Here is a 71,876-nt window from a genome sequence, read left to right as displayed (position 1 = left end):
ACCGATGGAGCCCCCCAGGTGCCCCGTGGCGTCCTGAACCAAGACAGGTAAGAAGTGCTGTAGGAGAGCACCCCGCCCCCAGCACGCTGCAGCCCGCGTGGCCCTCCACTGCCTGTGACAGAGTTCCCTCTGCTTCAGCAAAAAATTAAAGAGCTAAGCTCATCACGTCACTACAGAAAACCCAACGTCTTCTGTGCCCCAAACACTGAACAACTGGAAAGAGGTCAGGTGCTGTCATTCAGGGTATGACTGAAGAAGCAGAGCCAGGAGGAGTGACATGCAATGAGGGATTTGTGGTAGAAATTGGAACGCCAGCAGCGACGAGAGCTGGAAACAGTCTACGCACGGATGCTGCTTTTTTGTCTGGTGCCGGAGCCTGACATCACCAGGGTGGGGGGCAGCCAGCAAGGATGGACAGGACGTGGGGTGGGGGGAGGGCGGCTAGGACAAGCTGTTGCCCCCGAGAATGGACTAGAGCCCACCTGCTGCAGACCCCCCATGTGGTGATGCCAGGGTCCTGCAGGAGAAGCTGGCACCCTTGGTCATGAGGCCAAACATGGAACCCCAGCAGATCTACGGGACCAGAGTTGAAGCTGCAGGTGGAGCGGATTAAGAGGAGCCAGAGATCCCCAACATGCTTGAAACAGCAGAGCCACGTGCACTTCACTGGTCTTCCCACATGAAACGTGAGCCCAAGCCTTCATTTGAGCTCCCAGATGTCCTGTAAAATCTCGTTTTGGGGGACGCCTGGGTGGCTCAGCGGTGGAGCATCTGCCTTCAGCTCAGGTCGTGACCCTGGGGTCCAGGGATTGAGTCCCACATCAGGCTCCCTGCAGGGAGCCTCTGCCTGTGTCTCTCTCTGCCTGTGTGTGTGTGTCTCTCTCTGTGTCTCTCATTAATAAATAAATAAAATCCTTTAAGAAGAAAAACTCTTTGGGGAGCACCTGGGTGCTCAGTTTGTTGAGCATCGGCCTTCGGCTCAGGACCTCGGGGTCCTGCATTGGGCTCAGTGGGGAGCCTGCTTCTTCTCTCCCTCTGTCCTCCCCCCCTTGTGCTCTCTCTCTCTCTCTCTCATAAATAAATAAAATCTTTAAAAATAAAAATCTCCTTTGACTCAGGCTAGCCTTCAGTTAAGGGAAGGAGCCACCTTTGGGACACAGCACAAGCCCCTCGGTGCTGCTTGGCGCTGGCATCCTTCCACAGGGCAGCCACGTACACTAGTCTTACAGAGTGACTCTGGTCTCCAACAATTGACAGAAAATCTCCAGACTCTTCACTGCTTTCAGATCCTCCAAGTGCTTCCAATACCTCTCCAGCCTGAGTTTCTCATGACAGTCGATCTACTAAAGCCACCCAGTGTGAGTGGCCCATGGCATTAACATGACCTCTGAATCCCACTTTCCTCCTGCCCCAACCTATTGTCAGGCATAGAGTAGAATCTCAAAAAATACATCCGAATTACTTTAAATACATCGAATTACTCGATGGAAGTGTGGTCATCTGGATTGCCAGAGGCACCTTTCTTCTGCCCACATCACTCATCCCTCTCACCTTCATTCACTCATAAACCCCCTCTGTTGTTCCCTTAAACACGCTAAACAGAAACATATTGTTTTTAATAATTGCATTATCTGAAGTCCTGTGGGTCCAATTCTGCTGTCTGTTGTTTCTGTTCACACAGTAACTTCTTTTTCTTGTTACTTTTTTAATTAATTAGTTAATTTATTTATTTATTTATTTTTGACAATAAGCTTATATGCCTTGGAAATTTATCCTTGGGAATTCTTTGAGACCAGAGTTGAAGACCTGCTCACCATCAAGATTCTTGAATTTGCTTCTTCCGTGTACCTGGAGGCACATCAACCTAAGACAAATCCAAGTACAAATTGAAGAGTAATGGACCGCTGGTGCAGCACGATTGGGAGCTGTATAAACGCAGACTGGCGTTATAAACTCATCAGGGAAGAACCTTCCCTTTGTACTGAACAGAAAGATTTCAAACACGCAAAGTTCTTGCTCATGTTTGCACTGATGGCAGAGCCGTGTGTGAGGTCAGCAGTAGTCAGTGGCCCCTATTCAGACTCTCCCTCAGATGGGCTTACAGGTTGGTCCCTGTTCCAGATGTCACATCACCTTGCCCTTAAAAGGAATAGGTCAGTCATCTGAGTTTCCCAATTGGTCCCAGGGCAAAATTTGGCTTCCCAGTTCTGATCTGAGTTCTCAATTTTCTCATTATTTTTAACTTCTAGGATTCATTATTTCCTTGCTAGAACATAGATTTTTTTCCCCAATTTTATCCAGAAATTTTAATTGTTCTGAGTGGGAGGGCCAGTCAAGCTTTCTAATTATCAGTATCATTAGAAACATAAGTTTTCATGCATTCATTTTTTCAATATGCATTTTTACAACACCTCTTTACATAGGATGCCGTTAGAAGCACTGACATAGAAACATATAGGATAGGATAGGTTATTTACCCTCAAGGAACTTAGAGATGAATGAGATGCATGAGAATAGATCAGTAACATAGTAACATAGTAATGAATATCCTATAATTGGTGCTATGTAACTATGAGCATGGTGAACTAGGGCTTGTGCAAAGGAGAGACACCTCACTCACCAGGTTGGGGAAAGGACACAGAAGAGTCAGTATATGCCACATATTACAGTAACCTAAAACCATGATTATTTATTTCTCACTTACACACACGTATAGATGGGATGGCTCCAGCTCCATGTGGCTAGGTTTGATGGAGCCAGTTCTGGGCTCTAGAAAGTTAAGGTCTGTTCCATATGTCTCTCATGTTTCTGAGACATGTCTTTCTCACACCAGATATTTGAACCTCTCAGAGCAGTGAGTGGAAACACACCATACCCCATGCCCCAAGCCCCACCAGGCTCCAAGCTCACACGCAGTCATTTCTGCCCAGATGCTATGGACATAGCTCAACACCACATGGCCACGCTCAACAACAGTGGGATGGAGAGATATACTCCTCCCATGGTGGGAAGGGGTGAATATTTGTTGAAAAACAGCCTAACAAAGAAGGATCTGAGGATTAGTATTTAAGGTTAGTTTTTAAAGGAGGTAGAAATTCAGAAGACTGTCAGTTCCAGGGAAAAGGGAAAAGTTCACACATATCAGTTCCACCTGCAGGGTTAATAAAGTCAACAAAGAGATGATATCAGGGAAGTAGACAGGGAGGAGGAAAGGGCACTGTGTGCTTGAATGAGCTCTATTCTCCATGTAGCTTTTTGCTATATAGAAGCTAACTGAAAGCTTTTAAACCAAAAGGATGTCATCAAATTGGCATTTTATTGAGATCACAGTGACATCTCAGTAGATAAGCTGATAGTGCAGGCAAGAGTGGGATGAAAAGATTCAGTAAAAAAAAGATAAGAGGAGGACTGGGGTCCATGGTTTTAAGAATACAGTCAAGTTGGAATCAAGAGCAATTTGGGCAGCAGATCAATAAGCTAATTAAAAGAACTGCTTAGCAGTGCCTGGTATAAAATAAGTTCTCACTAAACATTAAACGCTACTATGAATAGCAACGATAAGTCTTGATAATTGTGTGAGGAGGTGGGGTGGCAAGATGTGAACAAAGGAGGAAATTGAGATGTCTTTCAAGGATCTTGTCCGAATAACCAGATTATCTACATCATTTACTGTCACGTGGGCCAGAAGAGAAAGAATATGTTTGTAAAGAGAAAAATAAAAAATTCAGTGTTGGACATGTTCTAAGCACAAAAGAAAAATCTCAAAAGAAATTCTAAATGAGTAACGATCAGACTGACAGCCCGCCTTTCAACAGGACTAAAAGAAACCAGAAAAAGACATTGGAATATGGCTTTTTTGGCCTTTATGGCTCAGGGTCACCAGTACCTGCCACCCTAGATTTCTATACCCAGCAAAACTGTGCTTCAACAACGTAGGCAAATAAAAGCCAGTAGCTAAGTACGATTATGTTCGCACCTACACTGTTCAAAACAGTCTCAAACCGAAACACCCAAAATATTTGAGAACAAAAGAATGAATCAAGTAAGGTATATGCATACAGTAAAGTTACTATACAGCTGGGGTTCCCAAAGTGTGATACTCATAACAGTAGTGTCAGTGTTGCCTGGGACCTTGTTAGAGATTCTCAGACCCCACCCCAGAATTTACTAAATCACAAAGTTTGGAGGATGAGTATGCATGATTTAACAAGTCTAAGTGTGGACAAACTGCAAATTCATGTCACAACAGGACTGAGTACTCAAAGCATGCTGTTGAAAGAGAGGAGCCTAGATGATAGAATTCCAACCGTATATTCTATTTACACAATGATTAAAAGAGAGAGAGAGAGAGAGAGATGAAATTCAACTAAATTGTTTAGGGATACTAAATTGAAAGCAAAACTATAATGAAAAGAAGAAAATTATTAACATAAAAGTTGAAATGCTAATGATTTCTTGGGTAGGGAATGAGGTGTTTATATAGGAAAGAATACTTAGAATTCTGGATGTGACGTATTTTGTTTCTTGGCTTGGGTGGTGATTTTTTTTTAAGATTTTATTTATTTATTTATGAGAGACACAGAGAGAGAGGCAGGCAGAGACACAGGCAGAGGGAGAAGCAGGCTCCATGCAGGGAGCCTGACATGGGACTCAATCCCAGGTCTCCAGGATCACGCCCTGAGCTGCAGGTGGCACTAAACCGCTGCACCACCGGGGCTGCCCTTGGGTGGTGATTACATAGCTGCTCCCCTCACAAGAATTTAAAATATATATAATTATATATATACACACACGTAATGCACTTCTCTGTGCATGTTTTATATTTCACCATAAGAAGTGCTTTTAGGGAGACAAGAGAAAACTAATAGAATGTTGATCACAAGTAAGATCAAATGTGGGGAAATGCATTTCAAAAGAGATCATCTGGAAGGAACCACAGCTCAGAGAAATGGAGTAAAAAGAAATGGCATTAATGTGCAGGGGCGGGGGGGGATGGTGAGACCATTAGGTCATCTATGTCCCAAAGGTGCATGTCACCCCTACCCAGTGCTCAGCTGCCACTTAAGGCTCTCTCTTGGGTTCTCTCCCTTCTTTTCCAGACCTTCCCCACCACCTCGTTCCAACGTCTAACTTCTGCAAGCCTCCTTAGAGCTCCCACCTCTGTCACAATCCCTCTATGATGGAGGGGCCTAGTTCTCTGCGCTCGCTGGCCCCGGAGAGCCGGGCCCATAGGCACACAATAGAGGAAAAACAGAAATGCCAATAAAAAAAAAAAAAAGCACTTAGGTAGATTTCTAAAATTTTAGAAATTCCACAAGCTCTTCAGTAGATATAAATCAGACACCCTGCAGCGTGCTTTGGTGTGTGTCTTCCAAGGGCCTTGTGTGCCATCTTTTCACCAATGCTGCCCCTAAATATGCTCACATTTTAAGTGACATGAACCTATTCTGAAACTACGCACAGAGCGCAGCCCCAGCGGTCTCTGAATCTCACTGCTTTGTTTCTCAGCACCTTCCGTGCCAGGGAACTGTGCCAAGGGCAACAAAGGCCTTCAGAGTCCAAGAAAAACCCGAATTGCCTGAACTACTTCTATCCTGACTTGCCTGAATGAAATCCCTGACTCTTGTTACAATGAGCTCTGATGGCGTGGCGTCCCCACCCCATGACACTGGGGACACCAAGCAAGCGTCCCAGGAGTCCAGCTGAGGCACCCAACGGTTACTTCCTCAGCAGAACAAACTCAAACGGGGGACAAGGGTCCACGTGACTCCACGAGGCTGACACCAGGCTCCTCCCCATGCCCGATCCGGATCTCTTGGTGGCGGCAGCTAATTGCAAGGCGTTATCCTGGCCTGCCCAGGTCCCTGGTGTCCCAGGCCGCGAACACAGCCCTGCTGAAATGACAATGTGTTTATGTGCTTTACAGAGCTGCAGAATTTCCCAGCGGACCAGTTGTTGGCATTTATTGTCTTATATTTTAGCAGTCTTTCTACAAATTGGGAATCAGGAACCAAACACATTCATCCTGTGGCAACTCGCTTATCGCCCATGAATGGCACTTACACAAAAGCAACAATGCACTTTTCATTGAAAAGCGTTTGGTTTCAGCGTTTTGGCAGGCTCCTCAGGAAACCCTCCTGCTTCCTTCCCAGAACATAAATCTCAATCCTGCTGCCCTGCATTTTGGTCAAATGAGGAGGGAAGGGGGGAAGGAGCCGGGCTTCCTTAACAAGTCGCATTTGAAAGAGTGATCAGATGCATCCTTTCATCTCTGCTTTCTCTCACGGTTCCCGCTGGTGATCAGAGGAAGCCTGGCTCTAAAATGCAAATGGATCCTCTGATGGGAGGGGATGCTGTGGGGAAAATCTCTGTTAGAAACATGACCTCCCCTCAAACAGTCGGAGTAAGCACGGTTTCTCAGAAGCGTCCCAGGGTCACGCCAACATTCCTTTGAAAGATTCAGGACACACAGAACCCATAGATCTTTGTTAGAATAACAGCTTGTTCAGTGGAACTGTTTGGCTTTCAAGCAAGACCTGATGCAAAGCTGGATGGTCTCGAATGGAGTTGCTCAACCCAATAAGGTGCGTAAGGAACGAAGGCTTGGAAGGCGTTGTCCTGGCAAAGTTCCTATCAGCCGGACCCTGGGTTTCCTTGGGAGAGCGGATCTTTGGAGTTAAGACCCCCATAAAGCACGTCCAGTTGCCCTGCAGTTACTCCACGCTCACTTCGGAATTCCATCGGTATTCTTTGAGGTGCGTCAAGGCTCAGGAGACACGCACGCACTTGGATCAAGAGTGTCCTCCGTGATCTCGTGGCGGGGAGCTCTCTGGTGTGTCTTCTTCATGTCCTTCCTTCTCTTCCCTCCCTTTGGTTCAGTGTGTCCGCTCCTGGGAACAGGGAGTCCAGCAGAGGTGGGCTAGGATAGCCGTGCTCTAGTCTCTCTCCATGGACTGCGTACACACTCGTCCTTCAGGATTCCACTTGCGTGCCACCTTCCACGTGCACTTTTCTCAGTATCCCCCCTTCCGCTGCTACTCATCCCCCCAACCAGGAATCCCTCCCCACACGGGGAGCCAGGACTCCAATTAGGCCGGGGTGTTTGTTACTGAGAGGTCGTCGAAAAGCCTGTGCCGCACACATCTAAAACTTGAATGCAAAACCATTGGTCTCCCCGGTCACTCACAAGGCCCATGCGAGGGGTCCTCTCCTTGACAAAGGGAATGACGTCCAGGGAGGCTTTGAGGGAAACTGAAAGGATGAGAAACCAGATAGAGGTAGATGGAAAGGGAAGAGGGGACGGACCTACAGACTCTCAGGAGGCTCGGAACCCTGAAGACTGGAACAATGAGCGAAGGGGTGGGCGGCCTGTTGGGCGGGGAAGAGGTTAGGTGTTCGAGGACGATGTGGGTGGATGGGTGCAGGGCCCTGCGATTCAGTGAGAGGAGGAGCAGAGGAGTGGCTTCGTGGGCGGAGGAAGGAGTTGCATTCAACTTTGTTGGCTTCGGTGGAATTCTATCTTAAAATCTCAGAAGAACGAAGCTGCAAATCACTTTTTTAAATTAAGCATAATAGGAAAGAGGTGGCACCGCTCCACAAGAAAGAAAGCAGCCTCCTCTGTGGCAGGGAGACACGTGCTGCAGACACCCCTTCCCTGAGTCCAGGCCCTGTCTGTCCTCTCCCCCGCACACCAGCGTCTGAACAAGGTGGACCGGCAGGCCGCTATGCTCCGGAAGCCTCCCTTCTCCACCTGAGCCCTTTGCACTGGCTGATACAGGTGCCAGGTGTTCCCACACTGGAACAGCCGACCTTCTGAAACTACACAGATAAAAAAAAAAGACCCCGTGGCACAGTCCCAGACACACACCAGGTGGTCTGAACGCAGCCGCTCATGGGACAGGATTTGTCTTCCAAGGCCCAGCCTGCTCCCTGGGAGGTCACCCGACGAGGGAGGGCGTGGTGGCTGGGTCTGCTTTGGCAGACTGGGTTTAAAACACTGAGCACTGGGATCCCTGGGTGGCGCAGCAGTTTGGTGCCTGCCTTTGGCCCAGGGCACGATCCTGGAGACCCGGGATCGAATCCCACGTCGGGCTCCCGGTGCATGGAGCCTGCTTCTCCCTCTGCCTCTCTCTCTCTCTCTGTGTGTGACTATCATAAATAAATCAAAATAAAAAAAAAACACTGAGCACTGACACCACACACATCAGGATTCACACCCCCGGCTGCCTGCTAGTCATCATGGCAACGTGAGCACGTAACCCAGTTACATTTATCCTCCTGCCTGAGACACGGAGACTGATGATCTAGTACGGGCCCCATTTTGGTCGTGAACCAAGGGAAAAGATGAGTGTAAATGGCTTACACAGTGACCAGCTCGTAAGAAGGTAAGGGTGCCGGGGGGACCCAGTCGGTGGGGCATCTGCCTTGGGCTGGAGTCGTGATGCTCCCCCTGCATGTGCTTGCTCTCTGGGTGTCAAATAAATACATAAAATCTTAAATAATAATAATAATAATAATAATAATAAGTGCTCTGTTAACAGTTGGCACCTAAATTCCTGCACCGTAAGCTCAGCCCAAATGAGCTGCTAGTTTCTAGTGGGAAAGCTGAACACCAGAATGTAAAGTATGTTTCGCTTCACTGCAATGACCGAATCATGTCCTATCTGGAAAGCCTGACCCCGCGTTCGAACCCGCTAGTTGGGGAGGCGGTGGGGGGGGGGGGCTTAAATGAGTGGAGCATCCAGAGTCATCCTGATTGTGTAGAGTCATCCTGGATTACTGATGTATCAACAGAAAGCTCTCAGTTCATTCACACTCTCGGTTCTCCCTCCGCACATCCTGCAGCGCTGAGGCCAGAACAGGTGATGGGGGGGGGGGGGGTGCAGGGAAACAAATTGGCTGACAGGTGAAAGTGGCCATCCTGGAGCTCTGGGCATCTGGCCTCCCCGGACCGAGATGCTTCAGCTACAAAATCACCTCCACGGCCCCTGCACGGCCCCATCCTACCGCTTATAAGACGTCAGGTTCGCGCCCAAGCAGTAGGCGTGCTTCTCAGACTTGTTGGACGGTTCATCTGAGGTGTTTGTTTAAGTGCAAATTCCCGGAACCCCTCCTCTGAAACTCATCAGGAGTTTGAAAACCAGTGCGGACCCCGTAAAGGACGGATGCCCACGTGCCCTCAGGTCTCAGCTCCTGAAATGTTCCTCCGCGTGCCTCCTGCTTACCTGTCACCTCTGAAGCCCCGTGGGGCCGAGTCCCACCCTTCCAGTCGCTTCTGCAAGGGTCTTGCAACTGCCAGACGTGGCTTTTCTTTTCCTTTTTTTCTCTCTTTTTTCTTTTTTCTTTCACAGCTAAAATAAGCTATAGAATTAAGCACAGGTGTGTTACCTCAACAAGTCATGATTTTCCTGAAAATGAAAGCTACTGGGGTTATTTTAAGAGCTCATTAGCAGACAGAGGAACCAAACCCACCCTATAGTGCGTTTCAACATGCGCGCCAGAGACGTAACGGGTGAAAGCATGCCACGCTGCACAGAATTTGTGCAAAGGGGACAAGACACGGATTCTAAGTACTCACGAAAAATTTAAGCGGATTTTTCTCACGGAGACTAATCATAATAATTTTTTTTTTTTTTTTTTTTTTTTTTTTTTTTTAGAGATTTCCTTTGACTTAATGACGGAGTTGGAATTTTTTTCCGCAGTGCCACAGCGCAGGTGCACAGCCAGCCCCAGAGCAGGACCGGCTGAAGGATGCCAGAGCTGAGGGTTGGCACCACTTGATGAGGCAGCTGGAAGCTCCGTGTCCCCGTGAGGAAGCTGGGGGAGGTGACTGCGCTGCAGGCTGGCCAAGCCCAGATCCTGACCCGTCATCCCCTTAGACGCTGTCTCTTGGGTTCGGGCCCTCTGAGGGGACGTCCGGCTGTTACCCTGCTCCAAGGACAAAGTCTTGATCATCCCTTCCTGTTGGTGGCGGGGAGGGGTGCCGAGGGCCAGCCTGGCCTACCCACCCACTGTCAGGGGAACAGAGTCGCTTCACAGCGGGATGGAGGGCACGCCCTCCCTTGCAGGTGGTTTCAGGGCCCGGCTGCTCAGCCACTGCTCACGCAAGAGCCAGCGCCACCAGCTTCAGACAGACCCGCAACAGGAGTCACCTTCTGCATCAGCACTGGGTATTATGCAAAATGTTGGCAAATTGAACTCCAACAACAACAAAAATTTTTAAAAATCTAAAAAAAAATAAATAAATAAATAAATAAAGGAGTCACCTTCTGCAATGATTTCACTGCCAAAGGCCCAAGTGTCACTTACCACCCCGCCACCCCTGCCACACGCACGACCCCGCCACACGACACCTTAATGCATATGCATTAAGGTTTGGTTTCTGGCAAAAATACAGGCGCATGAGCATCTGTGTCCAACAGCCTTTCCCTTAACTGACCATGCCCTGGCCTTCTGTGGTCCTTTGCAAACTCCCTGCCCTGGACTCTGCTCCATCGGACCCACCCACCTTTTTTTTTTATTATTATTAGAGGCATCTTTTTTGGCACTTGGTTGAACAACCTCGCGCTAAATATCAATGTGATTCCGAAGGCGAATCTCACGGGTGTCCCGAGCAGAAAGGCAGGTCCTCGATGGTCAGGCAGTCGGTCCAACTGCACAGATCACCACTCCGTCCTCCGCGGGGCCGCCAGAGCTGAGCCTGGACCCAAGCCCACGGGCCCACTGTCCACTCTGGCCAAGGTCAAACGCAGCCAGCGCTCTGGACACCCCCCCCCCCCCAAGGCTGGGGGCCTGCAGGAACCAGCCGCCCCTCGGGCCTCGGCTTCACCCTCCGTGAGAACCCAGGCCCGCGGCTCGTGCTTACAGACCAAGATCCAACCCCGGCTCCACCCCTCGGGGAGCACCTGTTCTCCGAGCTTAGGCTCCTCATTGCAAAGTGGGGACAACCCTGCTTCTTAGATTGGGGGTGAAAGTCCATGAGATGACGTGTTCGTGCCTGGTAGAGCGAGTTCTACAAACTCCCAAATGGGAGCACATTTGCCAATCGAAACAGCGCTCGGGTCACCGTGTGGGTCTTACAAGTGCTGTGAGCTGCCTCGATGACGCATGTGGGCTCGCAGGTGCCTGGAACCTTGCCTTGCTCTCTCTCTCTCCCTTTCAAGAGTCTGGTGAGACTCAGGGTCTCTGTAATCGGTGGGAGACCCACCCATGGTTAGAAGAACTCAAACATAAAGATGTTTTCTCTTTTTGCAGAGAATTGTATTGATTAAGGCCGACTAGCTTCATCTTTCTGGGACGCCACTTACTTATGCAGAGGACCGACCTGGTGGCCGCTACCAGCAGCTCCATCAGGATCTCCCGCACCTGCCTCGCTAGCCGCCCAGTGCTAGTTCCTGAAAGCCTCTGCCCCTCCTGCCAGCAGCGGCTCAGGGAGCAGAGCTCTGAACTGCGGCCTGCCTGAGCCCCCTGGTGGCAGCCACGCGGCCACACACCTGTCTGCATCCGGAGTGGCACCAGCATCACAGCCCCAGACGCCAGGCTCTTTGCACCCTCCCCATCTGCACCCTTCCTGTCCAGCAACGAGCTCCTGAAAGGCTGAGCCCCCGCAGGTGACTGGGCTTTCCCCGAGTTAGGACAGGTGCACAGACCTGCATGTGCAATTGTGCATGCTGAGCCTCCTCCAGCCTCTAACTCCCTCTCGAGTTCCACTTGAATGCCAGAAGGCACCCCCGAGGCCCTGCAACCTCATGGAAAAGCAGTATCCCAGGAGTCAGGAGAATTTAGCTTTGCATCCTGCCTCGGCTCGAAGGTGACGATTCATTCCTAGGCCATGTATCTTCCAACTCTGGGTCCCTACTTTCTCAGCTGGGAAGTAGGGAGAGTGGTGCTAGCATCTCAGGGTAATTTTAATTTCTTCTTTTTTTTTTTAAGATTTTATTTATTTATTCACGAGACACAGAGAGAGAGAGAGAGAGAGAGAGAGAGGCAGAGGGAGAAGCAGGCTCCATGAAGGGAGCCCGGCGTGGGACTGGATCCTGGGTCTCCAGGATCACACCCTGGGCTGAAGACGGTGCTAAACCACTGAGCCACCAGGGCTGCCTAATTTTAATCTCTAAGTTGTAGGCACAGATACGTATAAAAATCCATTCCTGTAGCTACACCATAGATTACAGGAATAATCTAACATGTATATATCGCATATAAAGACATGTAAATTCCAGAGAGAGACAGAAGGACACAAGGCATGTGACCCTTGGAAAACACACCATCAATGGTAATGATTACTGATTATCCAGGAGACCCAACATGTTCAAACTTGTTTCTGAAAAAGAAAATAAAACCGGTAACAACAAACAAAAAAATTCAGTTATCAGATAAGAAAATTTTCCAGAAATAAAGGACATGTGAATCTGCAGACAAAAGGGACATGCCATATTCCCAGTAAAAGCCGTAGACAATCCATCGCTGAATTCAAGGAAAAAGAAGAATCCTCAAGCATTCTGACATAATAACAGACCACCAGCTATTCAGGGAGAAGCCCCAGCCTCAAGTTCGCCAACGGGACTGGATTCCACAGAAGAATGGAGCTACACGTATCCCATGGTAATTCAAACACAAATGGTCTACAAGTTTTCTGTCAATTTTGTTAAGTTGTCATTCGCTTGTGGAAGAAAAAACAAAGCATTCTCTTTTCAACACCTGAGGAGCTACACTTTTATTTATTTTTTTTTAATTTTTATTTATTTATGATAGTCACAGAGAGAGAGAGAGAGAGAGAGAGGCAGAGACATAGTCAGAGGGAGAAGCAGGCTCCATGCACCGGGAGCCCGATGTGGGATTCGATCCCGGGTCTCCAGGATCAACGCCCTGGGCCAAAGGCAGGCGCCAAACCGCTGCGCCACCCAGGGATCCCCGGAGCTACACTTTTAAACACTTCATAGGGAATAGGTATTTGAAGACGCTGCCAGAGTCCTCCTGTGTCTGCCCCAACATAAAATTCTCCCCTCTTTCTTAACAATGGGATCCCTAATTTTGGAAGCTGTACAGATTGAAACTTGTACTTTGCACCTCTCCTTCCATCCAGCTGTGGCCATGTTGACCAAGTTTTAGCCAAAGGAATAAAAGAGGTGCTATGTGGTGCTCCTGGGGGAGGGCTGTTTCCTCCCCTCCTGCAGCCTGTGGTCTTGACGACTTCATTGAGCTACAGTGGCCTGACCACTTCCAGACTTCTTTTGGGAGAGACAAATAACTCCTATATTGGTTGAGCCTCTGTCATTTCTGGATTTCAAACACCTGTCACAAATCTAATCCTAAATGACACCAATAGACACTAAAGCCAAATATTAGATTAATTCCCAAATTAAGGAAATCGCTTGTGAAAGAAATCGCAATGAACATTAAATTCAATTAAACACAGAATAAGTCAAAAGAGTTGGGGCAAACAGAGTTAACATGTCACTGCGTGCCATTATAATTCTTGAAATAAAAGATAAATAATTTGCTGATTGTGGATTGGGATAAAATCCAGACTGTGTCAGCAAATGGATGTAGCAAATAAATGAATGAGGGTTAGAAATGAGAGGAGGATAAGCAAAATGTGCTGATTTGTTCCTATGTCATGGGAGAAATCAATACATTCCGTTTCACTTATGAAATTGATGAATGGAGAAATACGAGTTTAAGAGTATTACTTAATATGTCTGTGTCAGTTAGAATTAGGTTTGGCTGAGAGTAAAGGAAAACCAAAATCACAGTGGCTTAACAAATTTAGAGGTTTTTCTTTCAAATAAAATAAAGCTAGAGATAGGCAGTCCAGGGCTCATATGGTTACTTCGACTGGAATGAGAAATATAGATGCACTCTGACTTTCCACTCTTCCATCTTTGATGCGTGGTATCTATTTCAAGATTGCCTCATGTTACTAAGATGGGCACTGATGCTCCAGCCATCATATCTTCTTCCAGACAGAAAAAGGGGACTGAAAGAGCAAGAAATTTTCATCTTAGTTGTCTTATTTCCCATTGTCCATACATAAATTAAGGGGAAGATGGAAAATATAGTCTTTAAGCTAAGCGTATTTTCATCCCTCAATAGAAAGAGGGTTCTGCTCATAAGGAAGATGATGAAGGTGGATACTGAGTAGGCAGCTGGCCATCTCTGCCTTAGAAGTAAGTATGTCAACTCATGTAATAACTGTATAATCGCCAACTTCACAAAAGAGAAAAACAAAAACTCAGACAACTCTTTAGCAAAGTGCTAATAAACAATATTTCTAGTTGTTAGGCACAATGTCAAGAAAAAAATAGGACGTTGGATGTTACAGGTTGAATAATGTCCCACAACAATTCATATGTTGAAGGCATCTCAGGCACAATTTTATTTGGAAACAAGGTCATTATAGATGTCATTAGTGACAACGAGGCCATTATCAGAATAGTGTGGCCCCCTAATCTGTCTCATCAAAATGGGAAGTTTGGACACAGACATACATACAAGACACCATGGGAAGATGAAGGCAGAGGTGGGGTGATGCTTCTACAAGCCTAGGAATGCCAAAGATGGCCAGAAAACCATCAAAAACTAGGGAAGAAGCAATGAAACCACTCTTCCTTACAGCCCTCAGAAGGAACCAATCTAGGGGACACCTTGATATTGGACTTTGGGCCTCCAGGACCTAAGGAAATACGTTTCTGTGGTGTAAGCTACCCAGCTTGTGGCATTTTGTTATAGCAAACTCATATACTGGGAGTAACTGCTTTTTCTTTGACAAGGTTCTACATGGTTTGACTATTGTTAAAAGATTATATCATTTATCTATCTATCTATGTATCTATCTATCTATCTATTGATCTATCTATCATCTGACAGAGAGATAGAGCCATGAGCACAAGTAGGGGGAATGGCAGAGGGAGAAGGACAAGCAGGCTCCCCACTGAGCAGGGAGCCCAATGTGGGGTTTGATCCCAGGACCCCAGGATCATGTCCTGAGCCTAAAGCAGACACTCAACCCCAGAGCCACCCTGGAGCCCCAAGACTATATCCTTTATAAGCAAAATAAACCACATATGTTTTCTAAATAAGATGAAGGAAGCAATTTCTAGCTTTTTATTTTCCTGTAAGCTCACACTTCATAGAATTGACTGACCTAAAAAATTTTAGTTTTTTAAATTTATTTGTTTTCCTAGAGAAAGAGTGGTGCAGGGTGTGGGAGAGGGAGAGGGAGAGGGAGAATCACAAGCAGACTCCACACTCAGCGTAGAGCCCATCGTGGGGCTCGATCTCATGACCCTAAGATCAAGGCCTGAGCCAAAATCAAGAGTTGGATGCTTAACTGACTGAGCCACCCAGGCGCCCCATCCTAAATATTTTAAACAAAATTTAACATTAAAATGATCTGGTCCTGAGACTTTTTAGAGAGGCATTTTGTTTTAGTACCTTTTACAGTTTTGTCCCAGGGCTCTAGGTCAATTGCTGGCTTTACATTTTAGCAAATGATCACTTACTATATTTGCTTATGGAAGAAAAATTTAATTAAAAGATGAAGGTGGTGATGACAACCTAATTTTTTGTTCTTCTCAAATTCACACATAAAAACTGACAGAACAATTAGCTATCAAAGCCAAAGCCCATGATCAATGTTTACAATGAAACAGGATGATAAGGCGCTCGCTTCGTCAGCACATATACAAAAATTAGAAGGATACAGAGAAGATTAGCATGGTCCCTGTGCAAGGATGACATGAAACTGGATGATAAGGCCCCTCTACCAACTCTAGAAGACATCGGGGTGGGGGAGATGATCTGTAGCCATGAAACATGCATGTTATCAGCATGTGTATGGGAGAGGAGAGCAGTAAAGCAAAGCCCTCAGAATAGGAGCACATCCCACCCCCACCCCCCCCAGTCAACAGGTAGTCATGGGGGATCAGGGAGTTCCAGATGGAAAGCAGCAGATGGAAGTAGGGAGGGTCCTGCATGGCTGTGATGAGCCCACGGTGAAGAGTAAAAGTCTGGACTAGTGTAACTCCAGGGTCCTCCTAAAACTGAGGCTGCCTCCACCCCGGGGAGAAACAGCTGAACATGGAACCAGGACTGAGGGGGACACAGAAAACACAGATTAAGGAAAGAGGCAAAAGGGGGAGAGAAAGAGCCAGGGAATCTCAGCAGGCACACTGCCATATTTTTTAAGCACGGCAAGGTGGGGTGACAGAAAAAAAAAGAAAAACAGGAGAACGACCTCTTCAAAGTTACACAAGCTTTCTGAACGAAGCTCTTTCCTCAAAGAAAAAGGAATTTCACACACACACATACACACACAATAGAAAAGTAACAGAAATCTATCAAAAATGACAAAAAAAGTGACATTGAGGAAAAAGAGAATAAGGAACAGAAAAATACACCTTTACAGTGAAAATATGCCAGAAGTCATACTAAAAATAAATAAAATTGTGAAATACTAGTTGAAAACCATTCAAAAATTAATACAAAGATATAAGACATGAAAGAAACAATATGAATCAGAAGTAGAAACACTCATAAATGAGATGACGCCAGAACTTGAGAAAAGAAAACTAGAGGAAAAAGGCATTTTAGAAATGAAGATAAAACAAGCAAGAACACAAGAAAAAACAAGCACAACAAGCGACACCTTCAGAGGAATAGGCCAGCAAAAGGCTTTGATTTTAACACAAAATGAAAAAGATTAAAAAAAATGTTTCAAGAAAAGGTGGAAAGCACTGAAGACAGGTAGTAAAGATACAATGTGTGTTTAAAAGTGGTCCCTAAAGAAGACAAAGAAAGGGAACATAACACGAAGTACTGTTCAAAGGCACTTTTCTGAAATAAAAAAATATTTGAAACCATGTATTGAAAGAGTAGAGTGCCTGTAAATTCCAACCCAGTATGATCAACACCAAGACATTTACTACGGAAAGTACTTTATTTAATAAAAAAGAAGAAAATCCACTGGATGTTGAGGCAAAGAGGGTGCTTAACACATGAGGAAAATAAAATTAAACTATCATCAGATTTTTCCACACCAATTCTTTAGCTTGAGGAGAGGAATAAAATAGTTAAGATTGCCAGGAAAGAAAATGAGAGCCCTAAATTTTATACCCAGCAAAGTACAACATCTACTTGAATAATTCAGGGATTGTTACTCCCATGAAAACTTCCTAAAGAATCTACTAGAAAACAAGTTCCAGACAGAAGAAGAGAATGACTTGAGCGATGTGGACATCAACTCTGGTGGTTAGATAAATATACAGTTACTTGAAGGAACAAGATTAAATGAGAACCAAAAAAGGAGAAACGACCGTGATCTGACCAAACAGACACAAGACAAGTGTGTGAAAAATGGACGGTTATGGATAGTTTAACTTAAAGATCTTTATTTTCAGGAAGTCATAATTCATGGCACTTGTATCAGTATCCATATTCTGAGACCTATCTGGAAAGTGAGAAAAAGCAAGTGATACGCAGCATTCTCATATTTTTCCTAAATCAGATGTTGGCAAACTATGGTGCATGGGCCACTTGTCTCTTCTTACAAATAAAGTTTTATTGGAACACAGCTCTGCCTTTGCACTTACATTTTGTCTAGGGCTGCTTTCCCACAACAGAGCTGACTAGTTGTAACAGAGACGGTATGGGCCGCTTGCTTAAAATATTCACAATCTGGCCCTTAAAAAAAAAAGTTTTCTGATATCTGCCCCGCATCCTTGAAAACCAACATTCTCCATGCAGAAGAAAGGAGATGCGGGGGGTGGGGGGGAGTGAGTGGTCAAACACAAACACCATTGTCCCGAATTTGAATTGTAAGTTGTCTGCAGAAACTTCTGAGGTGCTGTAGCTTTTCATTTAGTTCCACCTCTGTCCTCTAAAAAGGTCTAAAACCTGGGCAGCCCCAGTGGCTAAGCGATTTAGCGCCGCCTTCAGCCCAGGGTGTGATCCTGGAGACCTGGGATCAAGTCCCACGTCGGGCTCACTGCATGGAGCCTGCTTCTCCCTCTGTCTGTGTCTCTGCATCTCTCTCTCTCTCTCTCTCTCTCTCTCTCTCTCTCTGTATCTCTCATGAATAAGTAAATAAAATCTATAAAAGATAAAATAAAAAGGCCTAAAACCAACGATCCTACCCGCAGACAGGAGCAATCCTAGTACCCAGATCATGGCCTTAAAGTGCCCATTTCCCAGTTCAAACTAAACAAAACCCAACATAGTCTTAAAACAGCTGGCTGATTCCACTTCTGGGGGGGGGGGGGGGGCAGGACATGTTCCAGATGAGCCTGGTGTGTCTGGAAGTATGCAGAAAGCAAGGAAGCTAGCAGACACAACCAGGATCCTGTCCAGGGTGCTCAGGGTGCTCAGAACACACCCAGGAGAGGCTCCCATTGGCTGAAGGATGGATAGTCTGTTCCCATGTATGTAACGACCGCCTTGGGTGAAAACCTCCTGAATACATATAGAAACATGAGTCTATGGTACTATTGAAAAATGATAATAATTTATCACCTGTGGGTGACAAGAAGCCAATTCATCATTGTGAAACTAGATAAGCAATGGGAAAGAGTCGAGTATTTATTTCGTTCTCCACACTGAATTGTAATTCATGAAGATACACCACTTAGTACCCACCTGGTCAGTGAGCGGAAACATTTCCTTACAAGTACATCCCAGCTAGGAAACGAGACCAAGTGACAGACTTATACCAGCACCTGCAGCCTTCAGTGAATTACGGGTCCAGGCCCCGAACTGACATCCAAAGAGCAGGGGAACACACATGATGTGCTTCCTAAGAAACGGATGTCAGACCTACCCCTACAGTCCAGCCAAGGGCTTGGCACGGGAATCAGATCAAACCTCTGGACTCTACCACCTGCCTGCACAAAACACAGGTCACGGATGCACGCGAGTTGTGCTCTGAGTGTGAAAGCAGCAAGATCCAACCTGTGGGGACATCCACCAGCCCAATGAGGCAAGTCCCTCAACAGAGGAGTCACAAGGAAAGGGGGAGCATGATGGAGAACCAACAGGTTACGAGACACCTAAAAGCCATCTTTTTCTTTTTTTTTTTTTTTTTTAAAGATTTTATTTATTTACTCCTGAAAGACACAGAGAGAGAGGCAGAGACACAGGCAGAGGGGGAAGCAGACTCCCTGCAGGGAGCCCGACTTCGGACTCAATCCTGGGACTCCAGGACCAGGCCCTGGGCTGAAGGTGGTGCTAAACCACTGAGCCACCTGGCTGCCCAGTTTAATGTTTTGGTTTTTTTTTAATTCACATACAAAGTTCACTATAAACAAGTACAGGCTGATAATTAAAATCTTAGACGGGGTTCAAGAATTCTATTTTCTCCATTTGCCTGTTTAACAAATTGGCCTTTCAAATGCTGATAATTTCTGCATTAGAATCTTGTACAACGTTTGGGTTTCTATCCATTCCTCCCTTATTTCTGGTAGCTTGGGCTTCGTAAATGTGTGTGCTACTTTAACTGGCATGTGAGAGAGCATACTATAACTTGAGTGGGGATGGGTCCTTGTGTCAGCAGGAAATTAAAAAAAAAATTGGAAAATTTACATTATTAACTGCTTTCGACTTGGCTTAGTCCCATCGCTTCTCAGCCTTTTGGCTAAGATCATGTGACTTGATTCAGTCTTGTCTACAATTACCATTTCTAACTCACCCCTTCTCACCCCACCCCTTCTTACCCTTCTCCAGCTGATCCTTAGGCCTTGATTATATTTGAGTCTCCTAAAAAGTATTTGTCCAGCTTTTTTTGGTTTTTAAACAGGAACCCTGAGCATCAAGTCTACGCAGTGACCAGGATCATCACCAAATTGTAGACCCCATAAAAGACCCTATTCTCACATAGGGGGACATTTTTGCATTGACTTTTTCCAATGCCACGTATGCAGGATCTCACACAGCTTCAGATTTTGTTCCTTTCGTTCAGTGTATGATTTTTTTAATCCATACATGTTACTCAGGGTCAGCTGTTGTTTCAAAGTGCCTGCCCTCAGAAAAATTACAATCTAGACAGGGAGACAGTGTCCCTGCAGGGTCACCCTGGTCAGACAGAGAAAGTCTGGGGTCATGGCCAGAAACACGGAGGCACTCCTCACCTGGCCGGGGTGGCAGGTCGGGGCCACATGGCATCAGAAAAAGTAGCCAAAGAGCCACTGCAGAAGGACGAACACCTTTCATGCCAGTGGTCAAAAGAGGAAGTGGAATCGGGAAAGTAAAGCCCTCGCTGGAGACCCAGTGGTGAGATGCCAGTTAGCAGAGGGCACCTCCGGGCAAGCAGAAGGGCAGGTGTTCCTCCCAGGCCTGGAGCAGCCCCACAGGACACCAGGAGGTGATGCATACACACGAAGTCTAGTCCATAGGCTGCGCTGAGCAGAGGGAGGCCAGGACCCAAACCCCCTCAGCCCAGCCACAGCCTTCGATGCAGCACCTGCTCCCCCGCCCGCATGTCCCCTCATGGCAGGGGACAAAACCCCAGCAGTGATGGGCGCATAGCGGGAAGTTCCTTTCTGGAACTGCCAGTGTGCACCGTGGTGGGAGGGACACGGCAGGGGAACTGTTCCCAGGCACAAATCGTGCACAGAGTGTGCACTCAATCCTGGGGTCCAGAGCCCTCCCTGCACACTCGGCAGCCCTGGGGGCTCCTGCAGGAGCCCTGCCCACCCTCCCGCGTCATCATACTGATGCTAAGACAGCATGTGCCTCCTCACTGGGTGGGCCCCTGCGCTGTTGGTGCAGGAGCAGTGGTGAGTCCAGGTGTGGGAGACTTTCCAGCAACAAAGCAGTGGTGCTGACAGCCCTCCAGGTCACAGATCCCTTAGCTGCGTGCACTTGCGGGGAAAGGAGTCATCCCTACTGTAAGATCCCTGCTGAAGCAGTTCCGGATAATTCATATACACTCCCTCGGCAGGAATCTGGTTCAGTCTGTGCTGAGTGTGCACCTTTCTATCCTTGAGCACGGCCAAACAGGAGGCTGCGCAGAGTCTGCTGGGCACTTCCTGAGCACCCAGGTTGGCCATGCAGTTGAGGGTGAGCCCAAACAGCTGCTGTCTCTTGGACACCACTTTTATTTGAAGGAATAACTGACAGGCGATTCACCCTTCAGCACTCAGCAGACACACTGTCCAACACGAGAAGAACCATCAAGGTTGCATTCCAGCAGGAAAATGAGAATGCTGGGGAGCCTGCCTCCACCACTGGGGACCTGGTGGCCTGGTGATAACGTGCTGCTAAGGTGGGTGATGACGTGAATAAATGTGCCTTTGGAGACCATGCGATGGGATGTGTCGACATCCGTGAGATATGTATAGCTCAGCAAAGCCATATTTGTTTTCTAAATGCATCATGCGTGATGGTATAAAATCCCACCGGGGGGATCCCTTGGTGGCTCAGCAGCTTGGCACCTGCCTTTGGCCCCAAGCGCAGTCCTAGAGTCCCGGGATCAAGTCCCACTTCGGGCTTCCTGGCATGGAGCCTACTTCTCCCTCTGCCTGTGTCTTGGTCTCTCTCTCTCTCTCTCTCTCTCTCTCTAATGAATAAATAAATAAAATCTTAAAAAAAAAAAAAAACCCCACCAGGGTAGCAGCACTGGGATGGCTCAGTAGGTGAGGCATCTGACTCTGGCCCTTGGCTCAGGTCATGATTGCAGTGTCGTGGGACCGAGCGCCAAGCTAGGCTCAGGGCTCATCGGGGAGTCTGCTTTGCTCCCCCTCTCTCTGCCTCTCTCTCTGCTAGCCTTCTCTCTCTCTCTAAAATAAATATATAAATCGTTTAAAAAAATAAAATAAAACCATACCAGGGTACAAGATCCAATCAAAGGAAAGAATGGCCAATGGGCTTTAATGTCACAGACCAGGAAACGTTCATCGATGCACAGTCTCTACATTGCAACTGACCTTTGAACAACTAGCAGTGGCTCAGCTCGGGTGTAGTTACCGGAGGGCAGCCACAAGTATTCGGCAAGGCCACTGAAATACCCTCCATCTTCGAGCCATCTGGCTGCATGAGGAACAATTTTCTTCATATCCTTCAACTGAAACATGTCAAAGATTCAGTGGAGGAGCAATATGCGGATCCAGCTGCCTTCTCTTATGCTAGACCTTGAAGACACTTGCAAAAATGTAAAACACTGTCGCTCTTCTCACCCAAGTGTTTGTTGCTTTGGAAAATACACTTTTTTATGAAAATGTATTATTTATATTAGCAAGTAATGGGTTTATCATTTGTGATCATCAAATGAACTCAAAATAAATACTCTAAGATAGTGTTTTAATTTAAAATATGGAGGCACAGGCAGCCCCGGGGGTGGGGGGGCTCAGGGGTTTAGCGCCACCTTCGGCCCAGGGTGGGATCCTGGAGACCTGAGATCGAGTTCCACGTCAGGCTCCCTGACGGGAGCCTGCTTCTCCCTCTGCCCGTGTCTCTCATGAATAAATAAGTAAAATCTTTAAAAAGAATTATAAAATATGGAGGTGCATGAGTGGCTCTGTAGGTCGGGCATCTGACTCTTGATTTCAGCTCGGGTCATGGTCCCAGGGTCCTGGGATCCAGCCCTGCATCAGGCTCTGCACTCAGCACGGTGTCTGCTTGGGGACTCTCTCTCCCTCTCCCTCTGCTCCTCCACCCCACTGGTACGCAGTCTCTCTCCCTCTCTCTCTCCAATAAACAAGTCTTCAAAAAATAAAACATGAAATGTGGAAAATATAATCATACCTGGGAGGAGGGTTGAGGAGTCCTGAGATTAAAAAATTTGAGAAACTCTTCACCACACACATACACGCACAGTAACAACTAAAAGTAAAATGAAAAAATAAAAGCTCTTGAGAGGCCTGTGTAACTTTTGGATGTCCAGATAAAGGATTGGTTCCCTGGAAACAAAGATATCAGTGACCTGACTCTGTGGCCTGGGAGTTTTTTATGGGCAGTTTTTACAAATGTTCTGCTAAGTGGAAGCCAGGAGAGTTGCACATCATCGATTAGCATTACACGCTAGGCCCCTGACATCCCAAAAGTATATACATCCTACTACAATTTCCCACAAAGAAACATTTTTTATCACTTTATCACATGCCAGACAGAACAGGAGCAGTGTTGAGCTGAGAGATAGTTGGCTCTGCTCCTTCACGAGTCGGAGACTTGATGAGTGTCAATCACATGCTGTGCTTTTGCCTGGAATTTGAATCTCAGAAAAAAAAAACACGACTACGTTCCATGTGTTGTTTTATGGATGCTACGGTCCATTGCGGGGATCCCAAATCACAGATGTCATGTCTGCAAATAGCAGATCGTATAGATATTTCTTTCTTATGAATGAAAGTATAAGGTCACAGCCCTCGAGAATGTTGCAGAGGAGATTCTCACATACAAAATTATGGAAACACAGTAAACGGAATCATGTGCTACCAAAGTGCCACATTTGGCCAAAATTGGGAGACTTCTTAAAACTCTCAGTGGGAAAAGTGAAGCCAGAGACAGACTTGGAACATGAGTAACGCTTGACAGGCAGGCACTGACAGGAGACCAGCCCGTTCTCTAAAGGGCAAAGGTTTGAAACAAGACTAAAGCTTCATTACTTAGACCTTCAACCAGGAGAGCATTTCTTCAGCAGAAAGGGGAAAAAAAAAAAAAAAAAAAGGCAAACAGCCCTAATGCACCAGCAAAAATTTGAATGAATAAAAACTTTGGCTGGACATCATGAAGTACAACTCTTACAGTTTTTGTTGGATCGCATCTAAGCTATTATGTTGACGGCATCGCAACAACTTGCCGTGACTGCTTCAAGACTGTAATTCACTTGAAAACATATACGATGATATTTGTACACATTTCTCTCATTTCTTATTTGTTTGCGGGAAATTAAAAAAATATATATCTTCCGAGAGTTATTTTTTGATCGCTTTTAATTGCAGGGAACAGCCAATTGAAATGATTAAAATATCAATGCTACCTCGTTTTTTTTTTTTTTTTTCCTTCCCAAAAGAAAAACAAGATGCATAAGTTAATATATCAGGAGAAAATGGAGAATTTTAATATTGATCTCCAGCACCTATAATGATGCTGCGGTTCTTCAAGCATTTTTATTTAGACAATATTTAGGCAGTATTTCTCTCCTTGGCCTTCTAAAACACAATACAGCTGCATCCTTGGACTTACTTAGGTATTCAGTGGTGCCTTCTCTGCTGGAAAAGTTTTAAACAGCAATGCTGCAATTTGGACTGTGGTTAGGAAGCATCTAATTTAATTCCTGATGCCCGGACACGCCAGCTTTTACGGGGTGTACCATATGCTGGCAGCAGAGATGGAAGAGAGTCCAGGTGTCCCGAGGCCTGGCCTTGCAAGCTCTTCTCAGAACTATCTAGAGAATCATGCAAATATATTCTACACATCTGTCTATTATTCCGCATCACCACTATTTATTTTTGTGGATAAATATTTGTTTTCCACTCTTACAATGCAACCCAGGTCTTTGCAACCTAGGGGTGCTATCTTCAATATGTCTTTATTGCTTCTTTTCTATTTTCCTTGGTTCCTCCTCTTTTTTTTTTTAATGAATAAACTATTTTTTAGAGGTGTTTTAGGTTCACAACAAAACTGGGTGAACAGTGCAGAAGTAACGGTATGCACCCAGCTCCCACATACATACAGTCTCCCCCACTACCCACATATGTACGGCGATAGCACGGATGCTGCTACACTCACACGTCATTAGCACTCAGAGCCCACAGTTCCCGTTAGGGTCACTGCTGGCGTTGGACGTTCTGCGGGTCTGGACAAAAGTAGAACAACCTGTACCCACCATACAGTATCGTCCAGAGTAGTCTCACTGACCTAAAAATACTCTCTGCTCCCACTTATGCATCCCTTCCTCCCCCAACCACTGATGGCTTTACTGTTTCCATATTTTTGTCTTTTCCATAATGTCCCATAGTTGGAATTACACAGTATGTAGTCTTGCTGGATTGGTTTCTTTCACTTAATAATACACATTCAAGTTTCCTCTTTTTGTGGCTTGATAGCTTTTTTTTCTTTTTCTTTCTTTTTTTTTTTTTTTCACTTAAGAATGTTCCATTGTTGTCTGGACGTATCATAGTTTATTCATCCATTCAGCTACTGAATCCAGGTTAGTTTCAAGTTTTGGCAATTATGATGAACGCTGCCATAAACATCTGTACACTGTTTGTGTGTGTGTGGACAGACGTTTTCAACTCATTTGGGAAAATACCAACAGGTGTGATTGCTGGATTTATATGGTAAGAATGTGTTTAGTTTCATAAGAAACTGCTAAATTGTCCTCAAGGTGTCTGCACCACTTTGCGTTCTCAACGTCACTTAGTGAGAGTTCTTGTCACTCCACATCCGCACCTGCACGTGGAGTTGTCGGTGTCCTGGGCTTGGGCCACTCTAATACGTGTGTGGTGGCATCTCACAGCTGTTTCAATTTGCGTTCCCCTGATGACATATGCTGGGGAGCATCTTTACATGTGCTTGTTTGCCATCTGTCTGTCTTTTTTGATGAAGTGTGTGTTCAGGTCACCGTCCCATTTTTTAACCTGGTTATTCATTTTCTTTTTTTTTTTTAAGATTTTATTTATTTATTCATAGAGATGCAGAGAGAGAGAGGCAGAGACACAGGCAGAGGGAGAAGCAGGCTCCATGCAGAGAGCCTGACGTGGGACTCGATCCAGGGTCTCCAGATCACGCCCTGGGCTGCAGGCGGCGCTAAACCACTGCGCCACCGGGGCTGCCCTGGTTATTCATTTTCTTATCGTGGAGTTGTAAGAGTTCTTTGTATGTTCTGGAGATAGTCCTTTATCAGATGTATGTTTTGCAAATATTTTCCCCAAATCTGTGGTTTGCTTTCTACTCTCCTGACATTGCCTTTTACAGAACAGGAGATTTTGCATTTTCACAGACTCCATTTTGTCAGTTATTTCTTCCATGGTTGGTGCCTTTGTGGTATCTGAAAAGTCATATTGGCTGTCTTTCTATGGACCAATATTCCATAAGTTGGATTACCCTTCATTATCATAAGTTTTCATTCTCTTAGTCTCAGTTTTGCTTATTTGCCTTTTGGGGAAAATCAAAGCTTCTGAGTCCTCAGGAAGATGTCCTTTTCTTGTGTTATTTTTTTTTCTCTTGGACCTTGGGTGTACAGAGTTCACTTAGTCATACTCCTTCCCTGATAACCCACTCCATCATTAGTGTCTCTACGCCCCACTTCTGTGCATGTGTGTCTGCGTGTATTCATACCTGTATGTAACTGAGTAATTATTTTTAATAAATAATTTATAAATCCACTATCCAAAAATCAAAGCTAGGACATTGGTAAAACCCTTCATCTTGCCATATGTTTCCCACCACTGGCCCATTCTCTGTGTCTCCACCCAAAGTACTCCTCAGTCCTGCTTTTATCATACTTTTTTCTCTTGTATACATTTTATCACATCTATCTGTACTTTGTTGTTATATGTATGAGCTTTCCACCCCCAATATTATTATCTTCAAACTAAAAAGGTGAGAGATGCTGATGGTCCTGGATGCTAACTGCTGGAAGACACAAATACCCATAGCAGTTTTCATGGAGAAAGACAGGATAATTATGGTTTAATTACTGAGCTGACTTGGAATCACTGAGACTCAGACTGTGTCCACACACACACACACACATACACACACACAGCCCAATACCTGGTTCCCTATGGGGCACATAGGAAATGATGAATACTGGAAATTATTGAGGAATCTACATAGGTCCTCCAGCTGCAAATTTAACTCCAGTGTTATACAGGTTTATAAGAATGTGTATTTTTTTAAGATTTATTTATTTGGGGGGGGGAGAGCAGGAGGGGGTAGAGGGAGAGGGAAAATCTCAAGTAGCCTCCTCACCAAGTGCAGAGCCCAGTGTAGGGCTCAATCTCACAACCCTGAAACCATGACCAACTGAACCACTCAGGTGCCCCCAAGGTATTTTTTTCCCAATAACCTAGTACATCCTTACCACCTCATCATTCTTGCAGAAATGCTAAAATAAAGGAGGCATCCGTTTATGAATGCTCTATAACTTGAATTTTTTCAGCACAAATGTACTTTTGATATAGATAAGCCTTAAAGTGTGATCTGTTATATCTTTGTGACGGATCGTACTGAAAAATCAACAAATCAGAGAGGGGACAAACATGTATTTATTCACTGGTTCCCACTGCAGTTCAGAGATAACTTTCACACTATTTATACCTATAGATCCTCACAGCACCTGATGCTCTGCAGGCTGGAGATGAGGACTTTAAGTTTCATTGATTGATTGATTGATTGGGCTAGATACACTAATTTTCAGGCAGCTCCACAGTGTTCCAGTTATTTCATTTGGCTTGGTTCAAGCACACTGAATTATTATGTTCCTGGGATCTTCTGCAAAGGACACTCTAATCATACATTTTATTCCTCTGGAATCTTGAGGAGGGCTCTGTGGACATGCTGCTCCTCTCCTAAGCCAGGGTCCCCGTGCGCCGCTCTCCTCCGAGCGAACAACGACCATCTATAAATACGGCCGTAACGGGACCTCCTAAGGATTGGTTTTACTGCCCTCATATTTCATGATAGAGGAGATGCTTTGGACGGTCGCTACCTAACCGGGAAGAACGAGCTTCTGGAGCATGGCCATTAGCCCTGTCAGTGAGAAAGCCTGACTCTAACAAACGGAGGTCTGTGGTGTGTACACACGACTGCGGAAATATGGAACCAGAAGCAGAACCTGAAGTCGCTCTTCCCCCAAGAACACAAACTCCTCACCCTAATGGCAGCTGCAGTCCAACCATCTCGAGCAGATTAAGTAGCAACATTGAAAATAACGGCTTCAAATTTCTTTTTTAAAGTGCGGTTACGTGCAGTAGAGCTGCTCAGCTGAGATGGCCTATGACTCATTCCCTTTCAGTTTGTTCCCATTTAGCCCATCCACATCACTGCCTGATACTCTGCACCCCCCGATGCCAGCGTTAACAGGAACGCATTTCTGCCCTTTGTTTGTTCCAGAAACCAGCAGGCTGAGCCACGCACTGGAGCTTCGCGGAGAGCTGCTCACGCCGCATTATTGGAAGCACACTAAAAAAAATCTCTCATCGACATCTCCTGCCACTTAGGGGGGTCAGAAATTTTGATCATTATAGTAGGGTTCTTTTAGCATTTTGAGATGGCTTTAAATATCAAAGTCTGCTTTGGGAACTGCACAGAACCCCAGAAAGCATTGCAATATACGGTCAAAGGAAAGTACCAGATACTTCGCCCCCCGCCCGACGTGCACACACACACACACACACACACACACACACATTCATCATGCATTTTTGTTGTTCTGTTTCTCTCCTCCACTGCCCTCCTCTGTGCTCTGTTGGAATAATTCCTTACCTCTTCCAGACCCAGCTCAACGATACGACCTCTCGGTTGCTGGAGGAGAGGTGGGTGAGCAGACGGGGTGACTGGGCAATGGGCATGAAGGAGGGAAGGTGATGGGATGAGCCCCGGGTTCATACGCAACAGATGAAGCACTGAGCTCTGCCCCTGCAACTAACAATACACTGTACGTTAAGAAAATTGAAATTCAAAAAAATGTAGCCTCTCTGTGGACCTTCTGCTGACATTCCTAAGCGAATCCAATCACTGTCTTCTTGTCACGCTAACAGAGGGCTCTTAGGGCCCCAAGGGCATCGCACTAAGTCATAATGGGGCAGGACCAGACAAGGATACTCCTTGGTGACTTCTTCAAGGTCCCAGGGTTGAGCATAAAGCTCTCTGCATCTCGACACTCTGAACACTCTGGTCAGCGCACGAGGCCCACCACTGTCCCAGCCGCCCATCTACGTCCCCACCTGGGAACCCACGGCTGGTCCTCTACAGCCACGACCCCGTGTTACCTCCAGCAGAGCTCTCTCCCTTCTACCTCCCACCTCCCTCTCCAGAGGCCAATTTCAACTTTACTTATCACGGGCTCCCTCCTTGAAACCCCCTTATAACTGCGAGCAGAGACTTCTTATTTGTTTCTCCCACTAGGCCGGGAGTCCACCTACGAAAACCTCCGTAAATATTTATCCAATGGCAAAAAAAAAAAAAAAGAAAGAAAGAAAGAAAGAAAAGAGCTGATAAACTGGTGACTCTGGCATCAAAGGCATTTCAAACTCTCCACCAAGTTACATGACTTATGTGGCATCCTGTTTCCTCATCTGGGAAAACGGACCAAACAATACTCACCCTTGGAGGTTTTCGCGGACAGCAAACATGCCTGTGTCCGAACTATCTGGACCGAGTAGTCAGTTCATATTTGTACATTTTCTTCCGGCCTCAAAAACGTATTTGATGAAGCTGTAGCTCAGACACGACCAGACGGGAGGCAGTGGCCTGCGGAGAAAAGCCGTGTGTCACTGTCCAAGGACAGGCGCTATGCCAGGGGTGCAGGCTCGTCTGGTGTAGACAATGAATGCCAAAAAGCAGAAGGCAGAAGGGGGTGGTGGGTAAATCCTCCTCCACAGCCTCCCAGCACCCGGTGTGAGCCTGCCTTGTCCACGAGCAGGACCTCTGCTCCTTCGTGCACACACGAGGCACAGCATTGCACCCAGCTCCGTTTTATGGGCCCTGGTGAGTGAGGGTACTGACGGGCCCCTGTGCCTCGGCAACAGAGTGGTTTGTTCTTTATTTTGAAGAAGGGTGTTTGGCTGTGTAAGTGAAGGTCCTGGCACAGCTGTGCCTCAGTACCTCTGCACTTGGTGACAACCGTCGGGTGCCTGGAAGGCACCTACTGGAAAGTGCGCACCCAGCAGCTTGGGCCTGTGCGTCTTCATCTCCATTCTCTCCCCACGCCCAGCAGCGAAGAGGAGCTTTAGCAGATCGGCTCAGGGGACCAGAATCCAAGCAAGCGAGAGGTCAGGCCAGAAGGGCAAGGATAAACTCTGTCCTAAAAAAAAAAAAGTCTATTTAAATAAGCAAAATCCCAGGATTGGGTGCATCTAAAAGCTATGACCATTCATCTAAGGTCCTGTGGCAACTGGAGAAGGGAAGCTGGGCTCCCTCCCCGGCCAAGGGGATGGATGCACTCAAGAAGCGTCGGTTCCACTGGGAGGGGCACCAACGTTTTTGTGTGCTTGGTTTCGTTTGCACAACACTGTGCTTTGAGGAAACATCACTAAGACCCAAGGAAGGGGCCTCTCCACTCCCCCTCCCACGGCTGTGTGGTGTGGTTGCATCACCCCAGGCCCCGGCCTCCCTCCCACGGCCTTCCACAGGGCAACACGGCAACAGGTGTTTCCGGAATCATCCATTGGTGACTGCAGTCATGGGACACAAAAGAAAAGGGGGTGGTTTCTTTTCACAGAGACGGGGGGGGGGGGTGTTCTTCACTCAGCGACTCAGGGGACAGAACTGTGTGCAGTCTGGAAAGGCCATGATGCTCCCACGGTGGGGGCCACGGGGGCCGTGGGTCAGCTTGAGTTCTCACCTGCTCTTGGCCGTGCGCTGCGGCCAACCCGCCTCCCCAACATTCCTCCCTTGGTTGCTCTGTCCTGCAAACCCATTCTTTCTGCTGAACAAGCTCCCCCAGGAGCCCAGAACAGTGGGGGCTCCAGCAGCCCGAGTCACCCCTGGAGGCGGAGATACCTTTTACTTGTAGCCAGTATTGCTGTATTGCTTTTTCTTTTTAGATTTTATTTATTTATTTATTTATTTATTTATTTATTCATTCATTCATTCATTCATTCATTCATGAGAGATGGAGGCAAAGAGGCAGAGACACAGGCAGAGGGAGAAGCAGGCTCCATGCTGGGAGCCCGACATGGGACTCGATCCCGGGTCTCCAGGATCAGGCCCTGGGTTGAAGGTGGCACTAAACCGCTGAGCCACCCGGGCTGCCCAAGAATGAATAAAATTTTTAAAAATCTTAAAAAACAAAGTCATTGCAACTCGATATCATTTCAACTGATACCTTTCAAACTGCAACATGCGTTCATTTCCCAAAACTTTCGAAAACATTTGCATTCCTTGTCGCACAATCCCCATGCTTCTTATTACCAGAGATTTCAACACACGGTTTTTCACTTATGGGTCATAAAGGGGCAGAACCGTTAACTTAAAGAAATTTCCCACCTAATGGGATCCCTAGGTGGCTCAGTGGTTTAGCGCCTGCCTTCCACCCAGGGTGTGATCCTGGAGACCTGGGATCGAGTCCCACGTCAGGTTCCCTGCATGGAGCCTGCTTCTCCCTCTGACTGTGTCTCTGCCTCTTTCTCTCTCTCTGTGTCTCTCATGAATAAATAAATAAAATATTAAAAAAAAAGAACTTTCCCACCTAAGCACAAGCACGGTAAGTGAGCCACAGGGGGACGCAGATTGGTGGTGGTGACACTTCAAGGGACACCTGCTGTTGGCGGCACCTCCCGTTGACACTGGGTCACTGCAGTGCAGCTCGGTCAGCATCCAGGAAGGCTCCCCAGGTCGTGACCACTTACAAGTGGGGCTTCAGAAACGCGACCCTCCGAATTCAGAGGCCGCCCTGCCACTGGCCAGCCTCATGGTCTTTGGTGAGTGACCTCACCTCTGGGTGCCACGGTCTCCTCACCTGTAACATCCAGAGGTCAAGCTAACGATGCACTTAGCACACGTTTAATGCCTGGTCATGTTCGCCATCGCCACCTACTCCACCTCTACAGCTACCCCGGTGGGGTAGCATCTGGTGTTGATCCTCCATGAGCACCTCCTAGGCAGGAATGGCACCTTCACCCAGCACAGCACGCAGCACCCAGCCCTACTGGCAACTCTCTGTGGGTACCATGGCGGGGCAGAGGGCTGGGAATGCCTATGTGGATGGGTGAGTTAGGATTTACAAAGGTGGAGAGAATGGGAGAAACTTCTAGAAATATTGACAATAATCAGAAGGGCTGTCCAGGGAAATGGCCAAGGAGACAAGATTAATATATATATGTTATATATATATTATATTATATATATTATATATTATATATCCTAAATATATATGTATATATAAAATATATATTTTATTTATAAAATATATATAAAATATATACATATATATAATATATAAAATATATATATATAAAATATATACATAGGAAAAAAATGGGAGCAGCTGTTCAGCAGAAGCTGAGCCCAAGGAGACCTTCTGATGGGAGAGCTGCGTGAGCCCAGCCCCAAGAGCCCTGCGCCTGGCGGGGAAGCCTGTGCTTCGTATTTGTGTGTATTTATCAGTCAGGGAACGGACGGGGAAGAGACCCAGACATGCACAGGCATCAACACTGGGAACGAAAAACCACTTCACAAGATGCTACAAGTCCCCACATGCGTCCCGGACAAGCTTACCTGGGTCGGGTCCAAAATTGAGGACTATTGAACATCTAGTTCCTACATCAAAACAAAAAACCAACAACCACAAAACCCAACTTTCATGCCCGGGGTCAAATAAAACCGAACTGTCTGACACCGACCGTGTATTATTGCACACGATGTAACCCGGCCAGGTAAAGGGATCAGAGACGAGGTGTCCACAGACTAAGGAGCCCTTGGGGTGCAGGTGGGAGGAGGGCACACTCCAGACACGGCTCTAGAGTCGTCACCTACAAGACGCAGGGTAACGACAGCGCCCCGCTCACGGTGTGGGGCTAGGAGCGTTGGAGGCCCAGAAAGGTGCGAGTGCACACGGAGCCCACCACGGCTATTGGCCACGTTGGCAGCATGAGGGTCAGTGTTGTCACCGACGGTGACGGGAGGCCCAGTGGCGGAGGCCGGTGGAGGAGAGCGCCCAGGGGAGGGCAGTGTGAAGGGCGGAAGGTGCAGGGTCAACACGGCATCCCTGGAGGCAGAGGGGCCGGGATGGGAAGGCAAGCCTAAGGCGAGAGCTGAAGTCCTTCCACATGCACCGCACCCGTCCTGGAGCCAGAGCTCGTCTGCCCGGCCCCAAACACCCAGCAGGAGCCACCCTCTGCCCTGCTCATCAGGCCTCCAAAACGATCCCAAGTCCCAGTCCTCACGTATTGACCCGCCCTGCCTTTCCCATGCAAACCCCAGGAAAGGGTCCAGCATCGTCCTTTCCCTCGCTCCCGCCCCCCTCTGCCTTCCGACCATCCTGCTGCTCCCCCAGGTGCCCCCCACCCGTGGCCCCTTTTCTGGGACACGTGAGAATAGTAAAGGAATAGTAAACTCCTCCTTCCCAGCCTCACTCTGGCTTCCTCCGAGGGCCGCCGCACTTCCCCACGCACAGGACACAGACATCCTGGGCTCAACGCGAAGGAGGGGCGCCTCGTTGGAGCCGATGGTTCAAGGAGACGTTCAGTAAAACCTCCGAAGAGAGGAGTCTACACTGTGACTAGAGTGAGCGACAGACGGAAGCGGAGGGAGCACTGGGGGCGGAGGCCGTTCAGCACCAGCATTCGAAGCCTGAAGACATAAACCGTGACGGGGCCGCAGCTCACAGGGAACAGCACCCACGTGGGGGCAAGCAGGTACGGGTGAGCCACGGACGGCCCATGGCTCCACCCCGGGCAGCTCCATGGAAGGTAAATCTGCACGGAGACCCGGGGAGACCAGAGAGGAGGCCGCAGAGACCCTGCAAAGGCCCCGAAGCACAGGGGCAGGGGAAGCCAGCGGGTTTCACGTCCCTGCGCCACCCAGAGAAAGCGTCAATCACGGCAACCAGGACACCCAGCTTCAACGCAAAGGGCACGGAGCTTTCTTTTCCCAAATAGCATAAATAACATAGTTGGGCAAGTCCGAAGCCACCACTCTACGCGGACAAGCGACACACGTCGGCAGGTGCAAGGGGTCATGCTCGGTATCGGTGCTAACACACTTCACACCGTGCGCTTTAACGCAGGCCGGGACGTCTCATTACGTTGTCCAGATTCTCCTCCGTCCCGCAGCGACAGGAGGAAACGGGCATCACACCCGACAGCCAATCCACTCCTCCCCGCCTTGGAGTGATGAACAATTAAAAACTATTTCAGGGGGAATCTGGGTGTTCGGTGGTTGAGCATCTGCCTTCGCCTCGGGGCGTGACTCCAGGGTCCCGGGATCGAGTCTCGCATCGGGCTCTCTGCATGGAGCCTGCTTCTCCCTCTGCCTGTGTCTCTGCCTCTCTCTGTGTCTCTCATGAATAAATAAATAAAATCTTTTTTTTTTTTTTTTTTTTTTTTAAGAAAAACAAAACTCAGGTTTTCCCGTTGGGCCACATCTCTCAGAGGAGCTCACAACCAACCAGAGCAAATGTCTTCCCTGTTCCGGCAAGATCGGCCTCAGGAAGGGCCTCTCGGCTTGCCTGGCACATCTCTCCAAGCCACCGTTTAGAATCACCCAAGGTCCCAACTGGAAAGGGATCATCGTGTCAAACACTCAACGAATTCCCGAGTAGTCTCTATTCCGCTCAACATTCATTTTTACGCGTATCATTCATATATTGTGGCACTTTTTCAGGATAACCAGTAGATAATTAACACTCATTAAAAAAATCTTTACAAAAATCAAGAAATAGAAAAAGCTTTCATTACATACCCAACCGGAGTTCCCGGCTCTCTGAAATAAAGGGAGCGAGCTCTGGGGTCAGCAGCGCAGCGTGGTCTGGTTCTACCCTTCAGAGACTACGCGCTGACCCCGCGCTTGGGGCTGAGGGACCCTCGGCAGGTGCCTATCATAGGCCCAAGCGGTCTTCACCTGTCATTCCTGCTGCTCCTGAAAGTCATTATGCCACGGGCCCGGAGCAGAGGCAAAGTCCATGGAGCCTGGAGCTTAGGCCTTGGGAGGGTGAGTCATCTTCAAGTCAGAATAGGAAACCACAAATACGAGATTCGGTATAGAGCCCTGGCCCCGGCCCAGCTAGGCGAGGGTCCTCGGAGCTTGAGCCTCACGAACCTCGCATCGAATCCACGTATTCAGCCCACGTAATGATGATGAACGCCCCTGGGCTGCCTCTCAGTAACGATTCTGCTTATTTATTTTTACCACTCCTTGTTCTAAGTTCAATTTAAGGTGACTTATGGAGCTACGTTCAACCCCGCAAAGATGAACTCAAGACGCTCAAAGCAAATAAGCCGGGAAGTCTGGACTAAGAAAAAACAAAAAAAAAAATGACAGGAAGGCAGCAATGAGATATAATACTCAGGACGCTTCCTGTTGATTTGCAGGGGATATGCAGACGTTCAGGTATGAATTTTCAAGCAGGCAATCGCAAGTGAGAAACGTGGTCTATCCTCATCCTTAACCACGTTATGAACCTGAACCAAAGACTAAATAAAGCCTCAGACACGTGAGCACTCAACCCCAAAATAATTCTTTTTTTTAATTTTTTTAAAGAATTCTTTTTTAAAGATTTAATTTATTTTTTTCATGAGAGGCACAGAGAGAGAGAGAGAGAAGCAGAGATAGGAGCCCGATGCGGGACTCGATCCCAGGACCCTGGGATCATGAGGGCAGATGTTCAACCACTGAGCCACCTGGGCGTCCCAACCCCAAAACGATTCTGAGCCCCCTCTCATATTCAAAACCCAGTTGTTCTATCCCTCATTTATACACATTTCTAAGAGTTCACTACTCTTCGTTATATTTTACATTATTAGAGGAAATTTCACGAAGTTTGGCCCACAGGAAATTAACCCTGCTGAAATTACAGAGCAGTAGTCTTCAAACCCCCCCTTTATACGGACTCCGCAAAATAATTTAGAAAATCACAGGACGTCCCCCATCTCGCACATACTTTATTTGATGTGTGAAATTTGTTTACCCCCCAAAAAAAAGTAAAATAAAGGAAATTTGTTTACCGGAGTTTCGTTTCAGAAGAATAACACGTTAATACAAATTCTGCTGTATTATTGTAAATATGGACATTAAGAAAGGAAGGCATGTGTCCCTTTTATACATGACCGGGGGAATGTAAAAAGCAAAACAAATCTGACGCATGAATAATCTCTTATTTAATTTTTTTAATCTCTTATTTAATTAACGGTTGGAAACGGAGTTGGTTTTCTACCTTGAACTTGCATTCCAGTCCGTATCTCAGAGAATTTTCTCCTCCTGTAACACATTTCTATGCTTGAGAGTATTTATTGCTCACGCGCACGGACATAGCCGGTGCGTACTTACCTTCGTGTACGTGTGTGCTGAGACAGAGACATTGACTTAGTAAATTTCCCGAATCAGAAGATTCCGAGTGTTAAATATTTCTCCTAGGTTTAGCCCTTATGCTAATTATCTGCGATAATCATTGCACGTTATTGCAATCATTTGCATTTATACAAATAATTCCAAAACGGGGCAGCCCCAGTGGCGCAGCAGTTTAGCGCCGCCTGCAGCCCAGGGCGTGATCCTGGAGACCCGGGATCGAGTCCCACGTCGGGCTCCCTGCAGGGAGCCTGCTTCTCCCTCTGCCTGTGTCTCTGCCTCTCTCTCCCTCTCTGTGTCTCAATATATACATAAAATTAAAAAAAAAAAATTCCAAAACGTAACACACGTTCTGGGGACTGTCAAACAAAAAAAAGCAAAGCTGAATCACCAATTATATGTTTTTAATTTTCAATTTCCTTATGCACCCAAGGCTGGAAACAGCTTACCCTCCGGAATAAAACAGGGCTTAGCATCCGTTCTCTTCCTGTTTTTGTTTTTACAGGTGTAGGAGCCCCCAGGGGCCCTGGGGTGTCTGTGTCTTCTACAAAATGCAGATGGGAGGCGGCCCCTTGCCGGGCCTCTGCCACCGGCGGCCTCCGTGGGAGGAGGGACACTAACATCGAAGATGTGGGGTTTGCACCCCTGGAGAGTCTCTATCTTCACTAACCGTTGCTGCGTAACAACCCCAGGGCGTGCACGGCTCCTGGCTCTGCTGGCCTGGCCTGTGGTCCCCCCACTGGCCACACCTCCAGGGCTTCGCCGAGACACTCGGGGCCCCACCGTGGCCCCCCTCAGAGGCCGGGGCGCTGGGACGGGCTGCTGGCTCAGCACCTCTGCTCTTCCCCACTGGCGTTTCCCGCAGGACGGCCTCTCCACCTCGTCCTGTGAGGTCTGTGTGTCCAGACGGCAAGTCCCCCTTGGCACACGTTTACCAACTCTGTGCATCGCTTCCTCTGATGGCTCAGTGGGCGAGTGGCTGGCTGGGGCGGCGGGGGGGCGGGGGGCAGCGGGCGCGGGGCTTGGGCCCGGGGTCGAGCTCGGGGCCAGAGCACAAGTGCGAGACTCCAGCAGGCCCCCCTCCAGCTGCAAGGGCCTCCGCCGTGCAGAACCTGCCAGCCTCCAGCCACGACCCCCCAAGCCTCGTCCAATCACAGGAGCGGGCGGGAAGTCGTGGCCGGGTTATCTGCCGCGGGCCCCAGGGCCAGGGAAGGGCTCCGGCCACAGCCGCTGGCCTCCCAGAAACTTGTGACCTAAGAAAAGTCATTTGCTCGGGATGCCCGGGGGGCTCAGCGGTGGAGCAGCTGCCTTTAGCCTAGGACAGGACCCTGGGGTCCCGGGATCGAGTCCTGCATCAGGCTCCCTGCATGGAGCCTGCTTCTCCCTCTGCCTGGGTCTCTGCCTCTCTCTCTCTCTCTCTCTGTGTCTCTTGTGAATAAATAAATAAAATCTTTTAAAAAGAAGAAAGAAAAGTCATTTGCTCATAGTGACCACGGCCAGTGCCCTTTAAACCTGGCAGGGCCGGGAGTCCGTCCGTGGCCCACGGAGCCGTGACCAGTCGGCCAGCCAGGCCCGTGCTGTCGGGGCACAGCATCCCTTCCAGGGCGGCCGCTCCACTCCCCCGCGTGGGCCCGGAATGTGCCATTCCCCAGGGTCTGGGCTCCTCCCCCGCCCCCCACCCCACCGCCCCATGAAGCTTCCCTTTCTCTCTAGAAAGGGCCTGTGCCGCAGCTGCTCAGAGCACCCAGTGCCTCCCACCCGGCCTGTTGGGCGCCTTCACCAGCACGTGTCTCGGGCTGGGTGGACAGTCCTTGGAATTGGCAGGTTCACCTCCCCGGCACCTACAGGCAGGGTTCTGGTCGGGGCCACGTGCTCCCCGCGGGGGCCCGACCGCCGTGAGCTGGCACTGCTGCCATCGTTGGCTGCGCGCTGACCCGCAGCGCAGGGCCCGGCCCAGCACCCCCCCACCCCCGCCACCTTCCGAGGGTGTCGCCCGGGCTCTCTGGACACGGGGCTACTCCTTGCTCTGAGGAGTCTCGCCAGGAGGAGCCACCAGAAATGCAAAAAGGGTTTCTTTCCCCCGCAGGAGGTCTCGCTCTCCTGAGGCTCCCCCCAGAGTCTGCTCACCACCCGCCAGCCTGCTCCTGCAGGTCCTCTCCGCAGCAGCGGCCCCCAAGCTCAGTGACGCCGACGACGGACTGTCCCCAGGCCTGGGGTTCGCAGTGCGCGGGGCCGGTGCCGCGGGGCCGGGCTCAGGTGGTCCCTGACCGCACTCTCCTCCACGACACACGATGCAAGGCCCTGTGACCCCTGCCACCAGTCTGTCGGGCCCGACTTCCTCCTATCAGGCCTGTGCCCACCGGGCGGGAGCGGGGGCCGGGCTCCCTCGTAGCCTCTGCTTGTGTCACAGTTGCTAGCGTCTCCCAGGTCGGAGCCAGCCCGTCGGGCCCCATCACCACCAGGCTGGGTCCACCGAGGCACCCCTGCCACCATGGACCGGCCCAGTGTCCACGTCACCCCGCTCCAGTCTCTGGGGACCTCCCGTCCTTCCAGGGATGAGCGTGTCCCTGTCCGAGGCGGCTGGCAGCGCTGACGCTGAGTCACGAGGGGAACGAGAAGCTTCTGGAGGCACCAAATGGTCCCCCAAGAGAAGAAATTGGCAGACGCGCACCTTGTGAGGGGACAGCCGAGGCCGGAAGCCTGAGCAATCGGTCACCGTGGAGGGCCCCAAAAAGCTAGACGCGGGAGGGGGGCAAGCTTCTGCCGTGAGCTGGAGGGCGGAGTCCCGGTACCGTCACGGCCCGAGGTCTCGAAGCCCGAAGCTGGGGCAGGTCACCTGCCTGCACACCCCGGTCCACACCAACGTGGAATCCGAGGCGGCAGGTGCCCGGGGCCCTAGGAGGGGCTGTCACCACAGCAGGAAGCGGGGCCGCTGCTGGACGCGCGAGCACAGCGCCCCTGGACGGAGCCACCCCTCCCCCCCCGGGACCCGCAGTGACACGCCGGCCAGGCAGCAGGCAGCCCCGGAGCTGCGTCACCTTATTCGGACGATCACTAAGGAGATGAAATTAATTGGTGTCTTTTCTTTTTTTTTGTTTTTTTTCTCTTTTCCCCAAATTGAAAGTTCCTACCCACGTGGTTCCTCGTTCTGCATCCTCCTTTTCTTTAACTAGTGATCTAGAAATGCGAGGCTCCCGGGCTTCCAGCTGCTCCTGCCCCCCGGGGGACGCATCCGTCTCGCGGGGCTACTTAGGCTCACCTGGAAGGATGGTGGACCGCCCGTCCTGGAGGACGTCGCTTCGACTGTCTACTGCGTACGGGGCGGGGAAGGGGGGACAGTCAGGCATCGTCGCCGGGGCCGGGCTTCCCACCTAGTGGGGAGACACCGTCCACGGGATGCAGGTGCATCCGGCCCCACCCGTGCAACCCGGCTGCAGCCCTAACTGCTACGGGGTAGGAGACGACCTGGCTCCCGGCAAGCTCCCCGACTCTGCTGCCTTGGCCCCCGGGCAGGGGGTGCTTGCCATGGCACTTCCAGTGAGGACCCCACGGCGCCCTGCAGAAGCACGGACTCGAAATCCTTAAATGTTCCTGAGATTAAGTGAGAACACATGAGCACACGCGCCCACACGGGAGGCGCGGCCACCACCACCACCGCCTGTGACAGCGCAGGGCTGCAGGGATGTGCCAGGGAGGCCCGCAAGGGGAGGCCGGTGGAGGCAGGAGGCACAGGCCCGTGGCAGCGAACGGGCTGGCAGACGGCGCAGGACGGGGGGTCGGCGCCCTCACGGATGGGGCCCCAGAAGCAACCACGTGCGGGACACAGCGCCGGAGGGCGGGTGCGGCTCGTAGGCACCAACGTGCGTGTCATCTCCACCTCCCCCAAGGTCTAACCTGTAGCGCGTCCCAGCCGCTTCCTGACCATCTTCCTCCCCACCCCTCCGTGGGCGCCCGGATCTCTTATTCTCTCCATGTCTAACTTCAGGTGACTGCTGTTTTGTGGAACACATGCCCCACGTGTATGTCTTCCTACTATCATTATCGTCACTATGATTATTATTCTAATAACCCGCTTCTCCCCTCTGACAGCAACAGGAACGTGGGGCTCTGTATTGTGTCCCCGTCCGGGGAGAAAGGGACGTCCCTTTCTCCCCGGAGGCCACAACCTTTTTTTTCCCCCCTTTGGGTTTCCTGATGAGAGAGGCTGACCCGACAACTCTCCCTAAACTTCCCACAACAAAAACATAAGCTCACTTTTGGCAAAGGCGGCACATGCACGAGGAAGGTCCTCCCCGTCCAGGACACTTTCCAAGGGGGCCGGCTGCTGGCTCTTGCACGGCACTGCCGCCGCCGGGTCTCCCTCCAACAACATGTAATGTCTCTATTTTAGACGAGCCTGTGCTCCAAACGCAGCGCCTTTGTTAGCAGCGTCGGGCGCAGGAGGGGGTACAAACAGGGGGAAGCGGCACGCGTGGCAGGAGCCGGCGCTACAGCGTGAAAGCAGATCAGTAACTGCGGATGGGGTCGCCGGCAATTCTTACTCGACCAGGTAATTTGTGTAGGGGGTGCGGGGGGAGCAGGTAGGCCAAAGCCGCAACGGAAACTACCAACTCAAAGGAAATAAGACTACCATCCATTATCGGTTGTAGAGACGGTTTAACTCGAGGTTAGACGACAGAGATGTCAGGCAGGTCACCTCTCCGAGGGACCCAAGAGACCCGACAGCCGCCTAGCACGGGCCGTGCAGCTTCTCAGGGTGCCTTTGCTTCAGCTGGTCGCGGGACTGCCCCAGCTGGAGCCTCCCCCCGACCCCCCGGAGCCCTGGCATTGGCTCAATGACCTAACAAGGTGTCAGGGCTGGGGGGAGCCTCACAGATGAGCCGTCCCCGCGTTAGAAAGACAGGCAGGGAGGACGTCCGGGAAGCACCACGTCGGGCACGCTGCAGGTGCATCCGGCCCCACACTTGCAACCGGCTGCAGCAGTAACTGCTGTGGGGTAGGAGACGACCTGGCTCTGCCCCAGCGAGCTCCCCGACACTGCTGCCTTGACGCCCCAGGCAGGGGGTGCTTGCCATGGCACTTCCAGTAAGGACCCCAAAGGCCTTAAAAACTCCTTGTCCCATCCTGTAGGAGGCGATACTTGGATGACCGGGAGCGACCTCAGAAGAGACCGCCCTAGCTACGTCCCATAAGCCATGCGAGCAAGAAAAAGACCCTCCCGACCCTCCTGGCACAGCTGCCTTCCCCGCCTGCTTCCCATCTTCAGAGTATAGTTTTGCTTTAATAAAGCGAGGCTGTGAGATGTGAGACCCACTGCACTCTTCTGTCCTTGAATTCTTTCTCATGATGAGAACAAGAACCTTCTGGTGACACGTGGAACCCCCCTCCCCACCCCACCCCCCGCTCACGTCTTGAGGAAGAGCCTCAGGCACAGAAGGAGGCTGGGTGGGTGGCGTTCCCAATCCCTGACCTAGAACAGCTAGGGTTTCGTCTGTTGTTGTTGTTTATATTAGGGTTCCACCCAGGAGCTTATTTATATAAAGGACCACACAGACATTTTTAAGAATCATTCAACCGACCCAACATAGATTTCCATTTCCTGCTGCCCCTCTAGATGGTGGAAATACCAGTGAACAAACAAAATCCCTGCTGATGGGAGCAAACGTCCTAGCCGCACCCTAGGCTGACCCTGGTTAGTTTGCTCGAGCTGCCATAACCAGCTGCCGCAGACGGAGGGGCGTCAACACCAGAAGTTTCTCTCTCACGGTCCTGGAGGCTGGAAGTCCAAGATCAAGGTGTCGGCAGAGCTGGTTTCCCCTGAGGAGTCTCTCCGTGGCTGCAGACAGACACCTTCCTGCTGGGTCTTCACATGCTGTGTGTGCCTACATCCCTGGTGTCTCTCCGTCTTCTTACGAGGCCACACTCATACTGCATTAGGGCCCATCCCAATGATCATTCGACCTCAATCATCTACCTCAAGGCCCCATCTCCAAGCATAACCACAGTGGGGCTTGGAGCTTCAACATGGGAATTTAGGGGGATACGACTCAGTCCATAACAGACCCTATGTTTCTACACATAAAAACTGAGTCTAGCAGACGGTCAGGATCACAGAGCCCCCTACTTCAGAACCAGAATCCGGAACCCCATGACTTCTGAGTAGAATGAAGTCAGTGATGCACAGGAAGAAAGGCAATGGGAGAAGAGGGGGAGGTGGAGGCAACTGATCGAGGGAAAGAGGAAGCAGTTCTCTTAGGAGAAAGGGAGAAGCAGTAGGTACACAACGGAAAAGATAGGTTGTGGGGCCAAGGAAACGTGGCTGTGAATGTTGTCTCCCCTTCCAGGCATTGCATCAACAACGCTGCATCAACAACCCTCTGGGACCAAGGGCTTTTTATTGTTTCCATTTATGAGCTGCCTTTCTCACATGTTAAAATTGGTGTTCCGTGACATAGAGGGAGCACGCAGGGAGCGCAGCTCTAATCTCCAGCGCCCGCACTTACTTGCCTCCTCCTAATGTTCTTACCTCTAGATCCTAAGCTCTGCTTCTTAGGTCCAGCTCATGGTCTGGCTCCAGCTCCAGGCTGCCAACATTCCCGGGGAATATACTCAAGCTCATGGGCCCTGGATTGTTCTCTGACCCCCAATGACTCAGCCACAGAGATCTGAGACATTGGGATTCAGCCGAAGACACGGCGTAGCCCTCGAGGAGGTTGTGATTTTGCTGAATCACACTTGGCTGACTGTCAGGAAGCTCCCCGGTTGGTCTTACCTCTGCCTGGGAGACAGATGCATGCATTCTGCTCCAGTCAAGGAGGCCTTGTGGGTATTGGCACAAAGTGGCTTTGAAGGGTGTCAGAACTGGACAGAGATACAGAAGAGAAGCATTCCAGATGGGGCTAGAGCAGCCCAAGCTTGGACGGTGGACTCCCATGGCACAGGTGTGCAGGGGGACGGGTGGAGTACCGGCAGGTCAATCCACACGGGTACTATGGGGCTCAATCCAGAAGAAATACTTCAGCTCTTACACCTCTTCTCACTCCAAATGGACTACCAGGGCCAGTCTAAAGAATAGTAAATATATATATCTCACAAAGAATTGAAAGCAGGCACTGCAATATGGGTACGCCCATGTTCACTGAGGCGTTATTCACAGTAGACCAAGGGTGGAAGCAACCCATGTTGCCCACAGATGGATGAATGGATAAACAAAATTTGTTGGACAGATTTGTTGGAGTTCTCCAGAGAAGCAGAACCAAGATAGCATAGAGAGAGATACAGAGGAGGAGAGTCAGTATAGGAATCGGCCCACCAGATTCTGGAAGCCGACAGGTGCCATGAGCCACCATCTGCAAGCTGGCAGTCCAGGGAAGTCGGTGGTGTAATTTGGTCCAAGTCCAAAGGCTCAAGAACCAGGAAAGCGGATGTCTGAGGGCAGGAGGAGATGGATGAGTCAGGTCAAGCAGAAAGTCAATTCCCTCTTCTTTTCTCTTTGTCCTCTCCAGGCCCTCAATGATCAGACAATGCCCACTCACATTGGTGACGGTGACCACCGTGAGCCAGCCCGATTCAAATGCTGAGCGCCCCTAGAAACACCGTCACAGACACATCCAGAAATAATGTTTAACCGACTCTCTGGTCATCCCTTAGCCCATAAAAGTAATCATCACAACACACAATGAAATAGTGTTCAGCCTTAAAAAGAAAGGACATTCTGACACATGATAGAACATGGATGAACCCTAAGGACACTATCCTGGGTGAAACAAGCCAGCCACATAAGGGCAAATATTGTTAAATTCATGCTCAAATGAGGTGCCTTGAGTAGTCAAATTCCAAGAGACAGATAACAAAATGGGGGTCTCTAGGAGCTGCAGCAGGGGGAAATGGGGAGTTATTATGTGATGACCACAGTGTCTCCGTTGAAGATAGAAACTTCTGGAGGTGGACGGTGGATGGCTGCACAGCAATGTGACATCCCCAGTGCCACTGAACTATACACTTAAAAATGGTTAAAAGTGTAAATTTTACATTCTGGTATTTTACCTCAATTTAAAAAACTATTGAAAAACAAACAAACAAGCATTTATTGACGACCTACCATGAGTTTGGGAGTCTGCTAGGGGCCATAAAACTAGAAAGGGCTAAGACACAGGCCCCACTCTGAAGGATCCACAGGGTCTGACCTATAATTCCTGCAGGTTATCTCCTACTGTGATGCACACGGGTATTCAAAATGTGCTCTCCAAGAATTAACATATTCTTTCAAAAGGCCCCGTTTCCAAGGACGTTCTCATCTGTCATGAAGCAGCAAGGCTGGAGTTCCTCAGAATGATCCTCTCTCTTTTCAAATGCCAAATCTCTACCATCAGGCCATGCTTACCAGGGCCAGCATCCTGCGGGCTCCAACATCAGAGCACAGACAAATTTCTAGTGGTTTCTAATTAAATCACCACAACAAATCGGAATTAGCCATGCGACATGTGCATGCTGCTTTTAATTAGGGTCCTCTTTCTGCTTATTGGCTTGTACAGAGCAGATTATAAAAATGCTGGTTTCGACAACTCACCACCAAGAACCAGGAGCCATTAACATGGTGCAAGACTAGGATTCCTGGAGACTGAGTTTCTCTCTTTTCCTAATCACACTGGATCTTCCCACATCATAGCAGCAGGTGGAGGCCAAGGGATGAAGGCCACAGAGGCCTTTCAAGTGCTACCTTATGAAGCTATGAAGCACTCACACAAAAATGAACCATCATTTCTCAAATGAACAATAAAAGTACCCTCAGCCAAAAGAGATTAATACAAAAGCAGTCATGTACCTACCCTGCACTTTGGTTAAAAAATAAATAAAAGGTGACATCTGTATCAGTTTGGAAGTTAGAAAAGATGTCATTTATAAAGATCAACCCCTCTTTTCACTGAAGTGGTCAAAACTCTTCCCAGCTCACATCTGTGGCCATCACCTTGCAAGATCCCACCAGGGGACAAATGAAGCAGCAGTTTTCCAGCACCCTGCATATTCACTGTTTTGTTTTTCCAAAGAATACTGCTGGTCCTCAGGAAAGTTCGGGGTATATGCATCCTTGAAGAGTCATTATGGCCTAAAGGTTTGTATACCTAAAGGTATTTGGAGATGGGGCATTTAGGAGGTGACAAGGTGTGGATAAGGTCATGAGGTGGGGTCCTCGTGATGGAATTAATGCCCTTGTAGGAAAAGGGAAAGAGACATGTCTCTCTCTCTCCTCTGTCCGTACACACACATCAAGGAAAGACTGTGTGAGGACAAAGCGGGAAGACAGTCACCTGCAACCCCAGGAGGAAGCCTCAGCACAACCTGACCACGTAACTCCCAGATCTCAGCCTTCCAGCCTCCAACACGGGCAGGAAAGAAATGCCTGTTATTTAAGCCCCCCAGTCTATGGTGTTTTGTTACAGCAGCCTGAGCTAAGACAGAGCATTTGGGGGGTAAGTTATGGATACCAGTGACTTCAGGGGCACAGAAAAGAATGGTTTCCCCTAACCCCACATTTCTGAGTCTTTGGCAATGAAGATGTCTTCCTCCCTTTGTGTGCCACGACGGGACACAGAGCTTCCGCGAGTCCAGCCAACGAGCCCTCACTGATCTGCTGCTGGGTGTTGTCCTGACTTCTGAGGCTTCTATGCTCTACTTGGAGCTTGGTCTATTTTGCTGATATAAGAAAAATCAGGTCACACCAAATAGTTCAAAGGGTAGAAAAGCATTTTCATTAAGGTCATATTTCAAAAAGTCATAGATGTTCAATAGAAAAGGATTAACCTTGGAACCCATGGCACTGTCCCCAAGTCCCTTCACTGTGACCTCTTTCAGTCAGGCCTGGGGATGATGAGGTGAGACCACCCATCCAATGGCACCCAGGTGGGCATCCGTGGGAGCTCAGGAAAGACATGTATAAAAATCTGCAGGAAATGTGAAGTGGGTCTGTGTTGGGGGAAGCAGGTGGTGAGCACAGGGCATGTGTTCACAGAGGCCCCTTGGGGCGGGGGGAAACAATTCCAAAGTCTAATCTTGAAAACACATAGATTCTAACCAGGTGGAGCATACAGGATAGGGTCTGGTACTGTTACAGAGGAGTCAACTGTTGAAAGTAGATCATGGTTCATTGGGGATGTGACTTTCCTACTGTACTTTGTCTAGGTGTCTTATTTAGGTAGGTTTGTTTTTTGTTTTTTGCTTTTTTTAAGATTTGATTTGATTTTGAGAGAGCGAGTACATGAGCATAGAGAGAAGAATCTCAAGCAGACTCCATGCTGAGCATGGAGCAGGACACAGGGTCCATCTCAGGACCATGACCTGAGCTGAAATCAAGAGTCGCATGCCCCGCCAACTGAGCCACTTAGGTGCCCCATGGGTAGTTTTAAGTACTATGAAAAAGCCTGAGGTTTTCAAACGAGCTGTGGTAAAAATACTACTAGACTAGGAACCAGAGAATCCGAGTTCCAATATTTTGTCAATTATAGCGTGAGTGATATTTTCTGAGACCTTGCTGTAGGCCAGACCCGAGACCCACAGCACCTCCCTGTGTGCTCTCACAGCCGCCCTCTGAGGAGAGAGTCCCAATCATCTCCTTTTTACAAATGACTGAATGTCTCCCAGGCTGGGAGACATTAGCTTCACACTCACGGAGGTGAGCCAGGAGACTGGCCGAGGCATGACCCAGACACTGTGCTTTCAACCACAACCAAGTGTGCAACGTCTCATTTTCCTCAAGCTGCTTTCTCATCTGCAAAAATCCTGGCTCTTCTCCTTTACTCCTGCAGGCATCAGTTGGCACACATGGTTTTGCATCCTGCAAAGGAAACTTCTGTTGCAGGATTGTTGGGTGCAAAGGTCAGGAAAGAATTCTTGAGACACTTTGCCATACAACTTGGCTTATTTTGGTAGCCTGGGGACAGGAGCCTGGACATAAAGAGCTGCTTTTTCGCTGTATGAAGCCGGTGGTCATATGCTTAGTGCTCAGGGGGAGGGGACATGCTGGGACTATTACATCATAAATGTCTTCTTCGAATTTCTACCCATAAAACTACTTTCCCAAGATTTCCCTGGTCCGGGGGCACCTGGTTGGCTCAGTTGGTGAAGCATCTGCCTTGAGCTCAGGTCATTACCTCGGAGTCCTGGGATCGAGCCCCATGTCGAGCTCCCTGCTGGCTAGAGTCTGCTTCTCCCTCACCCTCTGCCGTGCTCCCTGATTGTGCACACACACACTCTCTCTCTGTCAAATAAATAAATAAAATCTTTTTTAAAAAAGATTTCTCTAGTGCTTATCATTCAGTTCAATATGAACTATGAGTGAGATGCACAGGCAGTCAGGAGCCCCTGTAAGGGCATAGCCCCTAGCGGGTATTTGATCCTCATCGGAGCATGCGGGCTGGAGATCTGCCTTCCAGGCTAACGATGAACATTCTTCTGCTCCCATCCCTCATCACCTTCAAGGGGAAGACTCTTGGTGCAGAGGCCCCCGCAGCAGAGGGTTGAGAAGAGAGCGAGGGGAACACATGACACCTGGTGACATGGGTCAAGAGGAGACCTCGTGAGAGTGAGGACTCCAGCAGTGGGACAGCTTGGTTGATCTGGATCGTCTGATGATGTGAAGCCGCACTAAGTCTGCACATGAGCGGTGATAAACCTAATAATTCGGACCAGGGAGCCCACTCAGAGTAAATTATTGTCAGATAAAAGCTCACAAACAACTTGACAAAATTTGCGATTATATAGATGTTCTTGTTTGTTGATAAAACTCAGCCAGGCCTTCGGGGATATTGTGTTTCTGAAAAACCACAGCGTGAGACCCTGGGAAAGCGGCTAATCCTCCTAGAAGAGGCTAAGGGATAGTCTAGGTTTACCTAGAAGGTCTGACAAGGCTGACCTGGGGCTGCGGGTGGAAGCTGAGCCCCCAGTGTCTGCAGGCCAGCGTCCCACGATGCAGCTGGACCCTCCTGATTCTCTTCAACCCGCCCATCTGCTTTGCAGCCAAACAGAACAGCTCATAAAGAGTACAAGGCAGAGGGCACGTTCCTGTTTTGTGAAAAGCACAATATCCCTCCAACCCAGCCAAGTCCAATGGAAGGAAACACCCATTCAGCAGCCGGGAACGTGCTGCAGCTCTGGGGAGCTCTGGGGGTGACCTGTCAGGGTGAACCACCATCTCCCAGGGCGGCGTGACCACAGGCACTCCATTTCCCTGAGGAGTCAGTCCGTGGCCAATTCCAGAAGCTCCTACCCAAAGGATACTGAGCAACAGGGGAGCCTGCGACCCGCACGATGATGTGTACAGAGCAAGTCAGCCCCAGAGCAGCTGAGCAGGGCCCTCCGGGGCCTCTCTGCTCTGCCTTCCCCGGTGTCACCCGGGGCCCCTGATGGTCTCAAGGTGCCTTCCAGAATTTCCCAGGGTTTCTTGCTTCCTCATTTATTCCCATCCACCCAAGGAAAGCATCATCTCTCCAGGTGTCTCAGGAAATGTTCTGTGATGGTTAAATACATGGTTGACCCAAGTGGCCATGGGCCACCCAGATTCAACATTATTTGTTGATGTATCTGGAAGGATGTTTCTGGAAGTTATTAGCTTTTGAATTGGTGGATTCAGTAAAGTAGATCGTCCCCGCCCCCAGTGTGGGTGGGCCTCCTCCCGTCCACGGAGGACCTGAACAGAACAAAAGGCGGAAGGATGAGGAATTTGCCCTGTTTCCTGCCTCACTGATTGACCTGCAATTTCTCATTTTTTCTTCTCCGGTCCCTGCACTGGGACTTGCACCTTCAGGTCCTCTGGTCCTCGGACCTTCGAATTTGGACCCCAGTTCCATTGTTTTTCCCAAGGTTCCAGCTTGCAGATGGCAGACAATAGACTTGTCAGCCTCTATAATCCTGTCACCTAACCCCTCATAATAATTATATATATATATATATATATATATATATATATATATATATATATATATAAATCCCATCAGTTCTGTTTCTCTGGAGAACACTGACTAATACTCACCCTGAGATTTATTCTAATTATAAGGGTTTTAGTCACATCCCACTCCAACTAACACATGGCCAAGGAGTCAGAATATGCCAATGCATTCAGCTGCAGTCCTATGTTTCATTCCTTAAATTGGGGGGTGGAATCCACTTCTCTGAAATCTCACCGATTCCCCAATCAGAAATTACAGATTATTATGAAAGGAGAAGACAGGCAGGAGTGTCCACAATAAACATTAATGCTATTTGACTCATCCACGGTGCACAAGAACATTCGGTTTGCACACATTTAAGCGTAGGTCAGCATTAACTCAATGTTTCTTAACTATAAATATGAAAAGAATTAATGAATTTAATTAAGGAACTGCAAAGTCTCTTCAACTATATTAATATAGGCTCTAAGTACTTTCTCTGAAGAAAATAGCTCCATACCTTCATTGTTCTCTTTTAAACTCTTTTGTCTAAGATCAAATTATTGTTGTTAATTAGTATTTATTTCACACTAACGGGAAGGGGGAACTGGTCTGAGCCCTGTGAGGGACTCAAAGATGCGAACACACATGACATGGAGCAAACACAAGCAACCAAGATTTTCAGCCCAACCTTTGTGCTCCCAAGGCCCCGGCGCTGCTCATTCAAATATGTGTGTTAAATCTCTCCAAAGCAATCACAATTGTCTTATTTGCGTATAGTTAATAAACAGATTCCCCTTTCGACCAGAGTGACTCAGGCAGTCACACGTTTGGGTCAAGGCAACAATAGGATCTCAGTTGTCTGCGAATGCTCCTGTCATCTTTGATGAGACCAGGAACTCTCCAGGGCTACTCCTGGTCAAGGACTTTGGGACGTGTCCATATTTCTTCAGAATCTTTGACCTCACGTAAAGCCAGATGAGCAACATGCCTTATTTCCCACAAGGGCTCGAACTTTGCATTTCACATTTCGGATCTAAAGTCACTCATCTGAAAAGTGAACGAAGGGGTCTCCTCGTTTAGTCCAGAGGAAGGCTCAAAAGGCAAAGGGCAAAGCCATCAGTTACTACAAGGCAGACTGAGGGGTGAATTCCGTGTTGTTGTGGCCAGACCCCAAACACACAGCCCATACAGCCCTCAAACGTGATTCGTCAATATGCTGAGAAGGGAAAGGGTGGGGAAATGCTGAGCTGGACATTTCACGTGCTTGGTTTTGTGGCAAAAGGTCCTAGGCCTGTCGATCACATTGCTGGAGAAAGTCTCTGACTTTAAGTGGGACCTGACCCCTGCGGCCAGCACCCAGTGAGGTGGGTCCCTGACACAGTGCCCTGAAGCCCTTCACCTCACCCTAGCCTGTATCCTGTTTCCAGCTTGTCTCTTTTCTCCTCACCCTTTCTGACACTTTCACTATTTCTCTCACGTGTGTCTGGTATTACGTAATTCGTAGTCACCTGTGATAAGTGTCCAGCTGAATCCAGGCCAGGCCCAAGGACCATAACCCAGCCCAAGCGCTAGGTCTGCCTGGACTCCAAAGAGGATGCCAACAGCCAGAATGCCTCAATGTGTAAGTTAAAAAGAAAATGATTTAATTAACCAATTAATTAAATGCAATTTAATTAACTTAATTAAATGTGATTTTAAGTTATATCTACCTCTCTCTCTACACACACACACACACACACACACACACACACACACCCCTCACTCAGAGAACTACTATAGGACACAGGAGATAAAGGTTTATTTGAATGCCTTCCTTTTTCTCTCATTCCCATATATTAAAAATGAAAGTTAACTATACTTTCCTGGAATTCCTAGTCTATTAAAAGTACTAGATGGTGTAATTTGACAATGTATGGATTTTTCATTCTGAGAATATTGCATTCCTGGAAACCACTGGATTGATGCATAATTGTCCAATGGCCAAGGTAGTGTAATGGATAAGACACCCAGCTCTCTCTGACCTAAGTCGGTCATCTGTCTTGTACCTCCCAGACAAAAAAAAAATAGAAATAATAGTTCATCCATAAATATTTAGTAAGCAATTATGAGGTCTTTCTAAATTATTTTAAAATCTACAAGCATGATAAACCACTTGATGGACTCCTACCACACCCATGAAAAGAGGAGAGCTTTATTTTCCTGAAGTCTGCACAAATTTAAGGATATGGGCCCCATAAGAGAGTTAATAGTTACTTCCCATCTCTTTCATTCCAATTATAACTCAGTGCAATATCCAGGGAAAATCGACGGAATGGCCCTAGTTGCTGGGTGCTGGGCTACTGGTTTCTATTTCCTAGCGGAATCAAATTGGGGAGCAGAGAATATTCTTGAAAATATACGCTTGTCGTTTAGGCCATGTGAACCCCGAAAGGGCATGGTGCCCTGGAGACACGTGGCTCAGGGAGGATCAGAGCTGCACTCTGGCCCCGTGTTCCTTCTGCTTTCCTGCAATGTCCCTCAGCGGTCGGGGACAGATGAGAACAGTGACCGGCACGTTAGCTGCACCTGCCACTCACCCCTGCTGGAGCTTCTCTCCAGAAAACACACATGGCATTTCGGTTCTTAACATGCTCTATCTTTAACACAGACCGAGGATAGAGCCTCCACCCTTTGCCTCCTTCCAAACCTGTCCTAGCACCTCACATGAAGACACTCGAGACGCCCAGATGCATCCCCCGCACCCCTTGAAGGACTCCAGGTCTCTGCATCTCCCAAGCAACCCACATCTCTGTGTAGACAAGGACACAAGCTGAGCAAGTGACAGGTATTTACAGGGAAAGAAGGGACTCCAGTCAGACGGGAGGATGACTGATTTGTCACCAAGGGTGACCCGGCTGATAGACATGCCTAGGGCCTGATAGAAGAGCCCAGGACCTGTCTGGGAGGATGAGGCCACTGGGAGCCACAGAAGGACCCACAAAACTGATCTCAAAAACTTCTTCCATTCACAGTCTCACTTACTGACTCCCAATATATCCTGCCATGCAACCGCTTGGTTTCAGCACCCCCCCCCCCCTTCGCATGTCTTTCCAGGGAACGCTCCTTGTATGCTAGGTGTCTTCAATCCAAACTTTATTGCACAACCTACACTGCTGGCCTCATGATGGATCAAATGGTAGCTCCGCAGGGGAGAAGAATCCTCGAAGGTGGCACAACTCTTTTCCCAAAGGAGCAAATAAAGGAGAATAAAGTAGAAGAGCATGAAACTCAACAGCAGAGCCCAGGAAGAAATCAGTGATAGAATGACCTTCAGAGATGAAGGGTCCAGGGATCTTGACAATGAGGATGAAAAAGAGAAAAGAATGAAAGGAAGAAAAATCTGGTAGCGCATCTGGAGGAATCATGTTGTGGGTGCTCCATGGCGCAGGGACGCTGCTCTCTGTCACCTTCGCAGCTTTGGTAATGGACGCTCTTCCTGCTCCTGAACCCCACTGTCCCCCTTCCCCGGGTCACTTTTACAATCTGCGGTCACTGCTCATATCCTGCTCCAGGGACACGTACATGCATTCCCGCCCCCCCCAAATGTGGGCCTGCGACTTTAGAAGACTCAAGATGAGTGAAGTGTCACCTGCATTTGATTTGTCATAATGAAGTCTACTTCCTCAGGGTCTACTCTTAGCAAAAGAAAGAACAGGCGATGCGTCCTGTTCCCAGGAGCCAATCTACCCAGGTAGGCAGGGGTCACCACCTGGCCGTTCTACCTCTGGTCTCATTGGGTTGGCCTCTCTCAAAAGAAAACCAATTTCCATGCAAAGTGTAGATTGTATTGGCTCTATCAAGGATGAGCTGCAGGTCAATGACACACACGCCAAAAAAAACAAACAAACAAACAAAAAAAAAAAAAAAAAACAAGCCTTTTAAAAAATCAAATACTTACACAGCTGTCTCGTGCCCAGAATCGCCCTTATGTATGTGACAAACACTTGTTGTCTAACTTCATGGCCGTTCTGTGAGGTGGATGTTGCTAGGCCTCCTTTACAGAAGCCACACACAGTTAAGTGAGCTGAGTAAGGCCACTCATTAAGCATGTGGGTGGCAGGGAGTCTGGGACCATTCTGCACATGGGTTGGAGCCTGGGGGGAAAAAAAAAGAAGAAAAAGGAAGGAAGGAAGGAAGGAAGGAGGAAGGAAGGAAGGAAGGAAGTTAATGAAGGATTCAGGAAGGAGGAAGAAATATCCTTCACTCCCCTCCCTCTCCCCCCTCCTCCCCTCCCGCCCTCCTCCCCCCTCCTCCCTCCCTCCCCTCCACCCCGCCGCCCTCCCTCCCCCCTCCACCCGCACCGCCCGCCCCCCGCCCTCCCGCCCTCCTCCCTCCTCCCCCCCCTGTGTTCTTTGAACGCCGATTTATTGTTCTCAATTAGTTTTATTGTCACCACCACAGAAATGTACTAACTCTTAGAATGCAATTTAGAGGTTTATGTCTTTGAATTGCATGTTTGAAGTTATATAATCCAGTTTCTTAGGCAACAGATGAAAGCAACTTAAACGGCCCAGCGTCATGTAACCTTTCAGAGCATTTTGCTTTATGGTTTTATCATAGCTGCTTTTTTTCTCCCCATGAATACACACGAGGCCTTCAAAATAAATTGCTGTCAAATAAGCAATGCAATGTTTTATGTTCTGGTTTTTGAAGAAATCTTTACTCAATTCTGTGCTACATCTAAAGATGTAGAATATTGTAAAATAAGGAGTGATTTGTGGCACACTTCAATGAAATTTAATAATTGAGGATTGTTTGCATAAGAGCCCCAGAACGGGGTGGAGGCGTAGCAGGGCGTTATCTTAAAGCAGCAGCAGCCACCGAGATAGTCAAGGGGGACTCAAACTGGGACCAATCACTCTTGTGCAATATCGCCACGCAAAGCCCGCCAGCGCCCAAGAGCAAGGACAGACGCTGTGCTTGAAATGGGGATGGCGGGAGAGGCACGGAGATGGTCCAGCCCGGAACCCCTAGAGTTGTGGAGGACAGTCCAGGTTTGAAGGGGAATCCGCAACACTCCCATTCAGTCAGTTGCACTCATTTGCCCTATTACGTATCTTCTTATGTCTCAAACCGTGGTTTTGGCGCAAGCCACTTAACCTCCCCAAATGTCATTTTCTTTGGCTGCAAAGTGGCAAAAGCACCTCCCATCCCAAGTCTGTAGTAAGGAGTAAGTATCATTACCATCTCTAGGGGGGGCGGTGGAGGGGGGCGGTCTGCAGAGTCTGACTTTGGAACCTCCATCCTCCTGACACTCACTCCCTGAGTGACTCTGGGACTCTCCAAGCCCGAGCGTCTTCATCTATAAATGGAACAGCGACGATCTGTAGGTGATTATGAGGATTGCAGGAATCGATGCTTGTGAAGGACACTAGCCCTGCGCCTTCAATAAAGTGTTCCTGTCGCCGTTACCATAATGATGGATTTCATGCTCACACGTTTAACAGGTCATTTTTTGACTTTTAACTTACTCTAACACTGTGCACATTGACTTTGGCCAACACTGATCCGTGTCATTGCCCTCGGTGACTCGTGTGGAGAATCACAAAGGTCCCCTTGCCGCCACACAGTGGAGGCAAATGGCCCATGGGGTCCACCCACAGGAGCGGGGCATGGTGCAGTGACAATGGTCCACTCCCTCCTGAACCAACTCCCCGTGAACGAGTGTGTCACCCTTGGATCCTACCAGCCACTGGCCAGCCATTAGTTGTCTAGCGCACACGCAGCATTTAAGATTTCGAATTCTTCTGAAATGTAGTTTCTGCAGGTACCCTGGACGTATGTCTTGGCAAAGGGTAACTTCGGAAGGGTCGCCTGAAGCCTTAGCGGCCAGAGAAGCGTAGCTTGCCCCCTCTGCCTCTCAGAGGACTTGGGCTTCATTGTCCCAACAACCACACCCCAACGCTCCTCACAAGTCTGGGAGATGGATTTTGAAACAGCAAGCAATTTTCAGCCCAAATCTACCCAAATGGAGACATTTGCCCCTGCTCGGAACTTGTTTAGCCAACACAGGCTACGTTAAGGGAACGGACGTTAGATGCGGAAAAAATAAACTAAATTCGATTTTGCCTTCTCTCTTCAGGAAGCACCACCCATAAATAAAAAGGGCTGTTTCCCTTTACAACATGTGAGAAAACATTGCACCCTCCTGCCTGTTCAGTGAGAGGCTGTGTTCGTTCTCACCGAGGGCCTCCTGTCACCATAGCCCTTACACAGGCCCAGCGAGCATGTGTGAACTCCACCCCCTGGCTACCAAACGGTAAGTGTAAAGCAAACCCTGGTTTCATAGATTTCTGTTATTTTACAATTTCACCCTGTAGTGTTTCAGTATCAGGCACTTATTATTGCCCCAACTTTATAAATGAGTACGCATTAGTGTAAGACGAAGAGGCCCACCCAAGTGCTAATGAGTACTTGCAGAGCCCCCGACATATAGGTGGGGCAGGACTAAGGCAGGACCCAGGTGTCCCACCTCCCGGCCTGTGAGCCAAGATCCCAGTACCCAGGCTGTTGGGCAAGGTGCTTACATCCTGAGGCTTTCCACGCCTTTGAGATAAGCTCCGAAATTCTTTTTTTTTTTTTAACTATAGCCAAAATTCTATTCTCCCATATTATTTTTTACCCTTATTTTATTAATTTTCCTTCCCTCCCTGACCAGTTTTATTGAGATCTGATTGACAATTAAGACTTGTATATAGTTAGGTTTCACGACGTGAGTTTTTTAAAGGTGGACAATGTGATAATTTAATATACGTATGCACAGCGAAATGATCACCACAACCAAGTTAATTAACCCACCCATCATCTTGCATGGCTACCTTTCTCGTGTGTGTGGTGAGAATATTTAAGACCTCCTCTCCCAGCAATCTCCAATATCCAATTCAGTATCAACTACAGGCATTATGCCTTACATCTCCAGAACGTGCCTTCTAACTGAAAACGGGTATACTTAGACCAACATCTCCCCGTTTCCTGCACCTTCCATCCCCTGGAAATCACGATTCTATTCTCTGCTTCTAAGAGTTTGACTTTTTTTAGATTTCGTGTATAAGTTGTGATATCATGCAGTATGATTTTTTTTTATGTGTCTGGCTTATTTCACTTGACATAATGTCCTCCAGGCTCATCTAGGTCTTCACAAATGACAGAATTTTATTTTATTTTTTTTAATTTTTACTTCTTTTCCATTTGAAAGCAGTCATTTATTAACTGATCAGATTACAATCATAATCATGGTACATACCTTAGTTCATCCTTCTAATAAGCCTATTGATCTGGTCTTCCCTGTTGCCAGCATCTCCACCTTCTACAAAATGAGTGGCCTTTTTCTTCATTTTTATGGCTGAATAATACTCCACTGTGTGTGTGTGAGAGAGATTGTGTGCATACATACAACTACAGCTGATGGACCCTTGGGTTGTTTCCATATCTTGGCTATTGTGAATATTGCTGCAACGCACATGGCAGTGCAGATAGCTCTTCAAGATCCTGATTTCATTTCCTTTGGATACATATCCAGAGGTGTGATTGCTGGATCATATGTTCATTCTATTTTTAATTTTTTAAGGAATCTCCATACTGTTTTCCCCAGCCGCTGCACCAATTTACATTCCCAGCAACAGTACGCAAGAAATTCTTAATTGGGCCCAGGGCCCAATGTGACCTGAGCCCTGCCTGTCCCTCAGGGCCCTCAGGGCCTCACCCCCACTCTCCTGCACGAGGTACAAGCCTCCAGCCACAGGGCAACACGGCCTCCAACTTGCTGGATGTTCCCTTCCTGGTCCTACTCACTGGACCCTTATTCTCTTCAGAGATGCCTTTTGCTTCCCACGTGAGTACATACACTTTTCATTCCCAGTACTTGTCACCATGAGTATTCACGTAAGTGTTTTTGTCATTATTGCTATATCCTTCCTTACCACTCAAAACATACACACACACTTTGAATCTACAAGCTCGAAGAGGACAGGGAGTCTGCGTTGTGTCACATTCGCACCCAGTTGAAGCGCACAGAGCCTGGGACCTAGTAGGCACTCAATAAACACTTTGCTGATTCTGAATGAAGATGATACGCTATTCTGACACGGATAAAGGAGAGAAGAGAGAATTTTAAAATGGGTCTTCCTTTTAAAGATCTCTTTTTAATCATTATAACATTTGCCCCCTTTTTTTTTCATTTAGATATTAATTCTTCATGACTAGATTCTACCCAAAGACATTCCTTTTGAAGCTAGGAGAAGATGAGGGTGGGGGTGGTGGGGAAGTTTCAGTAATGTTTCTATTTTGTGAAATCTGAAATGGTACAGTGTCCAAAACTCCCGATTTCATTTTGAGTTCAAGCACTTCAAAGAGAAGTTCATTTATAAAACATCATATCTCTCTGGTCATTCACTGAATATTTACAAGTACCAATCACTTTACTAGGAGGGTAGTTAATGCAGGAAAATAAGCATGACAGGGAAAATTAAAATGAGTTTCCACAGCCTCTTTGCTCCCATGTCCCCCATCATTCCCCCCTTGGTCACGCTCGACATCCAGCATGCTACACGCACTCAACGGAGAGCCTTCCGTCCCTGCAGCTCCATTCTTGAGTCTTTTCAAATCGGGCTGCCTTGAATTATACAAGAAAGGCAAAACATCTCTCGAGGAAAACAGATGGAAAGGCCAAGAAATAGAAAGCTTGCTTTGGGCTGAGTCTGAGCAGGTTTTCAGGAGTTTTGGGAGAGGAAGAGAGAGACGAAGGCATCTGGCTGGCCATGCTGAGGGGGTTGTGGCAACAGGCAAGAAAAGATTTTAATCTTCTGTCTTTTATTTATGAACCAAGCACTTTTTTGCCATTTTCAAGAGACTGAGTTAAGATTTAAAATTATTGAAAATTCCATTTGGACTTCGAACGTGTTTGTCTATGCACCCATCAGAGATGGGTGCCCCTTCCACGCAAACTCAGCATTCCTCAAGTTCTAAGACACAGAGAGCCACACAAGGACGTTCATTTACAAGTGTCACAAATGAAAGCACCTAGCAATTATAAAATCCGATTTTCAAACTTTCCCAATCTGTCTAAAAACACTAACAGTCATTGATTTGATCATGTGCCGGGACTAGCTGTATGTCTGAGAGCTAGAACAGGAGATAAGAGGAATAAGGCAAAGATTAAGTAGATAACTGTCTGTCAGGATCTTCCCACACAGTTAGGGGAGGTATGCCACATTTCTAAAGAATTGGCAAAATATATTATTCTCTACATTTTCTTTTAAGTTCTCAAAGATGGAAAAGGGTGGATAAAATGAATGAGAATCACCGAGATTAAGTTCTCTCAAAGCAGATTTAACTCGAGAAAAATGGACAGAATTAAGTAGGTGGAAAGAAGAGGCGATTCACCAGGTGGAGGAACCACCCGGAGAGAGACTGAGCCTTCTGAGCTTGTGTGGTTTTCAGTCCCTGTCATTTTTTTTGTATTTTAATATTAAATCATTGCTAGCTTAGCTCCTGATGGAAACAGCTCATTGAACTGTTTGTTGAAGGCCACAGTGTTGACAGTGCCAACCAGCCCATTAGGGTTTGGGTGTAGACCTCAAGCACCATGTACAACGCAGCTGAAAGAGGAACCACTCATATTCCTGCTGCTCAAGCAAATCTATATGTAGCCCCCATGCCCCCAAGGTGCCCAAACATTGACACTTTATTGTTGTTGGTAGATTCTTTTCCAAGGGAAGCTGGGGATAAGTGGGGTATGTTTATCATAGTATTTTGCCCTAAGTAGTCAGAAACAGTATCACGGGACCAGGCAGAGGACACAGGGGCAGTGGGAACATCACTGGGGCGGGGGTAGGGAGTGGTTTCTGCAGAAGCTAAGAAGCGAGGCCCCTAATACGAGGTCATGGCAATGGACAGAAGGAACATCTAAATGTTCCAAGAACCCCAGAAAATGGCAGCTGGCCATTCACACTCTGGAATTTTTGACAAAATTCAAATCCGAACCTACAATTTTTTTTTAACATTATCTATGACTGGTCTATACAAAGTCATTGCTTCCAAACTACTGCAACTGGCATCCGAACCAAATTCTCTCCAATTTTCCTGACTTGTCTCTACAGAACTGATGAGAATTTTAATAAAACACATAAGTTGGCTCTTTATTAAAGAATCTTCCCTGATGATTTAGACACTTTTAAAACAAAGGGAAAAGCAACAGTATGAGTCTCTATTTTATAACAAAATATGCAATCGAATGCTTAGATGAGTTCCCTGTCTGAAAGCCTTTTTACGTATGTAAAGCTATATTTTACTATTTGTACCCAACAATTTCCAGCAAAGAATATTCCTTGGTTTTTACTGAGGAAAAAGAACACCTTTGTTATTTACAAGGGCCTTAAAAATATTGATGAGCTCTTAAAGCTGATTCAGAAAGTCAGCATTTAATATATTTTGTAATTCAGCTACTAAAAGTAGTATCGGCTTCACAAATTTTTAAAAAATTCTTATGAGCCACATTTTCAGAGAAATTTTCCAGATTGCAAACAAATCTATAAAAATAACCTGACCCCATTTCCTACTGACCAAAGTGCTATATTCACAATGTTTTTAACTTCCCATGCTTTATAGGCCAACAAGCTCCGAAATCTAATAGAAAACCAACACCAGCATAGCAAAATGAGCGATGTAGTATAATCATCAAAGGCAAATTTTAAAATACTTCGATCTTGTTAAAACTTATAAACATCGGGGGAAAAAATAGCTTCCTGTGTCCTATCTTCTGGAGATTAAATCAACATGGTTTTGCAGCACACACACACACACACACACACACACACACACACACACACACCTTTCTACTTCTTCCCTCTAGCTTTCTTTAAGTGATAAAACAGGCTCCAGCCAGAAACATCAAGAATAGGAACTATGTGAGTATATATTGAACTCACACTTCTATACAGCTAGGCAACGTTTGGTCATTCGAAGAAACACTAGCATTCAGATCACACCCACGGACAGCTACTCGGCTGTCAGAGAGAGTGCAAGCATGTGGAATCACAGAGCCGCAAAGATGCTCTATGTATTCACCATATAATCCCATCCCCTTTCCCCTCCTGCACATTTGATTCACATCCCACATCTGAGCAATTTCCCCTGAACCTCTGCCAGATGCCAGGGCAACACCGGGGTGCTGAATCCTCAAGGGGGGAGCTGGGAAGCCAGTCAAGCCATCAGCCCGGCAAAGGGCCATGAAATGAGGACTCCTGGCAGGGCCCGGGGGGTGGTGTCACACATCGTCCCTGGTCAGGAAGCAGCAATCTAGGAGATGATCTCGCAGGAACGTGACCAGAGGCCCCTGAGCCTGGGGAACACCGTCTCCACCAAGGCCCTCATGATAATCCCTGGCACTGAACTGCTGAAATATTCAGGAAGGTTAACAGCCAGATGCCCTGAGGAGTTAATAACAGAGCTTGAAAGCCTTTCTCCAGCTACATTTCCAACTCAGAGCCAGGTCGGCTTGTCAGTAATTAAAAGTCTCACTTGGTAGAAGCTTTTATAAAATGAATTGTTCATCTCAGTCAGCACTAAGGAGTAAGCATTCTACTTTCAAAACTACCAACCGAATCCAAAAGAGCCAGAATTAAACAGGTTTTGTTTTGTTTTTTCAAATGTAGCTTACCCATCCATCCATTCATCCATCATCTGTTGGTTCCTTTTCATTCATTGGTTCATTCATTCATTCACAAACACGTGTGATGTCTACTGTGTGCATAAGCCCTGGATCCACAGAAAACAGACCAGAAGGAGGTCCCCTCTGCTATTGCTGTCAACACTCAGTGCTCTTTATAATGAGCCCCTAAATTCCCAATCTGAAGATAATGCTCAAGCCATAGTCTTCTGAATTCAGCAGTCTCCTCCAAGTGGATGTTTCATTGATGTCTTTTTTCTTCATTGTCTAGAATGCCTTCTTCACTTCCCACCCCAGCAGTAAGCTCCCTGAGGCCTTCCTGCCCGCACCCCAGCGGAAATGACCATTCCCCCCATCCTGCCAGGAAGTGAGGTGAACAAGTGGACTTCTTGCCCCACACACTACCACACGGTTGGTGATCCGCCCCCCTCTGCCAACCCCAGGGACCTTCTCAAGGGTGATTTGGCCCCTTATCTCCTTGCATATCTAGCACCTTTCTGCACATAGTATATTTACTAAATAACTGAGTTGATCCTCATTCTGGGCAGCAAAGTCACTTGACCTGCGTGTTCTCTCTAGCTTTGTTGAAACTGCTGAAACCAGAGGGGAGTAGCCAAAAGTAGGTAATAAAATACAAGCTGGGCCCTGGAGATACCCTGAATGTGGGGTGGCCACACAAAGATAAAATGTCAAGAGTATTCTCCAGGTCAGATGACCCTACATAGCTGATTGCATCTTTACCAATGAGAGCATTTGAAGGGTGAGGCAGTACCCGAGGGAGGGGAGGTAAGAAGGTGAGAAGAGAGAAACAGAGCAGTGGGAGTGCCGGGGGCCATGAAGGGGGAGGGCTTGGGCGGGGGGAAGGGCAGAGAACCATCCCAAGTGCCTGTGGTGCCCGGACAATTCCTCCTTGACAGCCAGTCTCATCAGGCCTCATCATGATAACCAGTAGGTGTGATTTCCGTAGCACAGGAAAATTGTATCCTTGGAATGTGGAATCAACCCAACACATTTAAATTAGTTTCAAAAAGTAGAACTAGGCGGCAGGGGTTTTCTAAACACACTTTCTCTCCCCTTCTCTTCTCTCTCTTACACTCCTCCCCCCCCAATCTACTCCCTCCCTAGACAGGCTTACTCTACTGGTAGCTTGAATTTGTGAAATCGGCTCTAATCTCCCTCAACCCCCCACCCCCCCACCAAATCCTCTAAAGGTATTATTTAAAGGTGAAAAAGAACAGAAGGCATCAGAGAGGAAGTTTTGGAAGTAGAAAAGCAGATGGGGTAAGTGACCCAGCAAACAGCAGGAAGTTCCTTCTTCAGCCTGAGTGTACAAAGCCCTGACTTCCATCAAGGAACCACCCAAAGGCTCCAGACCCAAGATGTCTGCCTCAACTACACAGAGGAACTCATGGTAAGCAGCCCCCTCTTCCTACAGTCCCCCCCAGGAAGCAGGCCAGGTCGGTAAGGACACAATGAGTAAATTCCCTGTGGGTGAGTTGCCCTAACACTGTCCACTGTGTCTCAAGACACTTGTCAAAAAATAAGGTTGATCCAAGATTTGGTGTAAATGGTAGTGAGCACCTCCATCTGGGAGTAAGTAGGACACGCTACCTCTTACAGCCATTTGTGAGTAGTAGAAGCTCGGAGTTAACCTAGAGGAAGCCCCTCTCAGCCTGTGTTCTTCCACAGGTACAGGAATCCCACCCAAGTTGCTGAAACGTAAGAGGGAAAGTGAGACAGGACTGCTGATCCCCGAGATTCGCTGAGGGCAGAGGTCACGTCTTAGGCTCTCATCTCCCCACACGGCAAGGCAAAAAGCAAGCACGGTACATCCTCATCGATGTGTGTGCTAATGTAGATCTTTCATTAGGTTCACTTTTAAGCCTGTGAAGTTACAAGCTTCAGTCTTCCTGGGGCGCCTGAGTGGCTCAGTCAGTTGAGCATCTGACTCTTGGCTGAGGCACCTGAGTGGCTCAGTGGGTTGAGCATCTGACTCTTGGTTTCGGCTCAGGTCATGATCTCAGGGTCGTGAGATCGAGCCCCCCATCGGAATCTGCTTGGGATTCTCTCTTTCCATCTCCTTCTGCCCCTCACCCCCTGCAAGTGCCTGCCCGCGCTCTCTCTGTCATGCTCTCTCTCTCTCTCTCAAAGAGAGAGAGAGAGAGAAAGAAAGAAAGAAAGAAAGAAAGAAAGAAAGAAAGAAGAAAAAGAAGAAGAAAGAAGAAAGAAGAAAGAAAGAAAGAAAAGAAAGAAGAAAGAAAGAAAGAAAGAAAGAAAGAAAGAAAGAAGAAAGAAAGCAACAGGAGGGAAGCAAGGAAGGAAGGAAGGAAAAGAAAAAAAGAAAAGAAAAAAAAAGAAAAGAAAAAGAAAGGAGAGCTTCAGTCTTCTTTAAGTAGATATGGTGAACAGTGAAGCCAACTCTAGAGCATCCTGTTCCATCTGAACAATTAATGGAGAAAAATAAGTGATATCCTCCCCCCCCCCCCTTTTCATGTCCTTACGCCCTCATCTCATCAGTACTAAATTTTCAGCCAGTCAAACAAAAGTAAGGGAACACAGTGGCTTCCTGGAGCTCAAAGACACAGCTCAGCCTTCACTTGCTGTTGTGCAAAATGCATGAGCTAATTATAACCCTAAGCCTCCAACACAGTAGGAAGGTAATAACCTGTAATATGGCTAATTTAGAGGTCACCCTGATCTGGTGGTTAAGAACGTATTTCTTCTTATTCACTTAAAACTTAGCTTTAGCCCTCCGACGGAGCTCAAGCAGCATTTCAGATGGGTAAATACACGCAGTGCTCCCTGTCACATGGTGCCCCGGGCACGTACAGCACATTTGATCTTCCTCGACTCAAGGTGCTTCTCCATCAAGGCTGGAAGGAGAGGGCAAGCGGTGAAGGAAATGAAAAAGAATATTCTATAATGGAATTCCACTGTTTTTATTTCTGCATGAGTTGAAAAAGGCCTTCTCATAAGGAGACGTAATGTCAGGTAGACGTAATGTCAGGTACTTGCCCGATGTGGCAACCGATAGCCCTCCTATTTGGAGACTGCTGTGGCTGAGTCACCATTAGTCACAAAGGTAAACAATCTCTCTCTTAAAGGCAACGAGCCAGGCTAGATGGAGGGCAGAAGGACTTGGTGGCAAAATATTTCTAGTAGTAAGCTCCAAGGTCATCTTTTCAAACAGAAAGAGCTGCAATTTTGCTCAAGTCAGCACAAATATATCGACCACCAAATATTTTCAGGCACTAGAACAGGGGCTTGGGATGGTTACTTTTACTGTCAAGCTGACTGGGCTAAGGGATGCTGGGATGCTGGTAAAACATTATTTCTAGGTGTGTTTGTGAGACTGTTTCTGGAAGGGATTTGCATTTGAGTACAGTAGGCGCAGGGCTCCCCTCCACCCCCAGGATGGGCATTATCCAATCCCTTCAGGGCCTGAATAGAACAAAAAGGCAGAGGAAAGGCTACTTTGCTCTCTCTGCTTGGGCTGGAACATCATGTTCTCCTGGCCTGGGACATTGGAGCCCCTGGTTCTCGTGCCTTTGGACTCAGACTGGGACCTACACCACCAGCCCTGGATTTCCAGGCCTTCAGATTCAGACTGAATTAAATATACCACTGGCTTTCCTGGTTCTCCAGCTTGGAGATGACAGACCACGAGACCCAGGAGCCTCCATTACTGTGTGAGCCAATTTCCCATAGTCAGTCTTCTCCTGTGTACCTATATGTACCCTATTGCTTCTGCTTCTCTGGAGACCCTAAGACACGGCTGTAGGTCCAGAGAAGTGTCACATAGGAGTGTTTGATCTTCCAATGGTAGGCACAGATGCTAAACCAATTGTCTTAGTAACTACAAGCATAGTGAAAGAGGTTGGTGCAAGGTCCCATGGGAGCAGATAATGGGCACCCAACCTGGGGTATGAGGTTCTGATTATGTACCAAAAGCCATACTATAAAGAGGTCTGGAGGTGTCCAAGCAACAGGACGATCATAAGGCTGACAGTTTCTTGAGGGCAGGAGTATGTCTTCTCATCTGTTTATCTTCAGCACGCAGGCCAGACGAAGCCTTGATATCATCAGAGCTCACTGGTAGCCGCTGACTGAGCTGTATTAAAATGAGCTGAGAATGTGAGGTCTCGCTAATGCAGCTGTGTTCCCATTATTTATTTATTTATTTTATTTATTTTTTTTTTTGTTCCCATTATTTAAATAAGAGACTTGGCTAAATAAAAGCTAGGGATAAGAAATATTACTTACATTATGAATAATATACAACATAAAAACACAAAATATACAATAGTGTTCCACATAATGTTATCATATAGAATATACAGCACCAGCTAAGCTGTAATTTCACATTTATTATATACATTTGCCATGAGATCCCTTCACTCAGGGATCCTTCATTATTGAAACGGGAAGGATTTATGACTTGACCTGTAGAGATGCAAAGGGATTAGGATGTGGCAAAGGCAGCAGAAGAGAGCTTTGAAGATCCCCAAACAGAAACATAGAAAGAAAACAGGCAACATCTTCATTCTACTCTTGCTCACAGGGTGGAAGGTGAGTACAGTGGCCTTTCTTCCAAGGCAGCTTGCAAATTCTCCGAAATGTGCATAAAAGCCCTGGTAACCTTTCCAGGTTTCCTGTAGGAAGAAAGACTGGATCTCCAACAGGAGGAAAATGCTTTCCTTTGAGATCTTAAAGACCCGCCTGCCAAAGCCACACTCTCTTCCACTCTGGACGTACCACTGACAAAGGGTAATTGGGACGTAAATCCTCTGGATCGGGGCCCGCTGCCTTCCAAGCGACTCAGGTTGATCAGATCATTTCACCTCCGACGTGGCACCCTCCTCCAGCGAAGCAAGTTATTTATTTGGTCACCGTAGGATCACGTGCACCGTGTGTATGGTGAATTGAGGTCTTTACACAAAGGGGCTTTACATAAATAACTGGTATTGCCACGTTTCTATCTATCTTGATGTAGAGCGCATTTCAATCATGGTATTAGGAACAAAAGTAACGTGCTCGGTTATTGTTAGTCTCCATTTACTTCTTCTGGAGCTTCAAATTCAATTACATTCTGAGATGAACATGAAATCAATTGAACAGCTGGATGTATAGTGATCCTATTTGCCCAATTTTCTTTAAATTCCATGCTCTCATAAGATAATCAAATCCCTCTTGTGTGGCTTAACATTCCGGTGAACTTTAGAAGAAGAAAAGAGAATTATGGCAAGCACGCCCCCCCCCCCCCGGAAGGATTTTAAGATGCAGAGTCTGTGTATACACAAATGTATACACACACGCACACGCATATACAAACATCCCAAAAAAATGGAAATCTAGCTTACTGGTTCATTCCACAAACATGTACTAACTAACACGTCCTGAAAGTATATTCGGCGGTCAGCAATGTCTCAGATCGTACGGCTATTACCTCGTAAAGATGGATTTACTTTAAAGGGGCTATCACCTTCTTTTTTGGCTCACTCAGCTTTTTTTTTACTGAAACAAATATTTGCCTACCATTGCAAGATGCAGCTTCACAAACGACTCCCCTAACCTTCCATGCTAGTCTTTAATTTACAGTCAAATGCTTCTATGTACAGGCTCATAAAATCAGGACTAGGTTAGACTCGGGAGCGAGACAAGGGTACTTCCACAGGCAGGACCTACACGGAGGCTTCCACCAGCTGCGGAGAAAGTGCGTGACATTCTCTCGGGGTTCGGGGTTCTACGGTCGGTGGACGGAAGGCACAAGGCGGGGGGGCGGGCGGGGTCGACCGTAGAACAAGCTCTCAGAACTGAAAATCAGAGGCGGCAGGAAAACAGAGCAAGGGGTGAAGCAAAGGGCAGTAGCGTCGTCCAAGAACGCAAGATCATGAACCAGGACCTATTCTGATATTCGGTGTCATTACTGGTTAATGGTATGGAGGGCGATTCCTCTACATTATGAAGCATTTCAAAATACAGTGGTTTGGGTTTTTTGTTTTGTTTTGTTTTGTTTTTAGATTTTTGAGATTTTTTTTTTTCCTTATAAGATCTTCTTAAAAAAATCTCAGTTGAGTCTCTGTGAATCAAATGAAACAAAAGGATGTAATCAGCCTGGAAATTAGCAATCCCTGAATCGTCTAAAATGAGAAAAGAAAATTCTGGCAACTACATCGAGCAATACAGGTTCCAGTCCTGGCAACACGCTAGTACAGCGTATTATATGGATGATACTAAAGAGATGACTGATTGCTAAATGGACGGTTGGCCATAACCTCGCACGAGGTTACAATGATCAGTAGGAACCAACATGCTTGTACTAAAAACAAGTGAAGCCAAAATTAATCCTCTCCTCTTTGTACCAGAACAAATGGATCAAGAGGATTTCATCAGCATAACACAGCTGGATTCCAGGAACGTTTGACCAAGCCTCCCATGACATCGTTCTGTGTAAAACAGAAAGTATTGGGATAAATGGGAGAGGAATCAGGAAGTCCGAGGCTGGTCAGGTAGTCCTAACTCCCCAGTGTCCACGGACGGAGTCAAATTCTGATGACCACCTCAAGTGGCAAGCCTCCTGATGCCATTTTCCTTCCCAGTCCGACTCCCCGATTTGCCACTATCTCATTGTGGAAAACCCAAGCTAGGGGGTAGCCCCCATACGCCGGTGGGCTCCATCAGTGCTCACAAAGCTCCTCACATGTGGGTTGATGGGGGGTGGGGGGGGTGGGGATGAAATAGATAGAGGTAAATACAAATCTAACAACAGAGAAATCGCTGTGTCATCTGATTTAGTGAATCTGGGATCTTAGGATAGACAAGGGTAGCTGGTTACTTATCATAATGACTAATGCACCGTGGTCTGGGTGATGGCATAACAATGTACGAGAACTATCCGCTCTCCCATCAGAAAAAAAAAAAAAAAAAGCCAAAAAAACCCAAGTCATTTCAGGTTAGATGCAATGGGGCCAGGCAAGGGCTGGGGCATCCAGGGGCTCCCGGCCACAGAGCACACGAGGGTATCATCCTCTATTCTCGGGGGGGGTAATGTGACTGGGCCTTTGACAAAGCTGAGCCAGACGAGAGGCGTGAGGGCACAGTGAGGAGAGAGCAGAAGGAGCAGATGACGCTGTGAAGGATGGGGAGCTCTGCAGATACGCCCGCCGTGACCTTTACCTCTGCCCCCACGAGCTGGAGGGTCCTGTGTGACGCCCCCACACACTACAAGACAAGAGTGGGATTGGGGCTCCTTAAAGGGAAGAAATTTCGGGGCCACTGGGTGGCTCAGTGATTAAGCATCTGCCTTTGGCTCAGGGTGTGACCCTGGGGTCCGGAGATCGAATCCCACATCGGGCTCCCTGCAGGGGGCCTGCTTCTCCCTCTGCCTGTGTCTCTGCCTCTCTCTGGGTCTCTCATGAACAAATAATTTTTTTTTTTAAAGGAAGGATTTCTATGGAGTAGAGCATTTCAGAGGCGGAATGATCTGTCTTATGAGATAAACTTCTTGGACCTGAAAAAGCAAAGTGATTTCCCTGCTTTTAGGTTCTGGCAAAACCTTCCTCAAGCCTCTAAATGAAGCCCCAGAACCGCGGCCTCTAGGAAGACATAGCGACCCACCGTCCCCACCGTCCTTCAGATGTCGCCCTCCGCTGTGCGTGTCAGCGCTCTCTCCATGCACACTCCGCGGGGATCATGTACACACTACGCTGCAACCACAGGCCCTCCTGCCTCCCTCCCCAGACACAGCATCCAGGGAGGGAGCGGTTTGATCCGTCCCCAAGTCCAGGGCACCCAGTATGTCGTGATGCTTCGTGAATGTGGTGGAGTCAATGCCACAGGTGCGAGTTTCAGCAAACGCAGACTCATTCACAATTAACTGCAGGAGGGATGGAAAAGCAAGAAACGGCATTAAAAATTAGTGTGTGGGGTTGGGGGGAGGGCGCCTGGGCGGCTCAGTCGGCTGGGCGTCTGCCTTCAGCTCAGGTCATGATCTCGGGATCCTGGGATCGAGCCCCACGTGGGGCTCCCTGCTCAGCAGGGACTCTCCCTCTCCCTCTGTACATGCTCCTCTTCTCTCTCTTTCTCTCTCTCTCACAAATAAATAAATAAAATCTTAAAAAAAAAAAAAGTCAGTGTGAAGCGTGAACACTGAAATCACAGAGGAGGGCACCTGGGGGGACGTAAAGATGTGGCTGGGCGCTCAAGCAGGGCCGATAAGGCCGAGAGGGCTTCATTATCCATGATGGTGCCCCTGACCACCCTGCTGGGCCGCCTGCGACACCGCATCCATTGGCCATGTCGTTACTGCCTTTTATTTTTTTTTAATTTTTTTTAAAGATTTCATCTATCTATTCATGAGAGACACAGAGAGAGAGAGAGGCAGAGACACAAGCAGAGGGAAAGCAGACTCTATGCAGGGAGCCCGACGTGGGACTCGATCCCGGCATCTGGGATCAGGCCCTGGGCTGCAGGTGGCACTAAACCACCTGCATAAGGCCACTAAGTCACTGGGATCTCTCTGCTGATTCCCAAGGACTTTGTCCCAGCAACTCCACACACACACACACACACACACACACACACACACACACTGGGAGGGGGATACATAAAGTGAAAAAGTCACAGTAAAAGAAAAATCTAAATATGGAGAATGAGTGGAAGCCAGGAGTGGAGCTGCGCCGCGCGCGGGATGCGTGTGACAAAGGCAGTAGGTCGTGGAGGCAGGGAGAGCCCGAAGACTCGGCCCTGGGGCCGTGCATTTTCCCCAGAACCCTCCCGCTTAGCCTCCACCCCCTATTCATTAATCATACAACCACGGGCGACTTCGGTATCATGTAGGCCACGTGGGAGCTAAATGGCGACCTCAGGGAAGCAGGTGGCCCGTCTGGTCGTGTGTCACTGCGTAGTGTTCCAAATGCAGTCCGTTGGGCTCTGACACAACCCACGTGCTCCTGAAATAGGCAAAACCGCACAGGAGAACCCCGCGGTTGCAGAGCAAGCTGGGCAGTAGGACAAGAGTCCAACGCTTCGTCGGTGACACATTTTTAAGAGGGAAATCTCCATGAAATGGCAGCGTAACACCCGATGGTTCAAGATACGTCGGTGCCACAACAGGCTCCTGGCGTTTGCTCGGGGAGGCGGGTCTCCGGAGCCCCAGGTGTGACAGGGCCCACGCAGGTGGGGACTGCGGGGCTCACCACGGGCTGTCACCTGGAAGCGGCCGGGAGGCATCCGAGGTGCGTGTCCCGCGTGTCCTACGCCGCGACGGTGCCGGCCAGTCGCGCTGCGTGTCCTGCGGGTGAAACCGTTCCTAAGCCAATTTGAAATTGCATTTTGCTCAGATTGGATCCAAATGTTGGCAACTGCATTGGAAAAAGTCCTGCATTTTTCAAAACAAGCGTAAGAGCGGAATTGGCTATAATTCCATTACTATAACTGATAAGCTGTCGTACACGTGTCATCTCTGCTTATGCATGAAAAATAGCTTATGAAATACTATTGTTACGAGTAGTCCCTGCCCTACCTCCCAGCTGGAGAAACTGAGTCCGGAGTAACCGGGGGTCTCTTCGATATTGGTCAGCTACCAGCAGCTACGCCACATCTCAGACACAAGTCTTCTCTCAGCAACTCCTCTGTGCTTCTCCCAAAGTATTTCCCACGAGGCCACTCAAGCTCATTTTTTTTATTTTAAAATTCTTCTCCTTAGGGGCGCCTGGGTGGCTCAGCAGGTTAAGCATCTGTCTTCCGCTGGGGTCATGATCCCACGGTGCTGGGATGGGGCCCTGCGTGCACCTCCCTTCCTAGAGGGGAGTCTGCTTCTCCCTCTGCCCTCCCTGCTCCTGCTCTCTGTGGCTATCTCTGTCTCTCTGTCTCTCTCTCTCTCTCAAATAAATAAATAAAATTTTTAAAAAATTAAATTAAAAATACAATAAAATCCTTCTCTTTATCCCATGCACGCACACACACAAAGTATTGCAAAAGAAAAAAAAAAATTCATTTTATAAAAGGGAAAAAAGGGAAGCAAAAAATCTGCAACATCCATCATAAGTTTTAAACCTTAAAATGCCTAATTCTCATAAGATATACATTTCATGTGTAAAATAAAGAACTCTATCCTCATATCACACTGTCATCACTTCCTGGCTGTATAGAATGCTACTTATCACAGATGTATTTATACATTTGAAGTTATATTTATAAGGATTCTAAGTTTAATATGTTTACTGACTATATCTAAGTTTGTTCCTTTTGGGACCAAATTTTTATAGATTGAAAACCCATCAAAACATTCATTTTAAAAAACCCACAGGAAAAAAACAATGTATGTACCTACAAGCCTGGGCAGGGGAATCGTCATTCGTTCACTCAGTAGATATACACATGCGCTGACCCTCCCCGAGAGCTGCTCTGGGGAACCAAGAATGTTGGGGTTTCACGCAGCCCAACAAGCACCCCAAGTGCCTGGTCTCTGCTGGAAGAGATGCTGATTTCTCTGGGCACAAACCTGCAGATGCCCACGCAGATCGTTCCAGCGAAGGGGGGGGAGGTGCTGTAGCAAAAGTGAGCAAAAGTGTGCAGAATGCTAGAGAAACAATGGACAGGTGAGCCCACCTGAGCGGGGTGAGAGCCTGGAGAGCCCCAGAGAGGTGGTGACCCAGCTCTGAGTCCTGAAGGGGCGGCCCACGCGCGCAGGTGGAGGTGAAGCGGGCGTGGGGCGAGCGAGCCGCATCAGCAAAGTGCAGGCTGAGCCCAGGAGGTACGATCAAAGTGCTGAGCCTCCCGTGATTCAAGGAGCCTTGAAAGTCTTTCTTCCAAACAACTTCTAACACCCTGAGAGGGCTAACGTCTGGCTTTGACACCGTCTCCAACATGGTTTTCAAATGGAAATATAGATACAATTTTGATTATCATTTTCATAAGACGGAAATACAGAAGAGAGCAGGTTCATTATGTAACTACATCCAAGATGCATGCATTTTACTACCTACCTAAGGGGGAAGAAAAAGATGTTTGTACACACAAGTGAGCTAAACGGCAGAATAAGCATCGTTAAGAACGGTCCAGGCCTGTGGAACCCACCCTCCTCA

General features: G+C 47.9%; 3 long non-coding RNA genes and 1 other non-coding gene across 4 annotated transcripts; 3 read left to right on the top strand and 1 right to left on the bottom strand.

Annotated features, from left to right (window-relative positions):
* The first annotated feature begins 15,662 nt into the window (after positions 1–15,662).
* Positions 15,663–15,769, top strand: LOC119869652. Its single transcript, XR_005371746.1, has one exon. It is a non-coding gene; the product is annotated as a U6 spliceosomal RNA (small nuclear RNA).
* Positions 15,770–28,428: 12,659 nt separating this feature from the next.
* LOC111090197 lies at positions 28,429–54,591 on the bottom strand. The gene is made up of 5 exons (XR_005371144.1): positions 54,309–54,591; positions 53,023–53,218; positions 29,764–29,962; positions 29,263–29,409; positions 28,429–28,581 (listed from the first exon to the last, which is right to left on the bottom strand). It is a non-coding gene; the product is annotated as an uncharacterized LOC111090197 (long non-coding RNA).
* Positions 54,592–54,753: 162 nt separating this feature from the next.
* On the top strand, positions 54,754–61,122 carry LOC111090198. The gene is made up of 3 exons (XR_005371143.1): positions 54,754–54,891; positions 55,207–55,383; positions 61,061–61,122. It is a non-coding gene; the product is annotated as an uncharacterized LOC111090198 (long non-coding RNA).
* Positions 61,123–61,905: 783 nt separating this feature from the next.
* On the top strand, positions 61,906–68,767 carry LOC111090365. The gene is made up of 3 exons (XR_005371142.1): positions 61,906–62,200; positions 62,479–62,615; positions 68,332–68,767. It is a non-coding gene; the product is annotated as an uncharacterized LOC111090365 (long non-coding RNA).
* Positions 68,768–71,876: the final 3,109 nt, after the last annotated feature.

Source organism: Canis lupus, chromosome 16 (genome assembly GCF_011100685.1).
Source record: "Canis lupus familiaris isolate Mischka breed German Shepherd chromosome 16, alternate assembly UU_Cfam_GSD_1.0, whole genome shotgun sequence".
Taxonomy (NCBI): domain Eukaryota; kingdom Metazoa; phylum Chordata; class Mammalia; order Carnivora; family Canidae; genus Canis; species Canis lupus.
Note: the sequence above shows the minus strand (reverse complement) of the source record. Positions and strands in the feature narration are given on the sequence as shown.